We start from the raw sequence: 72,089 nt of genomic DNA, 5'->3' as shown, positions 1-72,089 counted from the left end.
CGGTTCAAGGGATAAAAATCCTCGAAAAAGAAAAGGTTATGAAAAGGATACTAACCATGAGGAAAGAATGAATGAGTGAATGACAAATCCTTCGCTTAGGAAGAAGTAAATGATATAACCTTTGCTCAAGAAAAAATCAAATGATTCCAATAAAGAGTTGTCAATCAACTATGGTCATACACATATAATGTGGGATCGAGATGAAATGGAAGATATTAACGATATATTTTCTTATTCCGTGGCAAGTGATATTATGGGAGAAAATGATGACCTTGAACCAAAATCTGTAATTAATTGTCAAAAGCGACATGTTAGAACAAATGGAAAGATGTAATGCAAGCTGAATTAAATTCAATAAACAATCGAAAGGTTTTGGACCTATTGTCATTACACCAAAGTAAATAAATCATGTAGGATATAAATGGGTTTTTTTTCTCGAAAATAACGTAATGAGAAAAATAAAGTTACAAGATATAAGGCCATACTTGTAGCTCAAGGTTTTTCTCAAAGGCCAGGAATTGACTATGAAGAAACGTATTCTCCTGTAATGGATGCTATTACATTTAGATATTTAATCAGCTTGACAGTTTCTAAAAAATTATAAATGCGTCTTATGGATGTTGTTACAGTTTACTTGTATGGATCACTTAATAGTGACATTTATATGAAAATTCCAGAATGATTCAAAATGCCTCAAGCATTTGGGTTTAAAACCTAAAGAAATATGTTCAATCAAACTACAAAGATATTTATATGGGTTGAAACAATCTAGAAGGATGTGGTACAATCGTCTGAGGGATTATATGACAATTGACAAGTAAAGGCTATACAAATAATCTTATTTGTCTATGGGCTTTCCTGAGAGAGACAGCATCAGGATTCGTGATCATAGTCGTCTATGTTGATGATCTAAACATAATTGGGACGTACAAAAAAATCCATGAAACAGTTATTCATTTAAAAAAGGAATTTGAAATGAAAGACCTTGGGAAACCAACTATTATCTTGGTTTACAGATTGAGCATATGAATAATGGAATACTTATGCATCAGTCAAATTATACTGAAAGACTCCTAAAACATTTCAATATGGATAACGCAAATCCTTTAAGTATCCCGTTAGTTGTTAGATCACTCAATGTCAACAATGATTCGTTCCGCCCTTGTGAAGAGAATGAGGAGGTTCTTAGTCCAGAAGTATCATACCTCAGTGCAATTAGAGCACTTATGTGTCTTACTAACTGTACGAGACCTGTCATTTCTTTTGCAGTTAATTTGTTGGAAAGATTAAGTTCATCCCCTACTAAAAGACATTGGAATGGCATTAAAAATATTTTTCGGTATACAAAAGGAACTATTGATTTAGGTTTATTTTATTCTAATGATTCATAAGAAGGATATATTAGTTGGTTATGAAAAAATGCAGGTTATTTATCGGATCCTCATAAGGCGAGGTCTCAAGCAGGATACGTACTTAAGAATGGGGGAACTACAATTTCATGGTGCTCTCAGAAACAAACACTTGTTGCAACGTCCTCAAATCATGCTAAAGTCATTACACTATATGAAGTTTCTAGAGAGTGTGTTTGGTTAAGAACTATGGCACAACTCATAGTAAATTCTTGTGGGTTAGAGAAAGATGGAAGTCCAACTCCAATCTACAAAGACGATGCAGGCTGTGTCACCAAAATGAAAGAAGGGTATACCAAAACTGACCGAACGAAACATATACCTCCTAAGACCTTATCAAAGATAAACAAGTTGAATTAAGATATGTCCAATCTAGCAACAATTCAGCTAATCTTTTCACAAAATCACTCCCCACATCAACTTTTAGGAAACATGTTCATGATATTGGCAAGCGACACGTACGAACAATGTAATAACCTACAACTTGAGGGGGAGCTATATACTACATTCTTTTTCTATTAGCTAAAGTTTTTTTCTACTGGATTTTATTTAGCAAGGTTTTTAATGAGGCAGTATTTCAAGAATAGACTCCAAGTTTGAAAAACGTATCATCGAGAGGGAGTGTTATAAATAATAGGGTGAAAGCACCAATAATGGATGTATACATTTTGCAAACAAATAACCTAACATTGTCTGTTGAATACTTTCCATGTTGTAGTATAAATTCTACGTAAATGTAAGAGTAAAAGTCATCCAAATAATTAACTCTCACATGTGTTTATTACTATCTCTTTCAAGTATCTACAATTTTCTCTTATCACGCATTCAATCTTGTTATAATTGTGGTAAAATTATAACAAGTTCATTATACGCTTCACAGGTTGTTTAACTACTTATCTATGCTAACTAATTTATACACATGTAGAATCGTCTTGCTACAACAAAGAACCTTCAATTTTATTTTTATTTCATACCTTTTTTTTGGACGGTTGCCACACACCTTTTATTAATAAGTTATCCTGATATTGTATCGTTTTTTATTTTATTATTACATTCTTTTTATTTTCATTATCATGTCTTTTTTTTTTTTTTTGACATTATGTCTTTTTCGGTGATTTTTTTTAAAACTCGAAAGATGGAGGAAACCATTTTAGTTTTTTAAATTTTTTTCGCTTTCTATTTATATTTTGAGTTATAATTTTTTTATTATATATTTTGAATTATTTTTTGAGAGCTTTTTTATGTGGCCATAAATTCTTCTCACAGTTCTCGTTTTTGTCTCCCTTTACATTTTAACTTTTCCCTGCCTATATATAAAAATCAAACTCGCGTCTTAGAATGTCTTTTTTTATTTTTCTTTCTTTTTTTTGCATTTTTGAATATTATAAGGTTTTCTTTCTTTTTCTTTTTGCTAAAAATATGTTTTTTTGTTAACTCGACGTCGTAACGCCTGGGTTTTACCAACCAAATAAGCGTCATTTTGATTATCTTATTTTTGTAATACAAGTTATACAAGTTTTTCTTGTTTTAGTTCCAGTACTCTAACGAACGTAATTGAAAACGACCAAATTCGAGCTCAACTCGTTGCCGCAGTACCCGGGTATACGACCGAATAAATGTTGCTTTAAGTATGTTATTTTTTATTATTTTTTAATATGTTAAATATTTTAGCATAAGCTATATGAGTTCCGTTACTGTTTTCATCCTTTACGAATGTTGATACTTTTTTGAACGTTTACTAATTTATTGTTTGTGTTTTATGTCGGTACCTTATATATTTTTTAATATAATGACTTAAAAAATTGTTTCCAGTATCATTTTTGACTTTTTTTTATTTTTAATATGTTAATTTTTGTTATTATAAGTTATACGATTGGCTATTAATTTCTGTGTAGACAAACTGTTTTTTTTATTTAGTGTCGATATCGCAATCAACTTAACCCATAACAATCGAACGCATGTTAATGCATCGTCGCAACTCGACGGATACAAAGCTATTTAAATATTAAGATTGAGAGTTAATTGCAGTTATGGTCCTTATGGGGAAACCAAGAACGCATATTTCAACCCTATTGTGACATTTTGCATATGTGGGCCTGTGGTGGTCATCTTTTTGCAATCGGGGCCCGCCGTGAAACCAAAGTTTGTTTTTCACCAAAAAGACCGTTCTACCCATGTGATTTGCAACCCTATGGTTTTAAATACATACAATTTGGACCCTCGATCAGTGAACATATATTCCCTCCAACGGTTTTAACCAACCAAATGTTGACTTTTTATGGTTGACTATCTTTGACCTGTTAACTTTTATTGTAAGCTGCTTATTACAATCTACTAAACACAAATAATCATAATTTTGACTATCTAAACTGATTATTTGTATAAAACTAACCAAATTGATATGTAATCAAAAAATTACATAGTTTGACTTTCCTAATTTAATCTGTGAGTTTACACAACATTAACCAATTGAAACACAAGATGCTCACATACATGTATATACATTCAAATCCATACAATACACACTACCTAGAGTTTGATTTTCCCAAATCAACTGTGACTTTACATGCATTCAAATCCATACAATACATACATACATACATACATATACACATAAACACTCGTACACGTATATACACATATTCATACATCAATATACACATAGATACACACATACATGTATATACACATACATACATATATATACACACAGATACATACATATATACATACATGCATACATACATACATGCATACATATATAACATACATATACACACATACATATATGCATGCATAGATATATACATACATGCATACACAGATGCATACATTTTATACATACATACACAACCATGCATACATATATCCATAGATACATACATAAATAACAAGATTGTAATATCCCTGTATAAAATACACACATTGCAAACACTTGATTCCTTAACTAAATAGTTTGTTATTGTTGTTCTACAAAGTTAAACAAAGTTAACAGATGCATCTAATTATACATACTAGTTATACATAGATACACCTAATAAATCAAACAAAGTATTTGACTCCTTAATACACTCACACATACATCTAGTTATACATCCAACATATAAGCATACACATGCACACAATTTTACAAATTCATATACATAAAAACAAGCATACATAGATACAGTCATAATCACACCCACATTAATCATACATAAGTTAGTACAACATTGCCTCTGCATAAATAGACTGCTACTTAAGTTAATACAAAATGCCCTAATTAGTTGATGATATAATACAAAATACGTGATTACCACTACTAGTTAAGTTAATAATATACAAAACACCTAAACAACCAACTACTTAAACCTACTCAATTTGATCCTGGCCACATGCTTGAAACTGGAAATTGTAGATCCTATATAGTCGGGTTTTCACCAAAACCACCAACTCAAGTTCCAGGTGGTCAAAGCTAACATCTAGATAAATCGCGACTATAAAATCAATAACATAATCATCTCAATTACAGACCATCGACCTAAAACTAAATTTAATCAAGCAAGTGAATAAACGGGGGGAAATGTGAATTTCGATACCTTTGAAAAACATGGTATTAAGGATTGCATAAAAAATCCAAGCCATTTTTTATCGGCAGGAGACGACGGCGACGGGAACGCTAATTTAGGGTTGCAAGTTGCGAAGGTGGGGGGGTATATGGAACCGGGTTTGGTTAGGGGTGAAAATTCATTAATACCCCTGAAACTAACGGAAGTAACAATTGTTAACTAACAATTGGGCGATTGTAAAAAAAGGACCACCACATGGCCCATATATGTGAAAATGATACCACAAGGTTGAACCTGCGTTTTGAATTTCACCATAAGGACCATAATTTCAATTAACTCTATGATTGATGATAATTTTCTTGTGCTAGTGTATTAAAAGAATTATAAATGTTTATTTCTTTATCAATTTATTTCTAATCATTACTATACTTTTTAGCTTATTTAGGTATCTTTATAAAAAGTCTTGTAAGTTGCAATCAATCTCACTACGAAACATTCAACTTCATCTACTTAATTGGTCAACGTCAACTTTCCTTACCATCGCCTTTGAAACTTTCCTTCGTGACCACAACGACTTAAGACTTGGTCCTTATCATTCCCCTAAAAAATACCAAACAAAATACATTTATTTTAAATGTTTGCTTTGGCATGGTGATTTTTCAATAGAAAAACGAGATTGTATAAACTAAACGAGATTGTATAAACTGTTATCGATTTACAAATATGGCCTTACAAGATAATATCCTAAAACTGATTCTTCATCTACAATTAGACTGTTTATTATAAGTTAATAGAAGAGATGATGAATGTAACGTTTAAGAAAATGAAATGGTTCATTGTCATTCAGTTGTTCTTTTAGGTTAACCTATTAAAATAGAATTCATCTAAGCATGCAAGGATGACGTCTGAACAACGTGGATAAAAGTCAAATTTTATGCCACGCATATCAATAGTTCTCAATCGTATTGTATAAAGATGGAAAAATTAATTTCTTTTAAAAATATGTATTAGGTAGCGTTTGGTATTCAGTAATGATAGGAGAAATGGAATGATTCATTGCGTGAGAATGAGAAAAGTGATGTTCGGTTGCTCAATAGAATGGAATAATCCATTACACATGAAATCTCATTCCATCAAAACCATTCCTTAATTCCCACATCCCTTCTTTTTTTCATTTCATTCCCCCTTCACTCTACTTTCTCAATAACACCACAACTTAACAATAACCACCACCACCACTACCATCTCCACCGCCACCACCGCCACCGCCACCGTCGTTGCTGCATCTACCACCACCAGCGCTACCACCGCCGCCACCACCACCACCACCTTACAATCAGCACTACCACCGCCATACCTCCACCGTCGCCGCCACCATCTTTGTTGTAACCACCGCAACCATTGTCACTTCCTTTGTCTGGCCATTGCCATCACCACCATTGTCGCTGTCTGACCACCACCACCGTTGCAGCCACCCCAACATCGCCATCACTACCAGTGCTACCGCCGCTTGACCACCGCCACCCCATCACCGCCACCACCACCACAATCATCGCCCCTGTCGCCTATGTTTTTATTATTTCTATTTAATTCCTACAATTCTTTTGGATACCTAACAACATAAAGAAATAAATAATTTCATTTCTATAGGTTAACCAAACAAGACAAAGGAATGGTAATGGTTCATTTCATTCCCTTACCCATTCCATTCCATTCCATTCCATTCCTTCTCCCATTTCATTCGCCCTTCATTCCATTACCTCCAACTAAACATACTCTTAGTATTTAGGGATTACTTTATAGAATAATAACCAAGTTTTGAAATTGTTCCAATCAGGTCACTCGAAAAATATTTTGTTCCAAACAGGTTAGTAAAGTTTTCTTTTTATTCCAGTCCTATCTATTTTACCTGGATAGCAGGTTATCTAGGGTTTTTTTTTCAATTTTTAAATAGTTTGACATTGCAAAATATTTTTTTTTTAAATTGAAAAATTAGTAAAAACTGAGAAAAATAATTTTTAAATTGCCAACAATTGCAAAAAAAAAATAAGTAGAAAATTTAAGTTACGGATTTTTTATAAGAAACCACCATTTTTTAAGAAAATTTTCAAAAATATAGTTAAGCGATATTAAAATATTTAATAGTAGAATTATTAATTGCTTCGATACAAAAAAAATACGAAGCACATTTATTATATTGTAATTTTTGCGAAATTTTTCAGAATTTATTTATTATTTATTATTTTATTTATTTATTTATTTGCAATTTTTTAGTTTTTTTTTGTTTTTTGCAATTTTATAAATTAATTTTCTCAGTTTTTACTAATTTTTTCAATTTTTAAAAAAATATTATGCAACGTCAAATATAAAAAGAAAAAGAAAAAAAAAACCTAGACTATCTACTATACAGGTAATATATTTATGATTGAAACAAAAATGAAATTTTAGTGATCTAATTTGAACAATTTCAAAACTTGGTTACTAATATATATAGGTAAGCACTAGTATTTATATGCATAGTTGTTTAATTATATTAACTATTTTAATTTGTTATTACGGGTAAAAAAAAGTTAAAAAACAAAAATAAAAACAGAAGAATGTTATGTTAAAAAAATGTATAAAAAAAACCAAAATCATATTTTCACTTACTCTAAATAATGATTGGGAAATTGAAAGGCATGCCAACTAGTTAACCTCAAACAAGGGTGGGGCGTCATTCTTTTTCATGTCTTTTGGATGTTGGACTTTACCTTCTGGGCCGCCTTTGGGGCCCAGTAATCATGACAGAACAAGTCCAGTATACCAATACATTCTTTAACCATGTATTTTCTTACTTTCTTGTCCAACATGAAACATTTTCAACTCAAATTCTTTTTTTTTTCTGAACGACAAGCAACAAAATAGTGACTATACTGTTCTAGCAAGAATTTAAACCAGAAGAACAACATCAAAATCAGAAACTCAATTGAACAGGCAAGAAGATAGGTTTTCAACTCAATTAGTTCCAGTTAATCATAAAAAATTCCTAAATTTTTAGCGCCTCAAGAGGTTTAGAATTCAACGTTTTTATTATATTTAACAAACAAAACTTAAAAATAATTAATGATAGTAAATGTGACTTTTTTATTAGAACGCCTAACTCACACACAAGAGCATCTTACTCAACATGGTTAGGGGGCCACAACAAAACTTACTTTGGAGGCCCACTACGTAAATATACTCCAAAACCGTGAAATACTACCAAGGTTTGTGAGCACATATGTATAGATGTAGCGCGTATGTGTGAGCGCATACGTTGTGTTCATCAACATATGCGCCTCATAAGTTATGCGGCGCATATGTTATGGGCATAACATATGCGCCGCATATGTTGGTGTGTATATACCTTGTTTGCTTTCATTTGTATGTAATTTTCTATTCTGGAACAATAAAATTTCTCTATCTTCTTCATTTCATTTTTTACTTTCGTGTTATCGTTTTATACGATTACATGGTATCAGAGCATGGTTATTAAGGCCTGCTCTTTGTTTTAAACCAGTTTGTTTTCAATCTTTTCTCCGGTTTTTCTTTCTTCATCAGCTTTTTCTCTTAATTCTATCTCTTGATCATTATCTTTGTATTGTTACTCTTTTCAGCTGGTTTGCATCTCGTTTCTTCCATTAGTATCTTCTTTTCATCTCCTTTTTCAAATTTTTTTTGGAGGTTTTCACCATACAAATTCCTTCTAAATCTCTCAAATCCTTCTTTTCTTGTTCCTAAACCTTTCCTCAAGGTTATAGAACTTTCCTCTTTCGTTTTCATCTTGCTTTCCTTACCGAAATTCTTAACAATAAAACCCCATATGAGGTTTTAACAGGAAAACTTCCTTCTTATGCTTAAATGAAGTCTTTTGATTGCCTTGTTTACGCTTCCACTTTGTGTAAGGTCCTCGTGCTGGGTGCCCTACTTTCACGCTGGTTGGATTTACTCATTCACATAATTCGGAAAATCAGAGTTAATTAAAACATTACGCAAAAAAAAGTCAACCATTCATACATCACATAAATACTTTGTCAACATAAGTTTTAAACATAAAACATAAATGACATGTGAATCTTCTTCAAAGCAATGCCAGTCTTATCTTATTGCCGCGTGTCCTCATCAAACAACTTGTCTCATTCTACTTGCATGCGTGCATACTAAAAGTCTGCTACACTAAGTGAGTTCTAGTTAATTAATATACATTACATTCACTTACTTACTAATATGCGTTCGAAGATACGTATTAATACTTACTTGTTCATCTATTACTTAACATACATACATACATTCATACTTCTTACTGACTACATACCTCGGATATTAAAAGGGTCTGGTCCCTACATACCTTGGTTATTATAAGGGTCCAGTCCCTACATACCTCTGAATTAATAAGGATCTGGCGTCCTACATACCTTGGATATTATAAGGGTCCAGTCCCTACGTACCTTGGGAATTATAAGGGTTCAGTCCCTACATACCTCGGTTATTATTAGGGCCCGGTGTCCTCTAATATACCATAAAATTCTAGTTCGTTACACCTTCTTTCTACTTCCTTCAATCATAACTAATATTACAACTACATGCATACTAGTTAATCAATCCATAGCATTCACATCCATACGCAAACATATATCTAATATACACTTACCATTTAAGGTAAGTGTATTAGACTAACACATCGTAGTATGCACACAGCCCCGAAAACATAACACATAAAAAGGGGCTAGAACTCACCTAGATCCTGTTACGTTCACCGTTAATAGTAATTCCCTTCCTGAGTTGTGCGCGGCTAACTGTTTAACAATGCACACATATTAATTCTCTATATTTGTTTATTATTTATTTTCTTGAGTTAATGGGGTTAACCTTTAAGTTAGCCGAACCGACATGTAACCTTCTTGAACTATTCAAATTAATTTAATATACTTGACCTTAATTTATTAGTGAAACGGCTTCATTAGTTTGCATTCTTAACGATATTTATTATTATCGTCATCATTATCATCATCATCATCGTACTCAGTATATCCCACCAATAGCAAAGCTATGGTAGGGTCTGAGGAGGGTAAGATGTAGGCAGCCTTACCTCTACCCCATAGGGATAGAGAGGCTGCTTCCGGTGAGACCCCCGGCTCGATAGTAGTTTTGCATCAAGCCTTAGACATAAGGCACATAGCACTCAATCATCGGGACACCGGCTGATCGGTGCATGTACCCTTATCTTTCAGCTATCAACGCCACTACATGATGCCTGATTAACCGTCCGTCACTTTTAACGTTATTTTCACGAGATTAGTAAAATAACGTCAAAATTAGTGCAATTTCACTTTTGCCCACCCGAGGGTTCACACATATATACATCATATGTGCGCACCGCAAGCAGGGCTATTATTATTATCGTATGCATATCTATTATTATATTATTTCATTACCATTCATACTTATTATTATTATTATTATTATTATTATTATTATTTATTATTATTATTATTATTATTATTATTATTATAAGCTGTCCTTTGTTAATAAATTCCTTTATTAACGGGTTGGCTCTCGTTTTCGGTTCACGTTCCACTCCCACTCTTTTACTTGAGAGTGGTCACGGGTCGTTAGACGAGTCGGGTCTCGGGTTCGGGTTTTTGATTTAAGTCTCACATCACTACCATCCTATTATTAATAACTTATTATAATTAAAGATTTATTATATTATTATTATATATCCACCCATCCAACTACCCCACCCCACCCCCTAAACCCTTTTCTCTCACTTTCTTCTTTTTTCTTGCTTACCGAACCACCACCGCCGCCATTCCTTTTCCGCCCACCCACCACCATGACGATCTTCATCCCCAACCCACACCCAGTCCATTCGGATGCTATGATTCGCACGGAGAATTTCACACAGGGTTTTCGCATCGGGATTCTCATACTCCCATTCGCATACCAAGCTGTTCGCATGTCGCGCGAACCAAGTTCATTCTCATGGTGATCAATTCGCGCGAATGGGGTGTCGGAAATGATTCGCACGCGGGGTTTCTTCATATCTGGTTCTCAAGAATCCGATGGAACCTGCAACTCAAGTTGTTTTACGAACATTTGCTGTGTAGGGGACAAGGAAATTCGTTTGGGGTTCATTTCGGGCTTGATTCGAGTCTCTATATCGAAATCTTGGTTCGGGTTCTAGCTATGGCCGTCGGGGTTCGGTTAGACAATCGGCTTTCATTCCGTTGATCAAGTTTGCTTTTAACTTTCTCATTGTAGACTTTGTAGACTGATTTTCTTTAAGCTGAGACTGGCTTCTGTATTTTCATATTTGATTCTTTTATAGTTTGTTTTAAGTTGTCCTAGCTCGGTTTGTTTTCTCGTTTTGCTATCCGACTCATTTGTACATTTATTATTGGATCTAGAAAAGAAACAGATGAGAATGAACATAGATGATTATAATATGCTCGTATCGTACGGGTTTGCTTAGATCTGGCTTGCTTGAAACTTTAAACAAATCCTTAAAATCTTGAATGGAATGTTGTGTACAGGGGTTTGTGTGTGTGTATGGGAGTGTGTGCCAATGATTGAAAGATGATGATGAAATGATGAGGATAAGGATAAAATTAGGGTTTAGGTGTTTAAATAGGCAAAGCCCAAAGGCTTTTTGGCCCATAATTGTGTTCAAGTCCATTAACCATAATAATCTTATACTTCCTTATTATCTAATTTGTTAAATCACGCAACACGACACGAAACTAAATTAAACTCTTAATACTTTATTTAATGAAACGAGGACGTTACACTTTGAGTCATGGACGAGATAAATTCAAACCAAGGGTTGTTCCTTGTGTTTTCTGGGATATCCTCTTGGTAAAAAGGCTTACAGATTTTATGTTCTTGACACAAATAAGATCATCATATCAAGAGATGTCGTTTTCTTTGAAGCTTTATTCCCTTCAATCACAAACTCTAAAGAAAGTTTTGATTTTTTCATCCATTGGCATCATCAATCAATTCTTTGATGATCCTTCCCCTGCTTCCGCTTCTAATTCTATTCCCGATTCCATTTATTCTATTCCTAATCCTTCTTCTGTTTTTGATACTTTTGTTCCTCCTTCTAATGATCCACCTGTTAGAAGGTCATCCAGAACTTCTGTTCCTCCTTCTTATTTGCATGGCTATGTCTGTAATCACTCTGATTCTTCTCACCATTTCTTTCACACTGTCACTAATTCGTGCTCCTCTTCTATGTCTTGTTCTTCTTCTCATCTCCTTCCTTCTAGTCAAACTCTCACCACAGCTATTTCTGAATTACATGAGCCCACTTCGTATAAAGAAGCTACTACTATTCCTGAGTGGCAAAATGCCATGAAAGCAGAGTTTCATGCTCTTAAAAATACTAACTTGGGTTGTTGTTGATCTTCCTCCTGAAAAGAAGGCTATTAAGAGCAAATGGGTGTTTAAAGTTAAACACCGAGTAGATGGAACTGTTGAACATTGTAAAGCATGATTGGTGGTAAGAGGAGATACTCAAAAGGAAAGGATTGATTATAATTAGACTTTTTCTCATGTTGTCAAAATGATTACCATTCGCAATCTTGTTGCTGCTACTACCAAACGAAGTTGGCCCCTTTTTCAACTTGATGTTAATATTGCTTTTCTTCATGGAGATTAAATGAAGAAATTTATATGCTATCACCGCCTAGTATGGAGCTCCCTAATCATCAAGTGCTTAAACTTCAGAAATATTTATACGGTTTAAAGCAGGCTTCTCGACAATGGTATGGAAAATTGTCATCTGCTTTAAAAACAAGAGGATATATGAGTTCTCAGAATGATCACTCTTTGTTTTCCAAATCTATGGGATCTTTGGTGGTTTATGTCGCTGTATATGTTGATGACATATTGATTACTGGAAACAATTTGGAGGAGATCAATAATCTCAAAGCTTTTCTGGATTCCTCTTTCAAGATTAAAGATTTGGAGCGTCTTAATTATTGGAGGTTCTTTATACTACAAATGGTGTTATCATGTCCCAACACAAATTTTCTAGGGACATGCTTTCATAATTTGATACTTCCAATCTTTCTGTTAGCATTTCTTCATTACCTCATCATCTACAGCTCAAGGTTCATGAGGGTCTTGCTATTGATGAACCTTAACAATACAGGAAACTTGTTGGAAAACGCAATTATCTTACTCACACAAGGCCTGATATTGCTTTTGCTGTTCAGTTCTTAAGTTAATTCATGCAAGATCCGAGGCTTCCTCATTGGAATGCAGCTCTTCACACTCTTTCTTATGTCAAGGGAACATTATCTTAAGGATTATTTTTCAACAACAATTCTTCTTTTGCTTGACAAGCTTTCTATGATTCAGATTGGGCGGCATGTCCTAATACACGACGATTGGTTAGTGGGTTTTATGTTTCTCTTGGTGGTTCTCCAATATCTTGGAAGTCTAAGAGACAACCCACTGTTTCTTTAAGTTCTGTTGAAGCTGCGTATCGATCACTTGTCGTGTTATTGTTGAGCTTGCATGGTTAACAAGACTTCTTACTGAATTTAATGTTCCTAATATTACTCCGATTAACCTCAAGTGTGACAGCCAAGCTGCAATTTACATTGCCAAGAATCCTGTCTTTCATGAGCGAACAAAGCACATAGAGATTGATTGTCATTTTGTTCGCGAGAAATTACAAAAGGGTCCCATCAATCTACTACATACAAAGATAGCTGAACAGCTTGCTGATTTATTTACCAAGAGCTTACCAGGGCCTCATTTTCATGAACTTCTACGCAAGTTGGGGTTTTCTCAACCTCCAACTTGAGGGGGGTGTGAGCGCATATGTTGGTGTATATATAGTTTGCTTTCTTTCATTTGTATGTAATTTTTTATTCTAGAGCAATAAAATTTCTCTCTCTTCTTTGTTTCATTTTTTCTTTTATGTTATCGTTTTATATGATTACAAGGTTAATAAACCAAAATTTGTTAAGTGGTACAACGGATTTCAATTAGGCCTCACATTCTCACATAATCCAAATTCTGCATCTCTTTCTGTATATTTGCATTCAGGTTATTGGACCATTTTTCCTCTACTTTCTATGTGCATATATCTATCTATATATATATATATATGTGTGTTTGGAAACTCAAAACAGTAAAAAAGTAATTAAAAAACAGAAAAACATGAGGCCCTAAAAATTAGGTATTTTTGGCTCTATGCAAGGGCCTTGTTTTTGCCCAAGCTTAGAGTCGATGCAACTTGAATACTCAGACTGCTTTCTATGGGCACCGAATGAGGGGAGATTGGGCGCAGTGGAGGAAGGAACACCGCGCGGGGGGGGGGAGTAGAGGAGGGCGCGGAGGGGGAGGGCGCCTTCTGGACGGCCGGCGCGGTGGATGGTTTGGTGCCCCCCCCCCAATGGATTTATTACCATTTAATAAAAAAAATTCAAATTTAAATTATATATAATACCATACATACATACATACACACACACAAACACACACACACACACACATATATATCATTCATCCAATCTCTACAAACATCTCATTCTGTTCTTTAAACTTTTTAAAACTTTCTCCACAAATATGTCTTCCGAATCATCTTCGACACCCGACTACTACCCCGATATCGACGTTATTTCTGATTCGGATTCAGAGGATGAAGCGACATTTAGTGCTATGCGAGAGGCTGCACAAATTTTAGTCCAGCATTGCGAAAGCTCACAACCATGAACAAGATGGCTTCATCTTCAACGGGATCGCGTATGTGTTCATGACCGGTAGATGAAAGATTATTTTTGGCCAAACGCGACTTTTGATTCGGAACGATTTTGTCGCTGTTTTCGGATGAGTCACCAACTATTTTACAAATACTTGGTGATTTAGAACGTGGTTATGCATTCTTCCAACAACGGGCGGACGCGAAAGGTAAACCGGGATTTTCTACTATGCAAAAATGCATGGCGACAAGTCGTCAACTAGCGTACGGGATTGCGAGCGACATCATGGAAGAGTATTTACAAATGTCAGAGACAGTGGCTCGCGAGGCGCTTCACACATTCTGCAAATGTGAGTATTATTATTCTAATTATTTATTTCAAAACCTTAACACTTTTGAGTATAAATTTTATAAAATTTGTTAAATTTAGGTATTCCTCAACTATATCATAAAAAATATTTGAGGAAGCCGACTCAAAGTGACGTACAAAAAATATACGAGGTGCATCAACAAAGACACGGTTTTCCCAGGATGCTTGGTAGCCTCGATTGCACGCACTTGCCATGGGAAGCATGTCCAGTTGCTTGAAGGTCAATATCATCGGGGTGATCATGATGGCCTAACAATTATGCTTGAGGCGTCTGAATCCTTTGATCTTTGGATATGGCATGAGTTTTTTGGGATGCCCAGTGCAAACAATGATGTAGCTGTGATTAATGTGTCCCCTATTTTTGACCGCCTCATAGACGGAGTCTCACCCGACATCTCATTTTTCACGAACGATGTCAACTACGAATACGGATATTATCTAGTCGACGGTATTATCCGGAGCGGGCCACGTTGGTTCTTAGCTTTACGTGCTCGACAGACGAAAAAGGTCAGTATTTCAAGAAAAAACACAAGTTGGCCAGAAAGTACATCGAAAGGTCATTCGGGGTATTAAAGAAACGTTGGTCTATCATTAGATAACCGGCTCGTTTTCAACAAATGTATAAGTTAAGAAACATAATGTACACTTGCATTATCTTGCATAATATGATATTGGAGGACTCGGGTAGAGCAATTTGCCAAGGCGAGTACAACGATGAGCCAGAACCGATCCGTACACTAAACGAAGATGAGAAACTTGCTAATTTATTAAAAACACGAAAAAGGGAAATGAATTTCAGCCTTCAATCGGATTTGGTTGAACATCTTTGGAGAATAAGCAACATGACGGCGAGGACGATGACTAAAAATAGCTGCAATTTTTTTAATTTTTAATTTATATGTTTTCATATTTAATTTAGTTTGTATTTTATTATTATTGTATTTTTTTATATTGTATTATATATTATTATGTTGGTTTTTTGGTTTTATGGAAAAAAAAGAAAAAAGGTTGGGCTTCGAAGCCCCACTCACCATAGAGGGGTATTATACCTTGAGGCTTTAATGCCCCTAGTGCCCACATGACGCTGACGTAGCACTGTGGAGGGGCTTCGAAGCCCCCCACCATAGCAGATAGCCTCACTAATCCTACCTTTTAATTTTCAAAAAATTTGGTCACAGCGGAACCCATATCATTAGAGGATGGACACATCTTTACACCATTTAATACCGAGACGTTAAAAGCCCCTATCTTTGAATCAGGTGTAATGTGTTTGCATGATTAGGCTAAATATGATATATTTATAACTAGGATAGTGACCCGTGTTACACACGGGAGGAAAAAATTTCAAACGTTGTGTGTGTGTGTGTGTGTGTATAGCTATCATAAGAATTCTTTACATTGTTTTCTTCAAAACCACAAGATGTAGGAAAAATATGTATAAATGGTGTGAATGAGAAACTATATAAATATACAAATCATTGAATTGCTAAAGTAATAGTCATACGAAAAAGGTAGCAAAAATTAGTTATAAATAATTAACTGTTGTCAAAATCGGGTTTTAAATAATTTAAAAGGAAATAGTTGGTTAAGATTAGTGAGGTTATGATTCTAGAAAATATTAATTAGTAAATTATGTGGCAATTTTAGAGATTATCCTTGTAAGCTTATGTGGACATCCTATTTGAAGGCTATGTGAATATCTTATTTTGCTTTAATAGTATAGTAAGAAGATTAGCATTAGGATTAAAATTAATTGATTAATTATGTGGAAATTATAAGTATGGAAAGTGGATGACATGGAACATTAGGTAGACACCCTAGGAGAAGGACAAGTAGACAAATTGGTTTTGCTTTAATATATTAGTTAGATTCTTTACATTGTTTTCTGCAAAATCACAAGATGTAGGAAAAATATGTATAAATGGTGTGAATGAGAAACTATATAAATATACAAATCATTGAATTACTAAAGTAATAGTCATACTAAAAAGGTAGAAAAATTAGTTATAAATAATTAATTGTAGTCAAAATCTGGTTTTGAATAAATTGAAGGAAATAGTTGGTTAAGATTCTAGAAAACATTAATTAGTGAGGTTATGATTCTAGAAAATATTAATTAGTGAATTATGTGGCAATTTTAGAGATAGAATCCTTGTAAGTTTATGTGGACATCCTATTTGAAGGCTATGTGAATATCTTATTTTGCTTTAATAGTATAGTAAGAATATTAGTATTATGATTAAAATTAACTGATAAATGATGTGGAAATTATAAGCATAGAAAGTGGATGACATGGAACATTAGGTGGACACCCTAGAAGAAGGACAAGTGGACAAATTGGTTTTGCTTTAATATATTAGTTAGATTAGATTGTCATTTTGTAATTCTGGAAATTTAAGAGATATTCACCTATAAGTATCTTTATAGTCTTTATTGAAGAGGTAATTGTTAGATAACTGTTACGGAATGATAAAATCTTACTATACTATTAAAGCAATATAAGGTTTTCACATGACATTCAATTAGCATGTCCATCTAGGCTTCCAACTCATCAATTTTCCATTTATATAATTTATACATGCTAATTTGAACATTAATTTTAAACATTAACTCATAACTTGAAGAAAATTTCAAAATAAATTGTTATAATTATCATTTATTGAGTATTAAAGACAATTAATTGTTTTCATTATTTTTTTAAACTATGAGACTTTGTTATTTTAATTTTTTTTAAGATTTTGAAAAATTATTTATGAACATTTAGACTGGATGTTTGGATTGAAATAGTGGTTTAATCACGAGGTTTGGATTATATTGTTGTTTTATTAAACGTACGGTTTAAAAAAGTTATAATTATATCTTATTGTTATATTCATGTATTTAGCATTTTTTATGTTGTGTACCTAAATCTTTAGTAATTTCAATAAAAATTGTTTTTATAACACATAACTTATGTTACAATATCTACATGTTTACGCTTCATAGTTTACAACATATGACTTTAGTAGATGATGAAGTTTAACTAATATGTTTTTTTTGTTTGATGGTATAAGTTAGAAATATGTGGCGTAACTTAGAATTATGTTTTAGATTGTTATTTTTCTCTAGTTGTCTATGTATGTTGGGTTCTTTTAATTAAAATAACAATGTGATACCTTATAATAATAATAATAATGCTAGATTATCTGGCGTTTACTATTCGTTAAAATGTACATAACACACGCACACACACACGTATATATATATGAAGTTTTATATATTTTCTATCCGTGGATAACTCGGGATCTAACCTAAGTACATTATCCTAGTATATATAATGTACTTGCATGTTGAAACTCACAAATAGCATATGTTAAGATTCGTAAGAATATTGATTAAATGAATCTGTTATAAGCTTTCACCATGGATAAAGTTGCTTTGAATTTTCCTTATATCCAAAACATTCTCACACCAGTGAAGTGACATCTTGACAATGTAACAAAACCACTGTCTCCATCATCTGTGGACTGTGCTCGGTCTCGGAAGTATCACCGAACCTTTATGATTTATGTTAGGAAGACATGGATCCATTCTATAGTGTTTTGAAATTGTTAACAAAGGTATGGTGACCATTTTATAGGGGTGGTGGAAAAATCATTTATCATTTTGGTGTTTATTAAAAGCATTTACCAAACTAGTGTCGTCTACCTATTTTTCAATTTTTACTTTTAAATCAACATATTAATGTATTTTTATTTCTTCTGTTAGTTAATCCATCATCTATTTCTATTTCATACTTATATATTTTTCATTTGACCAATACCCTTTTTTTATATATATTTTATTTCTCATTCAACCTTTTCTTGTTTTTTTTACTTACTCGTTCTAAATCTTTCTTTTTAATTACTTCTCCTATTTGATTTTTTTAAATATATCTTTTTTTTCCTTTTGTTTTAGAATATATTGATCATTTTATAAACTTTATTTTCCTGTTTTAATTTCGGTATTGTAACGAATATAGCCAATTCTGGTCGAATTTGTGTAGAATAGTAGCCATGATGTATGGGTTTTTACCAACACCCGAGTTTTACCAATTTATGTTGCTATTTTTTGTATTAAATATGTTCATTTTACGAATTTAGTGTTGGAAAATTTGATAATGTGAATGGAATTTATTAAATTATTAATATCAGATTCTTCATGTCACTTGTTTGATTTATGAGAATTTATATTAAATTAATATCTTCATATGGTGAAAAACTCTTGAGTAGATCTCTTTATGAACTTGATTAGTTTTATTAGACTTTATATCTCTAATTAATAGTAGGCTATGTGCCTCATTTTTGATAATGCTAGAAAAAATATACGGTTGAAAATACAAGAAAAATGTATGCATACATGAAGAGTTCTTGGTGATGAAGAAAGTCTTGAAGACCCATATATCGAGAACCTATAGAGGTGAGTTTCTCTATTCGATTAATCTACCTTTTCATTCTTTTATTTTTCCACAAGTCCTAACATTATAATTTACCTGACGTAACCTCGGACGCGTGGACATCTCTGGCAGTACAAACTGCTTCGGCTGTTGTACCCTAGGAGACAGACGCGTTGTCTTATGTAGAGGCGCGAAATCTGTTTTAAGGGAAGCGCGTTGAACACGTGCCTCAGCCTCAACCGTCAACTTTTGTTTTGTTTATTCTTGCAGCCAAAGAGACTACTAGAAGCCGCCGTTGTGGTAAAAATTGGAATAATTATTTTTAAGCTCTTGTCAGTAAGATTATAAGAAGATGTTGCTGAATAACAAGTTGAAGACTTTATCATTTGAAGTTCTTAAGTTGAATCATTTAACATATTTGTTATGTTTTTCATTGTTTTTTTTTATTTTGTATTACGATATTTGTACTACTTATCTTCTCATGTTTAAAACGAGAGTATCATTATTATTTATATTCATTTTAATATAAAAAGTGACTCATATTCTTACAATCTTATAACAGATTATCATGAGATTATTAAGGCAATCTTAAACCTTTTTACTAAGGATATTGGGTTCACGGAATATATTAAAATTATTTTGTGATTGTTGCGACAATCTTGTATATTTAGTTTTGAAAATATGTATGTAGTACAAATTGTTGTGTATGAATTTATAGAGATGTGGTATAATATTAAATCCTATACCATGATACAAGACGAATGATTTATGATTCAATCGTTCGATTTAAGACGATTTTTCAATCGCTACTTTTCTAACTTGTGTGTTAGACCGGGTTTATTGGTGTAAACCTATGTTCTTTGTGAACATTAATAATGTTCTCGAACGTGCATGTTAGACCGGATTTATTTTATAAGAAATACGTTTTGTAAATGCCTAACATGTGTGTTAGAAATTCTTAAAAGTTATAAATATTATGGTTTAAAATGTTTGTTAAAATGTTTCGTTTATTAAACCGAGTGTGAGAAGTAGTTTATTTTATATAAACTAATAAGCCTTATAATGATTTTTGTAATCATTTAATTCTTAATAAGCGTGCTAGTAAACGTGCTAGATTTGGTTTACTTTATATGAACCAATAAGTTTTATAACGGTTTATGTAATTGTTTATATCTAACGAGTGTGTTAGAAAATAATGCACGAGACATCCATTGGGTGCATTTTTGTGAAATACAAACATAGACTTTCATATTTGGATTATAGTGAAATAGTACATATGATACTTCCATGTGTGTCTATGAAAATTCCTCTCATTAAGTCACCAATAATCATAGCTTTAATTAAGTATTAATGGAAGACTTATATAAGTGTTAATGAAAACTTTAACTATGTGTTAATGAGATGACTCTTGGGCTAACAATGTTTTATAAACTAAAGGTTTCATGCTATACTAGAGACAAACAAATAGTTTAAAAAAGATTTTGTCTCAATGTTTAATTTTTCCAATAATAAGTGTGTTAGAAAGACTTATTTTATAACTTTAAACAACGCTTTTCTAAACATTTTAATAGTCTAACGTGCGTGTTAGAGTCGATTTATTTTGTGAAACCAACGGTTTTAAACCTTTTCGAAAGAAACAAATTATTTTATAGAATAAACGATAAAATAAAAACTTGGTGTTGTTATTATGAACATAAGTTTTGTAAATTTTACAACGTGCACCTCCTTATTGTTTTGGACAAATTATTTTTTTTTTGGACAAATTTTGATTATTTAAGCATATAGTTTTAAGATGAAAATGTGGATCTTATCCTTATGAGTTCATAGAGAACTATTGAGGGAGTACCTCAAGTCATGGCATAAAATGATATCATTATGACGATTTCGATCGGACAATGAAGGTGTTGAATATAACAACACTTTGAGATTTGTTATCTAGATGTCGTCTTTTTATCCGTTTGAATTACTTTTAAAAAGTGTTTTACACTTTATTTTGTATGTTCGGTTGTATTGTTATTTTGTGTTCAATATATTCGGATAACACATGCAACTATACAACGAAATAAATCAGCATTTTAATATAAAATGGATAATTTTAAACAAATAGTGGAAGAAGAATTTGCACAAGAAACAACTTGAGAGTTATGGTATTGAGTAAAGTTTAAGATGAGACATAAAATGTATAACTAAATTATGAGAGGTTCATGGAAGAACGTGGTGAGTGTATTAAAATGAAATACACAAGAATATTATATTTGAATCCTTGAAATTCACTAAGTGTGAATTATAACATATATATAAATTAATATATGTTAATGAGAAATTAAACTTCTTGGAAATTCACTAAGCGTGAATTATAACATATAAACTGATGTATGTTAAGAAGAAATTAAACTTCTTGGAAGTTCTGTAAGTATGAATTATAATATATGAATTAATATATGTCGTTGAGATATTTGAATCCTTGAAAATTATTGAAGGATTATATCTTTGGAAATTCACCGAGTGTGAATCATAAATACGTTGATCATATATAAAGATATATATGTTACTATTGTAAATGAATTTAAATAAATATTAAGAGATTTATTATGATAAGCTTACAATATCAATGAACATATAAATGTCTCTACTCCTATCCATTTTTGTTTGAACTATGTGAAAGTTTGGCTTTCATGTAGGGAGAGTATCTTAAAAATACTTTCAAGAGACAACAACGAAATGTATAAATCACTTTATGCAAATGTAAATTCCAAGAGTTTGATTGTCAATCAAGTTGACTTTATCTCGACATAATAATTACTGTAGATGGGTAAAGTTCATCTTGTTGGTGATGAATGTATTCATTAAAATGATTTGGATTAAGACTTACGCTTAAATTCCATATAAGTTAATGGTGAAGCCTTGAAGATTAAAGGCAAAAGAGTTATGTTCCTTAATTGAATAAAAAATTATGTACGATCTATTTACAATAACTTGTGAGACTTTCCTGAATATTAATGTTTGGGGATTGTGAACAAGTCTCATAAGTTTGTCTAAGCTAAGGGGTGAATGTTTGAAAGTGATATTGTAATAATATTATGGCTGTGAAGAATCAGAATGATGCATCTTCTGTTCACATGCTAAAGTATTGTAGTCTAAAGCATGCTAGACTAGTACTTGTTAACTATGGTGCTTTGCGAAGACTAGTTAACGTGAAACATTCAAAAGATACACAAGCACATGAATGAATTTCTACATAGACAAATTTGAAGTGGGTTTCCATTCAATATAAGGAAATAATATAACTTATGAGGATCTTAAATTTCTAGGTTTGCCTTAGAGGGTGATTTAGAATCCTTCTAATTTTGTGATGTTTAATAACAAACTTATGAAAAGTGTTATCTTATTAGTAAGCATTGATGAACTCATTGATACAAAGACGTAGTCGTCTTGTTCAAATCATGAGTTTCGAGTTGTCTTCATAAGTAAAGTTAAACAAACTATATCAAAATGCAAGAAATGTGGGGGGAAGCCATTTAAAAAACTACTCTTTAGAAGTATATAGAAATGGTAATTGATATGATTTATCAAACTTGTGTTAAAAGGAAGAACCTTTCTTTACCCCTTTCAAAAGTTGGATGATGTTATCCATTAGCACTTAATGTGGAGGTGTCTTGCATTTAAACTTGGAAGGTTTAGCAATGAGGATTATTGTAATCCAATCTAACATTGCAAACACACGACTAAGTGAAGGATAAAAAGGTCGTAGTGCATAACGGAGATGTGTTTGCCTTAATGATAAGTGTATCTTACAAAGACAAACATTATAACCAGATTCAAGTGGCCACTGAGGTTATAGTCTTAGAAAGTTGGCATTAGGAATAATTAACTTATAAGTTAAGAACACATCATGACAACTGATCTCAACTACACAAGTTATCTGTAGTGACTAGACAAAGTCAATGATAATGTTATAGATCCAACAACCTAAAGGGTTTAGTAGAGATCATGTTGTGGAATGAGACTAAAGCCCATGAAAAAGGGTATATAAAGGAAAACCTAACTTAGTTGACTGGAGATCCCATATCTAAGTTCAATAAGACAACCTAATTATATATCCAAGGGTGGTCACTGTGGGGATATAAAGTATGTATACTTTGACACATAAGTAAATATATATATATATAAAAGGGTTCAAATAAGAATAAAAAGTTTCCTAGGAATGGTAAGAACCAATATATTTTTGACATTTGGCATTAAAACCTGTGGTAAAAGAATAATTCTAGGAAACTATGTCGGTTTTTGGTAATTTTAAATCTCAACCCTTAAATCCCCTAATCTAATGGCCCATAATTATTCTTACCATTCCTAGAAAACATGGTCTTTTTACAATAACCTATCCATATATATATATATATATATGTATATATATATCCTCCTAAATTAAAAAGGGGAGTCTAATTACTTCCTAGTCCATTCCTATAACAACAGTGACATGTTGTTAGGCTAAGCATAATGTATGGTTAATGATATATAACCTTAATGCTTTTAATGATTTAAGGATAATCACCTATGTGAAAGAGAAGTGGGTCGCTTCAAATGAAATTGTGGGGTTCGCAACTCCTAGAGCTTTTACAGAACCAGGCTAGTGTTCCAGAACCATAATGGACACGAGTCGTGAAGTGTATTATTGTCTACACCAATGGGGGTTTGTTCAAGTATATCGCGTCTACTAACCGCTAGGAGACTAAGTAGGAACAAGCAAAAATCGGTATGGTACCAATTGGTTGTAACATCCTTTTTTATGGGTAAAAAAAATATTTGAATAAGTATATTTCAAATATTAGTAAACGAGTATCGGGTGAGACGACTCATTGACATATGAGGTGTTTAAACGAGTGTTTAGTGTTACTGAATATCGTTTAAGACATATAAAATGAATATGAATTATTATTTTTATTATTATTAATATTATGGTAACATATAAAAGAAAAAAAAAGGTAGTCGTATAATATATTTAAATAATAATAATAATAAAAATAATAATAATAATAAAACAAAGAAGATAAGATAGAGTTGGAGCTAGTAATCTTAACAAGAAAGTAAGAGAGCGTTGGATGTCAGCAATGTTAATATAATTTTAATATATAATATTCAAGAATCTTAGTCATGAAGAATGGGTAACAAGTAAGAAATATTCTAGTTTATATACACACATATCTCTACTTTGAACTACAAACAAAATAATAATAACTATAAATAAAAAGAATTCCTCTATCAATTAGTAATTAGTAGAGTAGCACAATCAAGGAAGCAAGAGAGTTAATTGAGCAGGAGTTATCAACTGATGTTTTTTTCTTTGGTGGCCATATAAGTTAGTCGTTGACCGAAGTGTTCACTAGAATCGAGTTCGTATAACTATTTCTTCTAAGTAGACAGTAAGTACACGGAACCATAATCATGTTATTTTATAGCGTGCTATACGTGCTTATTTAGTACTCAAATATATGATTATTTGGAAAATGATTTATGAGATTATGGTTCCAAATATATGAATTGGTGGCTTAAAAAGGGGCTATAGTTTGGAAATAAATATGGTGGTAAGCCCTTAATAAAAATATATGGGTTATGAGTCCCGAGAGTTTTATTAATTAAAACTCCAAAATTTTGATATTATATATAAAAAGATTTCGGGAGTTGAAATCTCAAGAAGTTCGGGTGTTGAACTCCAAATAAAATGGGGAGTTAATAACCCTCATGGGTTAAAAATGAGCTCATAAGGAATTCGGGTGTTGAATTCCCAAAGAATAATGAGGAGTAAATATAAGGATTTCGGGTGTTGAAATGTAAGGCCCGTTAATTTTCGGTTCAAGGATTCTAAGCTTGTAAAGTATGTACATTTCTCGGGATTTAACCGACCTTTCTCGGAAACCTTCTCGTCATCCCGGTATGTTAAAACATTTAACTTTTCAACCAAGATGTTAATTCTCTAAAACTTGAAGGGCTAGATGTGAAAAATTTTTATATCATAAACCTAACCCTACACCCCTTTCCTCTTGTTCCGATCGGCAGCCTTCAGCGCCCCCCCCCCCCCCCCCGCGATTTTCTTCTTTCCAGCCAAGGTGTGAGCGTAAAACATCAATAGAAGGTCAGTTCTATGATTCCCCAAGTCTTTTACACCTTAATTGATCGTTATATCACGCGTATCGATCGTTAAATTACGCGTTGTAGGCTTACCGGGTGGCTGTCAATTCTAACCTTTTCGAGAGTGTTTTGGTTGAGGATTTGGCACCAAAATACTCCTAGGTATGTCTAGTATATCATACTTAAAAATCATGTTCATTGGTGTTCGTTAGATTGGTCAACTAGTTGTAGTTTGATTGTTAGTGTTCGGTTGACTAGAATTGTAGTTTGATGCGTTTAACGCGAGGGTTGAAGTGATTAACGACCAATTTAGCTCGGGGGAACTTGGTTTGATGTACGGGCTGTTGAAAAATCATTTTTATAAGTTATGGGGCTGAATTGGTTGTCGGTTACTCAAACGGGTCGGTACAACGCGCAATTGCGTTTATTGAATAGTTGGTGCGTTGTACTTGCGAGTTACCAACCCATTTGACTCGTGTAGCCTCGTGTGGACTTGTTGGCTGGGATTTTATCATATTGGGTCCACACGGGGCTGAGTTGGATGTTAACAACCTAAACGACTCTTAAACGCGCGTGTTAGTGTCACCTAGTGCTTCCGGGGGTAAATTGGGAATTCTTTATTCTCGGGAGTATCTAAGGGTCGTGTTGGTGAATGTAAGGCCCCGGGGGCTGTTATGATTGAGTTTGATGAGATCTAGGCTTTAGGTAACTCGAACCCTGTTAGAACGTCTCATAGGATAAACGAGTCCTTTCGATGTCGATTGTAATGTTTGTATGTAAACCTACAGGGGTTTGAGTTTTGGGATTACTTAGGGATTACCTAGCTCGTGGTGAATACGTGTCTTGTGTCAGGTGAGTTCATGATGCCCCTTTTTTACTTTTTAAGATTTTGGGCTAGCATGCACACCTAAGCGATTTTGGGCTAGCATGCACACTTAAGCGATATTTTGGATGGGCTTACTTGTAGAGGGTAGGCCTTGAGATGATATTATCGTATGTATGTATTATTGTATGGCCAATATTTGGCGATGTTAGTAGTCGTTATCGACTACGGATGTTACGTATGCCTACTTTGTGTTTGCATACGTTGGATCAGATGTTACGTGTTTGGGTTATATGTTTGCTTGACCATGATGTTATTACTTGGATGTTATATATATATATATATATATATATATATATATATAGGGATGTACTTATAAAGATGTTTATATATATGTATGTATATATAAGGATGATTATCTATTGATGATGATGGCTTAACTGATGTATCCCTTTTATATTTTAAAATACTTGGAATGACTATTATGATTATTATTATTATTGATGTTATTTATTAAAACTTGAACTCACTCAGCTCAAGCTGACTTTGTGTGCATGTTAGTGTGAGTTTCAGCTTAGGAGGAGGATGCCTTTCCGCTTGGACGTGCACGAAGCTACTTGGACGGTGAAGGGCATACATGGATGGAAGATTTCAATATTAAAGAAGTGTGACCCCCTTTCTTTTGATGGTACCAAGGATGCGTTGGCAGCACATCAATGGGTAAGGGAGATGGAGGCCGTTCTGAGGGTTAGTAAATCTAAGGGGGGTGATATGGTGACTTATGCTACTGCCTCTTTTCGTTCCGAGGCACTGTGTTGGTGGGACAACTTAGCGCAGGCTATGGGTGATCATTTGATTAGGAGGATCACATGGGATGAGTTGAAGAAATTGGTTCTTGATCAGTTTTGTCCTCCGCATGAATCGGATAAGATGGAACAGGAATTTTTGACCTTAGAGGCGGGTAGTTTAACGCATCGGGAGTATACCACAAAGTTTAACCAGATGGCCCATTTATGTCCCGATTTGGTTACTCCCGAAGCCAAGAGGATTAAAAATTATATGAAGGGGCTTCCGGCAGATATTCGTAGGGGTGTGGTGACCACCGACATGAAATCTTTTCACTCGGTGGTTACCCTAGCAGGTACATTGTACGATCAAATGGAGAAGTTACCGCCGACCGAGACTAGGAAGACGTGGAACACAAATTCGTACGGTAAGTGGCCCGGGGGAAGCAATTTTAATTCGTCTGAGAAGAGGGTAAAGACTGAGACTTCGGATGTTAAGAGGGATGCGGCGTTTGGAAATTGCAAGAAGTGCAGGAGAACGCACAAGGGGGAATGTAAGAGTGGGTCTGGTCCTTGTTTCCGATGTGATAAGGTTGGACACCCCCATTTCGAGTGTCCGACGTTGACTTGTTTCCGCTGTAAGCGTGCCGACCACTTGGCATCGAACTGTCCTACTACCAAGGCGGGGGGGGGGGGGGTCCGATCAAGGGACTTCCTCGAGGGGGAAAGTGGAAGAGAAGCCGAAGGCCAAGGCGAGGGCCATCAACATCTCCAAGAGAGACGCGAAAGATGATGCGGATGTTGTTTCAGGTACTTACTCCTTATCTATTCTTATATTCTGACGTTACAATTTCTCATTCTTTCGGGATCGTATGTTTGATCGTGTAGCTAAGTAGTAGTGTAATGTTATCCCAGGTACCTTTTTACTTGATGAATTACAGGCATCGGTCTTATTTGATTCGGGTGCCAGTAGAAGTTTTGTGTCTACCGCTTTCTGTTCCTCGCTGAATAAATCACCTGAGCGCGTAGTCGATGTGTTTGAGGTTGAGGTTACCGTAGGAAAGTCTGTTTCCGTGTCTAGGGCTACTCAGGGTTGTTCCATCGAGTTGTCTGGGTATAGATTTCCAGTGCGGTTGTACTTGATGTCGCTTAGCTGTTTCGATGTGGTGCTTGGGATGGATTGGCTCGCAAGTGTTGATGCTCAGATCGTTTGTGGTCAGAAACTTGTACGTCTAAGGGCCACAGATGGGACCCAAATTACGGTCTTCAGTGATCGGAATGGTGCGACGCCACATATCATATCCATGCTTAAGGCGGGAAAGTTGATGCATCGGGGGTGCAGGGAGTATCTGGCGTATGCTATAAACGTGAATACCGAGGTGGCTACCGTCGGTGATGTTCCTATTGTTTGGGATTTCCCGGAAGTATTTCCAGATGATTTGTCAAATGTGCCGCCGGATCGCGAGGTAGAGTTCCAGATAGACCTTGTACCGGGTACCAAACCCGTTGCTCGAGCCCCTTACCGTCTAGCACCGAATGAAATGAAAGAACTTATGGCTCAATTGGAAGACTTGCTCGACAAGGGCTTCATTCGACCGAGTATCTCACCTTGGGGTGCCCCGGTCCTGTTCGTTAAGAAGAAGGACGGTAGCATACGGATGTGCATTGACTACCATGAATTGAATAAACTCACTGTTAAAAATCGGTACCCTCTCCTAAGGATCGACGACTTATTTGATCAGCTCCAAGGAGCTAGTTGGTTCTCGAAGATTGACCTTAGGTCCAGGTATCATCAGTTGAAAATTCGGGAGGAATATTTCCTAAGACTGCCTTCCGCACTCGTTATGGGCTTTATGAATTCCTCGTGATGTCTTTCGGTTTGACCAACGCACTGGCTACGTTCATGGATCTTATGAACCGGGAGTGTAGGCCGATGCTCGATCGTTCGGTTATTGTGTTCATCGACGACATTCTTGTGTATTCCAAAAGCGAATCCGATCACGCCGTCCATCTCACAGAAGTTTTGGAAGCTCTGCGAAAGAACAAATTGTATGCGAAATTTTCTAAGTGTTCCTTTTGGTTACGCGAGGTTAAGTTCTTGGGTCATGTTATTAACCCGAGTGGTATTTTGGTTGACCCTGCAAAGGTGGAAGCCGTAAACGAATGGGAATCTCCTAAGTCTCCATCCGAAATTCGTAGTTTTCTAGGCTTGGCGGGGTATTACCGCCGCTTCCCGACTTTTCAAAAATTGCTTTATCATTGACCAAGTTGACTAAGAAGAGCATTAAGTTTGTGTGGGGTACTAAGTAGGAGGAGGCTTTTCTCGAGTTGAAGAACAGGTTGACGCATGCCCCGATTCTAGCTTTAACCGATGGCATTGATGATCTGGTGGTTTGTTCTGATGCCTCTTACCAGGGGCTTGGGTGTGTTCTGATGTGGAGGCATTATTTATACAGTGTTCCTTGCATTATCTATACCGATCATAAGAGCCTAAAGTATTTCTTCGAACAAAATGAACTAAATATGCGACAGCGTCGATGGTTGGAGTTGATTAAGGATTATGATCTAGAGATTATGTACCATCCCAGTAAGGCTAACGTGGTAGCCGACGCATTGAGCCGGAAGGATAGACCAAAACCTATTCATGTGAATCTTATCAGCTTATTCTTAAACCCGATATTTTAAGGCAGATAGCCAACGTCCAGAACGAAGCTTTACAGGTGGAATGGATTATGTTAGAGCGTATTTGGGGTCAAGAAAAACTGTTGGAGGACGTCGGTGATGGGGTGAAGTATAAGGATGGGCGTTTATGGGAACCGAGGTACGGGGGATTCAGAGGTAAAATTTTGGATGAAGCACACAAGTCGCACTATTCCCTTCATCCGGGGGCGACCAAGATGTACCAAGACCTGAAGAAGAATTATTGGTGGCCTGCGATGAAGTTTAAGGTGGCTCAGTACGTTAGTAAGTGTTTGACGTGTCTGCAAGTTAAGGCCGAGCACCAAAAGCCGTTCGGGAAGCTTCAACCATTGGAAATACCTGAGTGGAAATGGGAACATCTTACGATGGATTTTGTGACTAAATTGCCTCGTACTCCTTGGGGCAGTTATAACACCATTTGGGTAATCGTTGATAGACTGACCAAGAGCGCTCATTTCTTGCCGATCCGAGAAACTTTTAATTCCGAGCAGTTGGCCGATGTATTTATTCGTGAGATCGTTTCCAGGCACGGGGTGCCGGTATCTATTGTTTCGGATAAGGATACGCGTTTTACCTCCAGGTTTTGGAAGAACGCCCGTTAATTTTCGGTTCAAGGATTCAAAGCTTGTCAAGTATGTACATTTCTCGGGATTTAACCGACCTTTCTCAGAAACCTTCTCATCATCCCGGTACGTTAAAACATTTAACTTTTCAACCAAGATGTTAATTCTCTAAAACATGAAGGGCTAGATGTGAAAAATTTTTATATCATAAACCTAACCCTACACCCCTTTCCTCTTGTTCCGATCGGCAGCCTCCAGCCCCCCCCCCCACCCGCGATTTTTTTCTTTCCAGCCAAGGTGTGAGCGTAAAACATCAATTGAAGGTTCGTTCTACGATTCCCCAAGTCTTTTACACCTTAATTGATCGTTATATCACGCGTATTGATCGTTAAATTGCGCGGTGTAGGCTTACCGGGTGGCTGTCAATTCTAACCTTTTCGGGACTGTTTTGGTTGAGGCTTTGGCACCAAAATACTCCTAGGTATGTCTAGTATGTCATACTTAAAAATCATGTTCATTGGTGTTCGTTAGATTGGTCAACTAGTTGTAGTTTGATTGTTAGTGTTCGATTGACTAGAATTGTAGTTTGATGCGTTTAACGCGAGGGTTGAAGTGATTAATGACCAATTCAGCTCGGGGGAACTTGGTTTGATGTACGGGCTGTTGAAAAATCATTTTTATAAGTTATGGGGCTGAATTGGTTGTCGGTTACTCAAACGGTTCGGTACAACGCGCAATGCGTTTATTGAATACTTGGTGCGTTGTACTTGCGAGATACCGACCCATTTGACTCGTGTAGCGTCATGTGGACTTGTTGGCTGTGATTTTATCATATTGGGTCAACACGAGGCTGAGTTGGATGTTAACGGCCTAAACGACTCTTAAACGCGCGTGTTAGTGCTTCCGAGGGTAAATTGGGAATTCTTTATTCTCGGGGGTATCTAAGGGTCGTGTTGGTGAATGTAAGGCCCCGAGGGCTGTTATGATTGAGTTTGATGAGATCGAGGCTTTAGGTAACTCGAACCTTGTTAGAACGTCTCGCAAGATAAGCTAGTCCTTTCGATGTTGATTGTAATGTTTGTATGTAAACCGACAGTTGTTTAAGTTTTGGGATTACTTAGGGATTACCTAGCTTATGGTGAATACGTGTCTTGTGTCAGGTGAGTTCATGATGCCCCCTTTTTACTTTTTAAGATTTTGGGCTAGCATGCACACCTAAGCGATTTTGCTTGATAAATAGTTTAAAATTATTTTGGATGGGCTTACTTGTACAGGGTAGGCCTTGAGATGATATTATCGTATGTATGTATGTATTATTGTATGGCCAATATTTGGCGATGTTAGTAGTCGTTATCGACTACGGATGTTACGTATGTCCACTTTGTGTTTGCATACGTTGGATGAGATGTTACATGTTTGGGTTGTACGTTTGCTCGACTCCGATGTTATTACTTGGATGTTATATATATATATATATATAGGGATGTACTTATAAAGATATTTATATATATGTATGTATATATATATATAAGGATGATTATCTATTGATGAGGATGGCTTAACTAATGTATCCCTTTTATATTTTAAAATCCTTGGAATGACTATTATGATTATTATTATTATTGATGTTATTTATTAAAACTTGAACTCACTCGGCTCAAGCTGACTTTGTGTGCATGTTAATGTGAGTTTCAGGTTAGGAGGAGGATGCCTTACCGCTTGGACGTGCACGAAGCTACTTGGACGGTTAAGGGCATACGTGGATGGAAGATTTCAATATTAAACATTTCTTTTTAAAAGTTTTATCAAATATATTTAATGTTTTGGGTATAATTCCCGAGTTTTGGGAACTTATTTTATTATTTATGGTTTTTCGCTGAATTATACTCTAAATTGGTTGTTTTAATGAAATGAACTGTTTTTAAGTTTAAGTATTTTTATAAGTATTATGGATTAGTACCAACTGTAGGACTCCTGAGATTCGGGGTCTTACATGAAATCCCAAGGATTTCTGGTGTTGAAATCCCAAGGAATTTGGGTGTTAAATTCCAAATAAGAATAATATATTTTTGAAATAAAAAGGTGTACTTAGCGAAAGCTAACAAAAATATATTTTTAAAATGTTTTCAGGAAAAGCACCCCTAGATAATTGAAGCTTCATGGATGTGAATGGACTGACAAGAGAACCACACTCTCGTGTTTAATAGTTTGTATAATAAAGTTCGTTGTTAAACATATATGTTTTCTTGTATAATATATATTTTCATAAAATAATACGTCACCACGAGTGACATATTTTGGATGTAATCTGGGACCTACTCTGATAAGTATTTTGTAAAAGTATTATAAAAAAAATTGAGTGTTTCAAGTTGGTATCAGAGAGCGGTTCGAGAGATTTAAGTATTCAAGATAAATACTTAGACTCGAACCATAAGTGCTCTTGATTAGTAAACGAGAGGGTTCAGTCTAGAAGCAGTCCACGGAAGCTACAAAGGGGAGTTTTGTATTGGTGTATAAATGAAAATAAAGGGGAAATATGTGAATACTGAAATTTGTATGTTTAAAAGACAATATAGTATTTGGGGGATCTGGATGAGTATAATATATTTCTTTCATACTTGGCCAGTATAAGAGCAAATGTATCATACCACTATGAAGCCTCAATAATTATATTGTGTTAGAAACAACAAAGAGTAATTGGGGGTAACGTAAATATGCATATAATGATGTGTTTGTATTTATTGCATCATACGTGCATATAGGGTGCTTTATGGCCTTAGATAAATTTTTATAATTAACAATAGATAAGGAGTACAATGGCCTTAGATAAGTACCTTAGAAAGGATAAGTTTATGGAATAAAAAAATAATAATAAATAAATTATTCGTCACAGTAAAGAGACATGGCGGAAGAAAATATTATACACGGTGATGGAAGCGGTAATTTAGAAAAGCATGTAGATAATGCTTCAGAAAAATCCGCGTCTTCACCTCATCAAGACGATACTACAAATTATGTCCTTGACGAAATTCGCAAGCAGATAGCAATTGAGGTGGGGAAGGCGTTTGAAGCCAATATCCCATATCTTCTTGCTGAAATGCAAAATTCTATAGGAATTATGCTAGAAGAAAATCTGAAAAAGAATGAAACGAATGTGGAAAAGCCTCTCGAGAACGTGGGGGGCGGCACCACGAGTGGAGGTAGAAACACATCGATGTGCGTATAGGAATTTCATGGCTTGTAAACCGTTACAATTTAAGGGAGAAATAGATCCCTTGGTCAGCCAAAGGTAGATTACAGCCATGGAAACTATTTTTGATACATGTCACTGCGACACGATTGATGAAGTGATGTTCGCAATGAACCGGCTTTCTGAAAGAGCTAAAGACTGGTGAGATATAGTCAAAAAGGAAAAAGGCATAGAAACATTAAGAAATATGTCTTGGGAAGAGTTCAAACCAATCTTCCTAAAACATTTCAGTCCCCGTGTTGCAATTGATTGAATCACTGACGAACTTCTTCATATGCGTCAAGGCAATGAAACGGTGGACGAAATATTTGGAATTTTCTATGATAAAGCAAAGTTTTGCCCTACTCTCTTCACTAGTGAAGAAGCATGGATGACTCGTTTTCACCTAATGCTTAAAACAGAAATAAGAGAATTCATTTCTCCATCAAAGTGTGGAATTCTATAGGAGCTTCTTAATTGGACACGTGAACGAGAGGTGGAGCTAAAAAGACAAGTTCAAAGAGATGGGAAGCGGAAGCTAGATGTTGTAATACCTGCAACACCTACAAAGAAAGCGAAAAATTTTAAGCCTGCTAAAATACCTAGCTTTAAGAAGGAGTTTAGTAATTGTCAGTTTTGCGGAAAGAGACATTTAGGAGAATGTCGTTATAAGAACCCTACGTGTTATAAGTGTGGAAGACTCGGGCATACGGCACCAGAGTGTACTAGTCCCGTGAACTTATGTTATAATTTCTATAAACCAGGTCACATGAAAAATGAATGCCTAGAGTTGAGGGCAAGGAATGAAAAGGCGTGAGAAGGATCAAGAACTTCAGAGAACGTAAAGAAGTTAGAAGCTCCAAAACCCCAAGGCAGAGCTTTTCAAATCACTGCGGAGGTGGCGAAGGTTATACCTGATGTCGTAACAGGTACCTTTCTCGTAAATTCACTCTCTGCCTATGTTTTATTTTATTCCGGAGTTAGTAGATCCTTGGTATCCAAAAATTTTGCTTGCCATAATTCCTTTAGTAGAAGTAAATTAGTAAATTCCTTAGAAGTCGAAATCGATAGTGATAGGAGCTTTGTCGTCTCCGAAGTATGTCGAAATTGTAAAATAATTATTCAAGGAGAAGAATATTCTATCGACTTAATTCCCATTACTCTAAGGGAATTTGATATCATTATTGGGATGGACTGGTTATCCCAACATCAAGCATCGATAGTTTGCAATCAAAAGATCGTCCAATTTCGGTCACCGGCTGGAAAACAAGTTTGTGTTTATGGAGAAAGGAAGAATGATATCATAATATGCTTGATGACGAAGGCGAGGAATTATTTGAAGCATGGTAATCAAGCGTTTCTCGCCTAGATACAAAAGAAAAGGGAAAGGAATTTGATCAAGTCCCTGTTGTTAATGAATTCCCTAACATTTTTCCTGACGAGCTACCAGGAGTTCCACAGGAAAGGGAAGTCAAGTTTAAAGTTGATCTAGTTCCAGAAGCTAAACCAGTGGCTAAATCGCCATATCGGCTGGCACCAAACGAGATGAAGGAATTGATTTCTCAACTCCAAGATCTATTGGATAAAGGCTTTATCCGACCAAGTGTTTCACCTTGGGGCGCGCCTATTTTGTTCGTTAAAAAGAAAGATGGTAGCATGTGGATGTGCGTTGATTACCGTGAATTAAATAAATTGGCCATTAAGAATAGGTATCCTTTACCTAGAATTGATGATCTTTTTGATCAACTACAAGGTGCTGGTTGGTTCTCAAAGATCGATCTAAGGTCGGGATATCATCAAGTAAAGGTACGAGAAGAAGATGTACCTAAGACGGCTTTTCGTACTCGTTACGGGCATTATGAATTTGTCGTGATGCCATTCGGCTTAACGAATGCTCTAGCTGTCTTTATGGATCTTATGAATCGAGTATGTAAGCCTATGCTTGACCGTTTTGTAATCGTGTTCATCGATGACATTCTCATATATTCCCGAACAGAACAAGATCATGCTCAACATCTTCATGAGGTTCTTGAAACCTTAAGAAAAGAGAAACTATACGCAAAATTTTCTAAATGCGCATTCTGGCTTCGAGAAGTTCAATTCTTGGGTCACATGGTGAACGAGGAGGGTATCTTAGTTGATCCCGCTAAAATAGAGTCTATTATTCAATGGTCTCCTCCAAAGACCCCAACTGAAGTCAGAAGTTTCCTGGGTTTAGCCGGTTATTATCGGCGTTTCATTCAGGATTTTTCAAAAATAGCCTCCCCATTGACTACGCTAACTCGAAAGAATTCCAAGTTTGAATGGAACCCAGAACATGAAAAGGCATTTCAAATCTTAAAAGAAAAGCTTACTAGAGCTCCGATACTTGCTTTACCTGAACGGACAGAAGATTTTGTGGTTTATTCTGATGCCTCACGTATTGGATTGGGTTGTGTCCTTATGCAAAGAGGGAAGGTGATGGCATATGCCTCGCGGAAATTGAAATCACATGAAGCAAACTACCCTACTCATGATCTTGAATTAGCGGCAATAGTATTTGCGCTAAAGATCTGGAGGCATTATTTATATGGAACAAGATGCACAATTTATACTGATCATAAAAGTCTGAAATATTTCTTTGATCAGAAAGAATTAAACATGAGACAACAGCGGTGGTTGTAATTAGTTAAAGATTATGACTGTGAAATACTCTATCACCCGGGTAGAGCCAACGTAGTGGCTGATGCCCTAAGCCGAAAAGAGAGTTATTCTCTAATTAAGGTGCATTCATATAAACTAATTGTAAATTCGGATTTATTTGATCAAATTAAAAATGTGCAAAAAGAGGCGCTAAAAAAAGAAAATTTAAAGCGCGAACGAATTTTCGGTCAAGTCCAACATTTGGAAGAAAACGACAAAGGAATTAAGGTTCGTTTTGGACGAATTTGGATTCCTAAGTCTTGTTCAATTAAAACGATCATTCTTGATGAGGCATATAAATCAAAGTACTCAATTCATCCAGGTGGAACCAAAATATATAATGATTTGAAGAGAAATTATTGGTGGCCTGGTATGTAAAGAGATATTGTTAAATATGTGGAAAGGTGTTTAACTTGTTTACAAGTAAAGACTGAACACCAGAAGCCATATGGGAAGATGCAACCACTAGAGATTCCATTATGGAAGTGGGAACACATTACGATGGATCTAATAACGAAACTTTCAAAAACAACCAAAGGACATGACACGATATGGGTGGTTGTCGACCGTTTGACAAAAAGTGCACACTTTATACCCATACATGAAAAATATTCTTTAGAACGAATGGCAGAAGTATATATTAATGAGGTGGTGTCAAGACATGGAGCGCCAGTATCTATCATATCCGATAGAGACACCCGCTTTACCTCAAGATTTTGGAGAAAATTTCAGGAGGAAATGGGCACCAAATTATTGATCAGCACGACATCTCATCCTCAGACCGACGGGCAAAGTGAAAGAACAATTCAAACTCTCAAGGATATGCTTCGTGCTTGTATTATTGATTTCGGTGGCAGTTGGACAAATATTTGCCCCTGGTAGAGTTCTCTTATAATAATAGTTACCATTCAAGCATTGGGATGCCCCCATTTGAAATGCTATATGGTAGGAAATGTCACACTCCAGTGTGTTGGGGAGAAGTCGGCCAAAGAGAACTTGCAAACAAAGAAGTCATAATGCAACGAATGAAAAGATTGATCAAATTAGAGCACATTTAAAAGCGGCTCAGGATCGACAAAAGTCGTATGCTGATAAACGGAGATGCCCAATTGAATTTCAGGTAGGCGATTATGTTACGTTAAAAGTCTCTCCATGGAAAGGAGTGATTCGTTTCCATAAACGTGGCAAGCTAAGTCCACGATTTATTGGCCCGTTTAAAGTAATTGCTCGTGTGGGGAAAGTGGCATATCGATTGGAGCTACCCGAAGAATTAAACAATATCCATAACACATTTCACGTGTCATATTTTCGAAAATGCTTGGCCGATGAAACGGCATGTGTGCCGTTAAATGACATCGAAGTGGATGATAAGCTTAACTATGTAGAAAAACCTGTAGCAGTTCTGGATCGTAAAGTTAAGCAACTTTGAACTAAAGATATAAGTCAAGTGAAAGTACAATGGAAACATCGGCGAGGTTCAGATACCACGTGGGAAGCCGAAGATGAAATGAGAAAGTACTACCCTAAGTTATTCAAGGTATGAACAGTTTTCGGGGACGAAACCTAATTAAGAGGGGTAGATTTGTAACATCCTTTTTTGTGGGTAACAAAAATAAAATATTTGAAATAGTATATTTCAAATATTAGTAAACGAGTATCGGGTGAGACGACTCATTGACATATGAGGTGTTTAAACGAGTGTTTAGTGTTATCGAATATCGTTTAAGACATATAAAATGAATATGAATTATTATTGTTATTATTATTAATATTATGGTTACATATAAAAGAAAAAAAAGGGTGGCCGTATAATATATTTAAATAATAATAATAAAACAAAGAAGATAAGATAGAGTTGGAGCTAGTAATCTTAACAAGAAAGTTAGAGAGCGTTGGATGTCAGCAATGTTAATATAATTTTAATATATAATATTCAAGAATCTTAGTCATGAAGAATGGGTAACAAGTAAGAAATATTCTAGTATATATACACACATATCTCTACTTTGAACTACAAACAAAATAATAATAACTATAAATAAAAAGAATTCCTCTATCAAATAGTAATTAGTAGAGTAGCACAATCAAGGAATCAAGAGAGTTAATTGAGCAGGAGTTATCTACGGATGTTTTTTTTTTTGTGGCCATATAAGTTAGTCGTTGACCGAAGTGTTCACTAGGAATCGAGTTCGTATAACTATTTCTCCTAAGTAGACGGTAAGTACACAGAACCATAATCATGTTATTTTATAGCGTGCTATACGTGCTTATTTAGTACTCAAATATATGATTATTTGGAAAATGATTTATGAGATTATGGTTCCAAATATATGAATTAGTGGCTTAAAAAGGGGCTATAGTTTGGAAATAAATATGGTGGTAAGCCCTTAATAAAAATATATAGGTTGCGAGTCCCGAGAGTTTTAGTAATTAAAACTCTAAAATCTTGATATTATATATAAAAAGATTTCGGGAGTTGAAATCTCAAGAAATTCGGGTGTTGAACTCCAAATAAAAGGGGGAGTTAATAACCCTCATGAGTTAAAAATGAGCTGATAAGGAATTCGGATGTTGAATTCCCAAAGAATAATGAGGAGTAAATATAAGGATTTCGGGTGTTGAAATCCCAAGAAATTTGGGTGTTAAATTCCAAATAAGAATAATATATTTTTGAAATAAAAAGGTGCACTTACTTAGCGAAAGCTAACAAAAATATATTTTTAAAATGTTTTCAGGAAAAGCACCCCTATATGATTGAAGCTTCATGGATGTGAATGGACTAACAAGAGAACCACACTCTCGTGTTTAATAGTTTGTATAATAAAGTTCGTAGTTAAAAATATATGCTTTCTTGTATAATATATATTTTCATAAAATAATACGTCACCACGAGTGACATATTTTGGATGTAATCTGGGACCTACTCTGATAAGTATTTTGTAAAAGTATTATAAAAAAAATTGAGTGTTTCATTGGTACTGGTACCGATTTGGTACCGTTGGTACCAAGGTTTTGATTTTTCGGGACCGGTACGGTACCAGTATTTCCTGAATTTTACCTTAAATACCGGTACCGTACGGATACTGAACCGAACATTTTGGTACCGGTACAAAAAATTTGCGATTTTCGGGATCGGGATTTTCGGTACCGGTACGGTACCGAGCTCATCCCTAAGTAGATCGTTACGAGCGTAGAAAGCAAATCAAACAAACACACACGAACAAACCGAAACACGTTATATATTAATAACCGAACTCACGTGATATGAATCACTGATACAGACTCTCGATTAACTCAAACGACTAACTTCACGATTAACCCAAAACAATCCGTAACCTATATATAAATACACGACAACTTCGCCTGATATGTTCAGGCGAAGTTGTCCATAACTTCGCTTGTTCAACAAGTTCGCCTAGGCGAACTTGTTAACAACTTCGCTTAAACAAAAACATAAATAACATTACAGACTCGATTACAGACACTAGACTATGAACTACTGACATTTATGCACCAACAGACTCCCCCTTGGCAGTAGCTTCATATCTTGATCTTTAAGCACTTGTCTTGTAATCTTCACGCATGAACTCCTTCTCTAACACATACCGTGACTACTCGCTGATACTTCCTCGCTTCTTCTTTCCAAGCAGGAATATAGAATATCTTCTTTTCATTCAACACTTGCAGATCAGCTTTCGATAAATTAACAAGATGCATCGGATCATACACCCTCAGCACTTCTTGTTCGTCTTCGTCTTCCATCACGGCTTCAGCAGTCTGGCAATCAACATACCACCATTTAAGATTCTTCAACACATCTTGAGGCATAATCTTCATTGGAACCTCCTTAATGCATCGAATCGGTTTATACTTCATTACCATCCATGGCTTGCCATCTGCTCTCATCCCCCTTTCTTTATCTTCCACTAGCTTTCCCTTCTGTGGCTTTAATAACTCAAACTTCTTCTCTTTTATGCTTTCTTTCCACACGATCTTCCCAATAACCCTTGCCATGTTATCGTCGCTTCTATTGATCAGCCTCAATCTAGCCAAATCCTTCATCTCACATTCCGGCAATGTATTGAGAGATCTCAACGTTCTTTTAAAATACTGAATCCCATCAAAACGTTTCACCACAAACAACTTTATCTGTTCATCATATAGCCAACAAATAATTCCTTTCTTCGACTCAGCATAGCCTTTGATATTATAACTCTTCTTGAACATGGTTGGAACAGCAGGCTTCTTAGTTTTAATAAACAAATGAGCACAGCCTTCCTTCCACCTAGGCTGCTCCTCCCACTCAGTCTCATCATTTTCCATCTCAGTACCCATATCAGCTTTCTCAACATCTGGGATCTCATGTTCAACATTTTCTTTAATTATTTCACCTTCTTCAATCTCATCTTCAATCACAATCTATGCTCCAATCTTCTCAATCTCCTCAATAGGCAGCACATCATCATCAAACATCACATCATCCTCTAGCACATCATCATCCAATTCTTTCACGCATCGATCACATCATCATCATCATCAACCATCACCACCTCATCACCACCAACTGCACCCGCAGACTCCCCCTGAGCTGTGGAAGTCCCAAGAGCTTGAGTAGTTCTTGGCAACTCACCACCTGCACCTTTCGGTGCATTGGGATCATCGTCTCTATCAAAACGCTTCTTCGTCCTTAACTCGTCGCCTCTACAGCCTGTCTCCCCCTGAGATGCCAAGAACTCCTTCATAGCATTTATAATTCTCCCATGTTCAACCAGGAGGGACGACTGTAATTGATTCTCTGCCACAAGGCGCTGAATAGCCTGGGTCTGGATAAAGTTTATCCTTGATTGCTCTGCCACGACCCGTTCAAGTGCAGCTATTCTCTCCGAGTCTGAGAGGGTTGCATCGAAATCAAACCTCATGTTAGATGTATCTTGAGTATACTGAGGAGGGATCTCGAATGTAACCGGGACATCAGAAGCAGTTGTGGACGTAACCGCAGGTGGTATCGTGACCGACAACCCTGCAGTTGCAACAACGGTAGACTCTACAAATTGTGCCACCACCTCTGAAGGAGTAAGCGTTGGAGGTGGTAACGACACAATCTCCGGAGTCATCGTCTGTAGTGTGATGGATGGGATGCCGACAGCTGATGTAGCCACCACGGGAACATCCGCGGCGCTTGTAACCTGTACAGACGTAGGAATAATCGACATACCTGACAGTGCGGATGGAGCGAAACGTACAACCCTTGAAGTCTCTCCAGCTCCCATACCTGCACCTGTCCTCTCCCGTCTTGAACGTCTAATTAACTTGTGGATATCTTCTTCCTCTTCTTCTGATTCACTATCATCCACCGTTCTCTTTCTCTTCCCTAACGTCCTCTCTCTAGTCACCAACATCCTCCTCGCCTCATCCATAACGTCATCAAGATCTGAGTCAGCCACCGTTGTAGCTGCTCTAGTAACACGCACTTCCCGAACCTGTGCAGCAGAGACCTGCACCTCTTCTTGTGGATCAAAACGGTCCATGTCGAAGAATCCTTGGCCGCCAAATGCAGCATCAAGGTCTACATCCTCCTCAGCCGCCGCCACAGGCACAGTAGGTACATCTCGAGTTGCTTTTGCCTGTTGTGGTTGAGGGTCTCTGAACTCATCCCCCCGAGCTGGCACATACCCCGGGTTTATTAAGAACCCAAAGAGTGGAGTATGCCTTGGACGAAGTTCAGGCTTGCTCCTCGCACTCGAAGTACGGCATTGAGCAAAGATACGTTTGCTCACACTCTCCACGTATCTTATTGGGCGTCGTTGAGGCAAATTTGGAGCCACATGGTTCAAGATCATCTGGATGAATCTCGGATACATTATGAACCGCTCACGAGCTATCGCCCTCCTCTGTCTGTTGATCTCATAAAAGACCATCTGACTAAAGCTATAACGTTTGTTATAAGTCAGAGCAGTCATTGCTGACTGCATGGTCGCACCCATTCCGTCAGTACCCGCCTTCCTCCCAGACATACACACAATCATGACGTGCATGAGGAAGCGCCACTGATCTAGAAGGAAACCCTTCCTCCTCTGGGTATCACCTAATGGACCAGAGTAGCCCATTCGTAGGAATGCTCCATCACGAAACGGAGCCACAAAGTCAGTTGGGTCGTCCCGAGTCTCCTCTCCAAAACGTAACGCCACCCGTATTTGTTCAGACGAGAACTGAACTTCGTGGTTGTTGACGGTTGCTCGCATAACCGGGGGCTCAACGCGGCAATCGTACTCCACAGTCTGCCAGAAGTCCTTGATATTGGGTAAGGATATCGGCAGTGTCGTCGTGATAGCGTGGAATATACTCGAGCGAAGGAGGAATGTGATTATCTCCCGGTAGTTCATAGTCAGTAGTTCATAGTCTAGTGTCTGTAATCGAGTCTGTAATGTTATTTATGTTTTTGTTTAAGCGAAGTTGTTAACAAGTTCGCCTAGGCGAACTTGTTGAACAAGCGAAGTTATGGACAACTTCGCCTGAACATATCAGGCGAAGTTGTCGTGTATTTATATATAGGTTACGGATTGTTTTGGGTTAATCGTGAAGTTAGTCGTTTGAGTTAATCGAGAGTCTGTATCAGTGATTCATATCACGTGAGTTCGGTTATTAATATATAACGTGTTTCGGTTTGTTCGTGTGTGTTTGTTTGATTTGCTTTCTACGCAGGGATTCCGCACCTGAGTAGACCGGGATATCTCGTGTGATCCGTCAAGGGAACCTACAATTGGTATCAAAGCATTTGCTCGATTGTGTGGTTCGGGATATTCACGCGGGTGTAGAAATCGTCCCATTTCGACTATTCGCGGGACGTGTTTTCTGTGTTTTTGATCATTCTTACCTCCTATCATCGTGTTCAAGCCTTTACACTGTCAAAAACCTCGTTAAAATCCGATTTACAGATCTGCAGAAACTTCGTGTTCATCAGGCGAAGTTGCCGTCACTATTCGTAGGGTTTCAGCGAAGATATAAGGTTAAGCGAAGTTATCCACAACTTCGCCTACCTTCTCATAATTCAAGCGAAGTTCTCTACAACTTCGCCTACCTCTTAAGTTCGCTTACCTCAAGCGAAGTTAAGAATCAGCGAAGTTAATCAGCAGTGTTATCAGCGAAGTTCTCTACAACTTCGCCTACTTCAAGTGAAGTTATCCGTAACTTCGCCTACAGTACTTTAATAAAAAAAAAGAAATTTTCTTAATTTTTCAGGTTTCTTACTTTTCGGGAAAGATGTCGTCAATCAACATCTCTGAGTTAGTGAAGATGGAAGTTGAAGCAGGGTCAGCTACCAAGGCCCCAAGATTGCTGAAGGGAACCGATTTCGTTGCATGGTAGGATCGGTTCATACAATATGTCAAATACCAGGATGCGAAGATGTGGGTATGCATCCAGGATGGTTATATTCCACCAGTTATGGAGTATGAAGGTCGTGATCAAATTAAAAAGTATAGTAAAATGGAAGAAGAAGAGAAAAAGATGTATGAGGCCGAGAGCAAGGCTCATGTTGCTATTACTATGGCTCTTCCACAAGAAATCCTTCATACGTTCAGAAAGTATACGTCAGCAAGAGAGCTTTGGGAAGCTCTTGAGAACAGATTTGAAGGGAATGCAGGAATCCGGGCTTCAAAGATAAAATTGCTCAAAACCCAGTTCTCAGTCTTCAAGTATTTGAAGAATGAATCCTTAGATGATATTATCACTCGATATTACCATCTGATGACTGAATTGAGCAACTATTCAATTTCCTACCGAGAAAAAGAAATAGTTGAGAAGCTTCTAGATGCTCTCCCACCAAAATGGGAGATGTACACTGTGCTGATGAGGGAAGACAAAGACTTTCCCACATATGATCTAGAAACGACAGTCAACAAGCTCAGAACCTTTGAGCTTAACATGGTCAGGAAAGAGACACCTATGGATCAGGTTCAAGATCCAGGTATGTATGGAGCTAAAGTCAACACTAGCTCAGGATCGAAGACTGAATCTGCTGCCTACTACACAAAGGGAGAGTCGGGCCCCAACTCATCACATGAGGGGCATGTGTCAGTTAACACAAATGGGAATGTTTGCTATGTAGCAGCTGGATCGAGTGGTTCTCAACCCCAGGTAAGCAAGAGTAGTTGCTCTCCAAGTTCTCCCAGCAACAACTACTCCAAAATGCCTATGAGTGTCAAGTCTGCTGAAGAGCATTTTGGTCTCTATGCTTCTTTCATTGCTTCCTATGAGAACTACATTCAAGGGAAGATTGTTGATCCAGCTATGTTGGATGAAGATTACAATCAGATTGATGCTGACGATATGGAAGAAATGGATTTACAATGGCAAATGGCCATGATCGTGAGAAGAGTAAAGAGGTTTATGAGAAAGACGGGAAGGAAGTTTGTCGGTGGAAAGCCGGGGTTTGACAAGGCAAAGGTGAGATGCTACAACTGTCAACAAAACGGTCACTTTGCAAAAGAATGCAGGAATGAGCGTGTGGAACGAAGTCAGGGTAGGTCTCCACAGCAAAGTGAGGGTAGAAAAGATTATAGTGCCATGATATCCAGAGAAGATGGTGAATACAACTGGAACCTGCTTTCTAAAGAAACTTTTGAGCAGGCAAATTTGGCAAAGGTAGAAACTGAAGAAAGTGAGAAGGCTACCGGAGAAGAAAAAGCTCTTATGGCAGACGTTAATGACCAGCTCTCCGAGGTATGTTCTAAACCAACTTGTTCAAAATGTGAGAACTTGTCTGAGCAACTAGCAACCATAACTGATCAGTATGTTAGTTTGGATGCTGAATTTAAAACCTTAAAAGAAGATCATCACTTTATTAAATCAAGAGAAAATAATTATAAAATTAAAATAAAAGCTTGTGAAAAAGATGTTAAAAGTTTAAAAACAAAACTTGCTGAAAAAATTGAAGGGATTGATTTAAGCTATGAAGCTTTGGAAGAAAAGACCAAACTAATTGCTGAGAGAGAAAAACAGATTGCTGACCACCAGGTGAAAGTGGTGGAACTGAATCGAAAACTGGAGCAGTTCAGAAATTCTTCTGCTATTCTTGATCACCTTGTTAGTGATCAAGGTTCCTCTGCTAAGAGAGGAGGAATCGGTTATCATGAGGTTCCACCACCGTACAATCACAATTACACTTTTAACCCTAGTGTTCAGAAATCTGTTGACTTTGAGGTTGCTCAGACAGTGCCAATTAAAGTAACTGTTAAAGAACCAAATGTTAGTAGAGGCGAAACAAGTTCGCCTGTTTCTAGTGTTGAAATTTCTGATCAAAGTCCAGTCTCGTTAGTTTCGGATAAGTCATCCGAGTCTGGTAAGGCAAAAGAGGAGGTTGTGTTAGTGGAGAAAAAGATAAAACAAATAAAAGGAGTACTCCACTAAACCCGTACGTCCCACCATATGTGAGACGAACGGGCGGTAATATAGCCTCGACATCTAAAACACCGGTTGATAAAAAGGTTGAGCATAGGTGTTGTTTTAGATGTAATCAATTAGGACATCTTGTTGCAAATTGCCCTCTGAATCAGCGATTCAGAGGTGTAAGGCCTACTAAAGCTGAGAATAAACCTAATAGTAATTATCATGCTGCTAAAAATGAAAACCACTTAAAATTCAAAAATGTGACTAATTCAGGTTTTCATAGAAACAAATCTCAGTTTTACACTGCTTATAACCAAACCACAAGCTATAATTCTTTCAATTCACAAAGGTTTGGTAGGCCTCACTATCAACCTTCAATGAGATATCCTAATGGGACTTACAGGAATTACCGAGATACTAACTTTGGAAAGCCAAAGTTTGGGATGTATAGATCCAAGACCAATTGGTCTTGGGTCCCTAAATTCTAATCTTTTGCTTTATTGTGCAGGAACAGTTGAACAGGGTTGCCAACAATCTTTGGGTTGTAGATAGCGGCTGTTCCCGGCACATGACGGGTAACAAATACTTGTTACACGATTTGAAACCTGTTCAAGGAGGGAGAGTGAGCTTTGCCGGTGAAAGTGGTGGCAAGATTACTGGAATGGGAACGGTGTCAAACGGAAAGATGACTTTGGAGAAGGTTAACTTTGTAGAAGAATTGAAGCACGATCTGCTGAGTGTGTCGCAGATCTGTGATAAGGAGTACACCGTTCACTTTACAAAGAATGAGGCGATCGTGTTGAAACCTGGTTTTCAGATACCAAAGGAGTGGATTGTGATGAAGGCTCCACGTGAAAGAAATACATATATTATGGATAATGAGATCAACTAAAATGGCCACGGCAGAATCATGCCTTATGACAAAAGCAAGTGAATCAGAGTCCGAATTGTAGCATAGGAGAATGGGGCACATTCATCTTCGGAAGATGAACCACATTGTCAGGAATGGACTTGTGCTGGGCGTTCCCTTGAAGAATTTCAATTTTGAAGATAAATGTATAGCGTGCAAGAAGGGAAAGCAGCACAAGAAATCCCATCTCACCAAGAAAGTCAATTCAATTGCCAGTACTCTGGAGTTGCTTCACATGGATCTCTTCGGTCCCGTGAATGCAAAAAGTCTAGGAGGAACTTCTTATTGCTTGGTGATCACTGATGACTACTCACGATATTCGTGGGTGTATTTCCTGAAATCAAAAGACGAAACGGCTCAGATGGTGAAGAATTTGATTACCAAAGTTGAGAACGTTATGGATAAAAGGGTTAAGTTCATCAGGAGTGACAATGGAACGGAGTTCAAGAATTTTGAGATGGAGATCTTCTGCCTTCAGAGAGGGATTGAACACTAATACAGCGCTCCGTATACACCGCAACAGAATGGGGTGGCTGAAAGGAAGAATAGAACATTAATTGAAGGAGCCAGAACTATGCTGGCTGATTCGAAACTTCCTGTAGTGTTTTGGGCTGAAGCTGTTGCTACAGCCTGTTATGTTCTGAATAGAGTCTTAACTGTTAAAAGACTTGGTAAAACGTGTTATGAGCTTATGCATGGGAGAAAGCCCAACTTGAGTGGTCTTGAACCATTCGGGTCCCCTTGTTCGATTTTGAAGACAAATTCTAAATTTGGTGAAGTAGCCGATGAAGGAATCTTAGTCGGTTATGTTGTTGGGACTCCCAACAGACGTGTCTTCAATACATCGACCAGCAAGGTTGAGGTGGTGTGTAACACCGATATCACAAGTTACCAACCGCCAAAACCAAGCAACGGACCTGCTGAGTTTTTCGACTATGTTAAACTTTTTAAGTCTTTTAACATACCATATTTGGATATTGCTGAAGAAGAAGAGAGAGTTGCTACGAAGATGATCCTTGATGAGGAAGAAAATCTATTGCAAAGACAGCTGATCGATAAATGTCAACCTTCCTCATCAAATGCTGTCGATACCCCTACTGCCTCGACTGAAGAAGAATTTTTCAATCCATTTCACTCTCAGCATGAAACAACCATTGACGAGCTCTCTTCTAACTTGGAAGACAATTTGCATGTTGGTTCTGTTCCGACCACGAGAATTCATAAAGATCACCCTTTGGAGAATGTGATTGGTGATGTGTCCTCCGGTGTATAAACAAGACGTAGCTTGAATGAGCACACCTGTGTTTACACAAGCATCAAGAAGAAAGGGATAATCAACGAATGCTTATACACCTGCTTTATCAGCCAGATTGAGCCGAAGAATTATCAAATGGCTTTAAAGGACAGCTCGTGGGTCGAAGCCATGCAAGAAGAGTTGGCTCAGTTCAAGAAAATGGAAGTATGGGATTTGGTTGAAAAACCGAAGAATGTGCATGCGATAGGCACAAAATGGGTGTTTAAGTGCAAGAGAGATGAGAAAGGGATTATCATAAGAAACAAGGCGAGGCTAGTTGTGAAAGGATTTAATCAACAAGAGGGGATTGATTATAATGAAGTGTTCGCTCCTGTCGCAAGGTTGGAAGCCATTAGATTGTTTTTGGCGTTCGCTGCTTATAAGAAGATGAAGGTATTTCCGTTGGATGTGAAGAGTGCATTTCTGAATGGGAAGGTTGATGAGGTAGTGTATGTTGAGCAACCTCCGGGTTTTCCTGACCCAGACTTTCCTGATCACGTGTACAAGTTGAGCAAGGCATTGTATGGACTACATCAGGCACCTCGTGCCTGGTATTCAACTTTATCAGATTACTTGCTTGAAAATGGGTTTGAAAGAGGGAAAATTGATAGCACGTTGTTCGTTAAGAGAGAAGGAAGCGACTTCCTGCTGGTGCAAGTCTACGTGGATGACATTATCTTTGCTGCATCTAAAGTCTCCATGTGTCAGGAGTTTGAGGACGTCATGAAGAAAAGGTTTGAAATGAGTGCTATGGATGAACTAACTTTCTTTTTAGGATTGCAGGTTGATCAGAAGAAGGATGGGATGTTCATTCATCAGACCAAGTATGTCCATGATGTGCTCAAACGCTTCAAGATGGAGGACAGCACTCCATTCGACACTCTAATCTGCGTCAATCACAAATTGGGTGCTGAGTCAGACGGTGATGCAGATGTGGACCCAACACAGTATCGGGCTATTATAGGTTCTTTAATGTACTTAACTGCTTCTAGGCCTGATATAATGTTTGCTGTTTGTCTTTGTGCTCGTTTTCAGGCAAACCCAAAGGAATCTCACATGAAGGGTGTGAAGAGGATCTTGGTGGCAGATTGGTGTCGTGGCAATGCAAGAAGCAGACTTCAGTCGCAATTTCAACCTGTGAAGCAGAATACATGGCAGCATCCAACTGCTGCTCCCAGGTTCTATGGATTCAACAACAATTGCGCGACTATGGTCTGAATTTCTTACTTACACCTATTTGCATTGATAACACAGCTGCTATCTCAGTAACTAACAATCCCGTGAAGCATAGTAAAACTAAACATACTGACATACGTCATCATTTTATACGGGATTGTGCTGAGAAGAAACTGATTGTGCTTGAAAAGGTGGATACGCTTGATAATTTCGCTGATTTATATACTAAAGCGTTTGACAAAACGAGATTTCAAAACCTTATTGAGTTGAATGGGATGATCAATCCCGAGTAACCATGCTTTTCAAGTTATATTTAAAAAAAAAAAAACTATCGCTTAAAATATGTCGGTTACCTCAGTTTGAAGGACTTGTCTTCGGATAAGTTTCGGTCCTCATTTTCTACTTGTAGAATTTGAGGATAGCCATTAACCAAAGGACTGAAAGTGACCGGGGCGGTTTATGATGAGTTTTCAGTCTTTCGCTTAAAATTAGTCGATCATATTAATTAGTTAGAAGGACACATACTAGTATGTGGTCAGTCCAGCTGATCCATTGGATCTTCAGGATAGCCGTTTACCTGAAGACTTTGTTTTGGTCGGGGCGATTAATGTTAAAAAAAATTTTTAAAAAGGGAAATGAAATTATTTTTCAAGTCTACTACTTCGTAAGAAGTTCGTTAGCTATGTTTAACAGAAAATTGATCCAACCTTGGAAAATGATAGATATACTGATTCTGTGTGCTTAACTAGTGAAGTTATTAGGCTTAAAAGGCTTTAGGACAGTCATTGTATGTCATGGTAACTTTTTATGGTGCGTAAAAGTAGATGTGATACAAACTAAATCTACTTGATTTTACGTGGAAACTCCTTACGAGTTTTGCATGTCTTCATATATATCTTTCCGAATGATAGGCAGAAAAGCGATTACCCAGTCATACACGAACCCGTAAGTGTTCTGATTCCCGTGAAGATAGCGTTTCAAGAAACTGCAGTGATCCAGATTCGGGACTTGCTGTTGGTTACTACTCTGAAGTCTATGTACATGTTTATCATAAAAAAAAAAAAAAAAAAAAAAAAAAAAAAAAAAAAAACTTATGAGTTATTGAAACATTCTAGAGTTCAACATATCAAGACTTCTTAATCATGGAGTAAGGAAGAGAACGGGAAGGAGATGAAGAGTAATTACAAACTTAATCAGACACTAAGGGTCGAGGTCAATTCGGGGTGACTTGGGGAAAGCCAAATACGCCATGAGAATAGATATGAGGCATCATAATCTCTGAGTTGTTGCCCACTTAAATTTTGAGGCTTAATTGAACCTAACTCGTATCACAGAAACGATGAAAACCATCTTAAGTATATTACCTGCTTACACCCTGTCTCTATATGTCATAATACAGCTAAACACGAATCTATGTGACAGTCACGTAATTAGTATGATTCCTGTTCGGATCTTTTCTAAAACGTGGTAGTCCCTATCGAGACTGAAATTTGATCCCTTATACTTTAATTGTTAAAGTTTTCTTTTTATGTAGTTGTTTGATTTTATAACTGGTTACTTGGACTTGATCGTGTTATTTAATTCTTAAAGGGAAGTTTTAAAAGTTAATTGCAAAATGTTCAAATTATAAGGGTTGATTTTGTAAATATATGCGATGTTGTTAAACAGGCGAACTTGTGAATAACTTCGCCTAGGCGAACTTGTGAAACACCAGATTTTCGATGTTTGAATCGATCTCACTGTCGCCGATTCAGATTCAGATTTTCGATGTTTGAATCGATCTTTGCTGCACAGGTTCGGGAAGTGCGTGTTACTAGAGCAGCTACAACGGTGGCTGACTCAGATCTTGATGACGTTATGGTTGAGGCGAGGAGGATGTTGGTGACTAGAGAGAGGACGTTAGGGAAGAGAAAGAGAACGGTGGATGATAGTGAATCAGAAGAAGAGGAAGAAGATATCCACAAGTTAATTAGACGTTCAAGACGGGAGAGGACAGGTGCAGGTATGGGAGCTGGAGAGACTTCAAGGGTTGTACGTTTCGCTCCATCCGCACTGTCAGGTATGTCGATTATTCCTACGTCTGTACAGGTTACAAGCGCCGCGGATGTTCCCGTGGTGGCTACATCAGCTGTCGGCATCCCATCCATCACACTACAGACGATGACTCCGGAGATTGTGTCGTTACCACCTCCAACGCTTACTCCTTCAGAGGTGGTGGCACAATTTGTAGAGTCTACCGTTGTTGCAACTGCGGGGTTGTCGGTCACGATACCACCTGCGGTTACGTCCACAACTGCTTCTGATGTCCCGGTTACATTCGAGATCCCTCCTCAGTATACTCAAGATACATCTAACATGAGGTTTGATTTCGATGCAACCCTCTCAGACTCGGAGAGAATAGCTGCACTTGAACGGGTCGTGGCAGAGCAATCAAGGATAAACTTTATCCAGACCCAGGCTATTCAGCGCCTTGTGGCAGAGAATCAATTACAGTCGTCCCTCCTGGTTGAACATGGGAGAATTATAGATGCTATGAAGGAGTTCTTGGCATCTCAGGGGGAGACAGGTTGTAGAGGCGACGAGTTAAGGACGAAGAAGCGTTTTGATAGAGACGATGATCCCAATGCACCGAAAGGTGCAGGTGGTGAGTTGCCAAGAACTACTCAAGCTCTTGGGACTTCCACAGCTCAGGGGGAGTCTGCGGGTGCAGTTGGTGGTGATGAGGTGGTGATGGTTGATGATGATGATGATGTGATCGATGCGTTGAAAGAATTGGATGATGATGTACTAGAGGATGATGTGATGTTTGATGATGATGTGCTGCCTATTGAGGAGATTGAGAAGATTGGAGCACAGATTGTGATTGAAGATGAGATTGAAGAAGGTGAAATAATTGAAGAAAATGTTGAACATGAGATCCCAGATGTTGAGAAAGCCGATATGGGTACTGAGATGGAAAATGATGAGACTGAGTGGGAGGAGCAGCCTAGGTGGAAGGAAGGCTGTGCTCATTGGTTTATTAAAACTAAGAAGCCTGCTGTTCCAACCATGTTCAAGAAGAGTTATAATATCAAAGGCTATGCTGAGTCGAAGAAAGGAATTATTTGTTGGCTATATGATGAACAGATAAAGTTGTTTATGGTGAAACGTTTTGATGGGATTCAGTATTTTAAAAGAACGTTGAGATCTCTCAATACATTGCCGGAATGTGAGATGAAGGATTTGGCTAGATTGGGGCTGATCAATAGAAGCGACGATAACATGGCAAGGGTTATTGGGAAGATCGTGTGGAAAGAAAGCATAAAAGAGAAGAAGTTTGAGTTATTAAAGCCACAGAAGGGAAAGCTAGTGGAAGATAAAGAAAGGGGGATGAGAGCAGATGGCAAGCCATGGATGGTAATGAAGTATAAACCGATTCGATGCATTAAGGAGGTTCCAATGAAGATTATGCCTCAAGATGTGTTGAAGAATCTTAAATGGTGGTATGTTGATTGCCAGACTACTGAAGCCGTGATGGAAGACGAAGACGAACAAGAAGTGCTGAGGGTGTATGATCCGATGCATCTTGTTAACTTATCGAAAGCTGATCTGCAAGTGTTGAATGAAAATAAGATATTCTATATTCCTGCTTGGAAAGACGAAGCGAGGAAGTATCAGCGAGTAGTCACGGTATGTGTTAGAGAAGGAGTTCATGCGTGAAGATTACAAGACAAGTGCTTAAAGATCAAGATATGAAGCTACTGCCAAGGGGGAGTCTGTTGGTGCATAAATGTCAGTAGTTCATAGTCTAGTGTCTGTAATCGAGTCTGTAATGTTATTTATGTTTTTGTTTAAGCTAAGTTGTTAACAAGTTCGCCTAGGCGAACTTGTTGAACAAGCGAAGTTATGGACAACTTCGCCTGAACATATCAGGCGAAGTTGTCGTGTATTTATATATAGGTTACGGATTGTTTTGGGTTAATCGTGAAGTTAGTCGTTTGAGTTAATCGAGAGTCTGTATCAGTGATTCATATCACGTGAGTTCGGTTATTAATATATAACGTGTTTCGGTTTGTTCGTGTGTGTTTGTTTGATTTGCTTTCTACGCTCGTAACGATCTACGAAGGGATTCCGCACCTGAGTAGACCGGGATATCTCGTGTGATCCGTCAAGGGAACCTACAACTAAGTGTACTTCACAAAGGAAGGTTTAAAGCTAACACCTACCTATCCTGTAATACTCAATTGTCAAGGTTAGATTGTATACTTTGTGTGTTTTGATCAATCTTCATTCATGTTGGGGATTGTTGGAAAATTTGATAATGTGAATGGAATTTATTAAATTATTAATATCAAATTCTTCATGTCACTTGTTTGATTTATGAGAATTTATATTATTATTAAAATCTTCATACGGTGAAAAGCTCTTGAGTAGAGCTCTTTATGAACTTAATTAGTTTTTATTAGACTTGATGTCTATAATTAAGAGAGATTATTCATCATCCATAACTCTTATACATAGTAGGCTATGTGCCTCATTTTTGATAATGCTAGAAAAAATATAAGCTTGAAAATACAAGGAAAAATGTATGTATATATGAAGAGTTCTTGGTGATGAAGAAAGTCTTTAAGACCCATATGTTGAAAACTTATAGAGATGAGTTTCTCTATTCGATTAATCTACCTTTTCATTCTTATATTTTTCCACAAGTCCTAACACTATAATTTACCTGATGTAACCTTGGGCGCGTGGATATCTCCGGCAGTACAAACTGCTTCGGCTGTTGTACCCTGGGAGACAGACGCGTTGTCTTATGTAGAGGCGCGAAATCTGTTTTAAGGGAAGCGCGTTGAACACGTGCCTCAGCCTCAACCATCGACTTTTGTTTTGTTCATTCTTGCATCCAAAGATACTACTAGAAGCCGCCGTTGTGGTAAAAATTGGAATAATTATTTTTAAGTTCTTGTTAGTAAGATTATAAGAAGATGTTGCTGAATAACAACTTGAAGACTTTATCATTTGAAGTTCTTGAGTTGAATCATTTAACATATTTGTTATGTTTTTCATTGTTTATTTTTATTTTGTATTACGATATTTGTACTACTTATCTTCTCATGTTAATAACGAGAGTATCGTTATTATTTGTATTCATTTTAATATAAAAAGTGACCCATATTCCTACATTTAGTTTTCATGTTTAGTTCTGGTGCCATAGAACCTAACCGACAATGGCCGAATTTCGCGTCGAATAGTCGCCGCAATTTCTGGGTTTTACCAACGCCTTTTTCTTTTCTTTTTTTTATTTAAAGATGATATTTTACAAATTTATTTTTTGGTTTAGTTACGGTACTATAGCGAACCTAGCCATTATTGATGGAATTCGCGTTAGTATCGGTTAGGTTCAACGGTACCGGAACTAAACCCGAAAAATAAATTCATAAAATTAATATATTTAAAAAATAGCACTAGAAATTGGTAAAACCAGTTGTTGCAACAACTATTCGACGCGAATTCAAGCTTTATTAGTTAGGTTGATTACAGCACCTAAGCTAAACTCAAAAAACAAATTCCGTAAAATAAATATATATTTTTTTAGAAAAAGACAAGAAAATATATTAACTTTGAAAAATCAAATAAGAGAAGAAATAAAATAATAAAACAAGATTTAGAAAAAATAAGTAAAAGTTGAATGATAAAAAAATATTAAAAAAAAGCTATCGGATTAATCAGATGAAAATATATAAGAAGTATGAAATAGAAATAGATAATGGATTAACTAATAAAAGAAATAAAAATACATTAATATTTTGATTTAAAAGTAAAAATTGAAAAATAGGTGGGTAACACTAGTTTGGTAAATAGTTTTGAATGAACACCAAAATGATAAATAACTAGGTTAGAGCCTGTGTTCTAAACAAGTGAAAAATAAAATAAAAATAAAAATATATTGTATGTAATATGTAAATTCAATAATAATTTTTATTTATGGCCTTTTCTATTAAGTTTTTGATATATTATGCACTATAATTTTTAAGTTGAAAACCAATCTTGATGTTTGATTTATTTAAAATAAAGCATTCATACTAATATTGTTATATTAAATATTGTGTGTATGAAAATGAGTTATAAAAAAATGTTATCACGAATTTAAAAACTAAATTTACAAAAACTAAGGTTTTGTTATAAAAGAAAATAAATAAAAATTATATTATATTTTAAAATAAAGAAAGAAACGATGAACAATCTTAAATAGTTGTGCTAAATAGATATGAGAAGACATGTGATATTGTGAATTATAGAAATGCTAACAATTAAATATAATTTTGATTTTATACTTGAAGAGAAATAATATTTATATATGTTAAATCAAAAAATCAAACGCAATTACTATTTTAATGGAGTTGGTAAGCACGTTTGGTTTGAAACCCATATCACACAATAATTTATTTTCAAAATTTTACAAATCCTTATGAGTTATGGGTTATAATTAAATTTTCCCACCAACACTAATTTAGGGAAAACTCCTTAAAATCCTATATTATGATATAAGTTTGTTTTACAATTTTCAATGTAGTTTTAACGGTATTCGTTTTTCAAAAATTTTGTTACGTCCAATGTGTCACGTAACTAATGAATTGAATCATCTTTTCCTGACTAAACTTAAACCTAGATATTAATCCACCTATTTTATAAAATTTATTATTGGCCAGGCTATTGAAAAATTCTTTAAAGGAAAAAAAAAAAAAAAAAAAAACCATCAATTGTGGTTAAACAAATGTCAGATGATAGGAAACTGTGAAATAATAAGCGGCTGTTTGGTAGTTTTCTAATTATCTAATGATTCCATAATATGCTATCTCTGAATCAAACAATATTAAACGCGTTTGGTTAACCAGGATGACACCTCTCCAAATGAATCAGTCAGTAAAACTCATACTCACTAAGTTTCAAAATGACGGCCTCCTTCCATCAATCACCACCACATCGACGTACCAGCAGTTACTGTTTTAGAGTGATTCAGCAGTACCACTTATCGATGCGGAATCAGCAGAAATAACCCCTAAGTTTTTTTAAATTATTGAATTAGATAAATAGGAATTTCAAAGTGAATGATTATGGGGCAATGGTCCATCTTTTTGTTTGTTGGTTGGAGAAATTGTCAGTCAAATTTGATTGTTATGACGTCGGTCAAATTCCGGCATGGATGCTAGTGATCGGAGTTCCCAAGCAACTTAACTCAATTGCAACAAATTACAAAATTCAACACTTGATGACTTAACCAACACTGACGATCAAACAGATTACTACAGCTTCCTCCTCATATCTCAAACGACCAAAATTCAACAACAGCTTGTCAATCGCTACACCTAATAGTCTAATACCGTCCAGTGAAAGAGATGATTTGGCGTGATTGAAGGTACACCAATACCACACTCGCTTGTCATCATTACACTTCTCCAATTCATTACAATTTACAGCTCATCATTCAAAAAGTCACCCTACCAAACAAGAAGCCACAACTTTGGAATATTATTTGTGTTCGAATTGCGACAAGATAAAGGAAAATGATTGCTCTGCATTGAAGAATCCAAAGAAACCCACCCAAGTTTACTGTACACGCGGCTGCTGACGTGGAAATATCAGCAGACGGGTACAGATGGAAGAAGTATGGGCCGAAAATGGTGAAGGGAAGCCCTCACCCAAGGTGCATGCATGTTACATTATTATGAGAATTTTAGTATGAATTGTAGTCCAGTAAATAATTCAAATTGAATTTTAGTATTCATATGTGTTTTTACATTATTCCGAAAATTTATACAAGTGCACGTCTGCTGGACGTACGGTTAGGAAACATATTGAGAAAGTTGTTGATGGTTCATCGGAAGTAACCATAAGTCCTTAACATACAAAGGAGTGCATGATCACGATATGCCCGTAGGGCCCACCTGCCACTCTTAGTATTACCAGTGCTTCCAGAAACATTATACAATACAAGAGAAGGGAACACTTGTCCATCCAAGTTTCCAACAATGAAGCAGTTAGGACAAATGATTCTGCTCGTGCCCGATCCCTATTGAGTGTCGGGTTTGAATCAAACATTGTTGAGAGGTCGTGTTTAGGGAAGATGTAATCTGATGCTTGAGATGGTTGAGTTAATTCTTAGATTGACCGGATTCTGTTGCATGTGAGGTTTATGGTATATTGGATGATTGTGATATAGTGTATAGCTAGAATCTAGAACTTGAGTTGTATAACCACTACATAGTTGAATTATTGGGATGTATGTTAATCAGTTCTTGAAGCTTAAACCAAAACGGTTTATGAAAGTTTCTCATCTAGGCATCTAGCAAGCTCCACAAGTTCGCTTTTAGGCACGAAAGCGTAAATCCGTAAATCAAAACCCTCCTCTCAAGCATACAAAGCAGGTGTGTTTATATTAAATTATGAAAGAGAGAGAAAACCCATGTTTGTAACGAAACTTCACAAGGTTATTCTAAGATTCAGATCTCACGCTACGCCTTTGTAAGCATCCCCAATTCCTCTTCGTTCTCTTGTATCTTTGCTCTATAAAGTGGCATACTCTTAAAAAGTGTGTATTATAGCCTTTGGCCTTGAATAGTGTATTTTGGTCTTTAACCTCGAAACCCTTTTTAATATATTCCTTGATTTCTCTAGCATGATTGAAAATTCGCGTTCTAGCAATTTTGTGAATTTTGTGTTTCAATTATACTGTTTAGGAAATTCACTTTCCTTTTTATACTATTATGTGGTAGATTTTCAACACGATAATAAAAACACAGTTAAACATAACCACAAACACGTTTAGTATAATATTTTTTAAATGCGACTTATGGCATCCAAAAACTAGTAACTGAACAATATAATAAAGATAATAGGAAATATAATAGGTTCTACAAGTTTGATAGCACCAAAACCTGAATTAAGTATAAATTTTAAGCACTTGCCAAAAGAATGACATGTTTTGATTGTTTAACTTTTTTCAGGAATCAATCCAAGAAACTAAAATTTTAAAACCTTTTTAGGAACTGAATTCTATTCAAGAAATTGAAAATTTGAACTAGATACTGTAGTGAACAATGATATTGCAGCAAGCAATGAATGCACTAGAGGCAATAAAGTCTAGAAACACTTTTAACATTGACGGACCAACGAAAACAGTATACGCAACTATATGAAAGCATTCATTATGTCTTAACAAGATTGTAAGAACACGTCACAGGATCCGGAAGTTACATCTGCGAAAACAAGTATATGAATCAGTTAACTGGTCAAATGAGTCAAAACTAACCCAATGTTTATTAGATATTCCTATTAATAAAAATACTTTATTGTTTTAAGATATGTTGCATACCCTAGCAAGCCACGGCCTCGCCATGTTCTAGGTGTGACAGCAAGATTAATCAAAGCCCCTTGCCTCATAACTACCATAGGAACAGGAAGCCCTTGATTCATTTGTGCTTCGGATGCAAGCTTTGGTAGCAAATTATCACCATATTCAACTTTCCCAAATTTCACGATTTGATCTCCAAGTTGTAAACCATCTTCTGCTGCTGGTGATTCCTCACTTATTTCATCCACCATTGCAAATGGCCTGCTCACATTCACATCCATCACACTCATTGATGAACTTATACCCACCATACCTTGGCTATTGGAGCCTGAAACATCACCTTGTAACAATGAAACTGTAATCCAATTTAAGCACGAGCAAGTGGCTCGGCTCGGCTCATTTACACTACTATGTTTAAAGATGCTAACCTGAGTCCAAAGTGGTTGAAGATTTAGAAGGAAGCTTTTGTGAATGGAGAAGTTCAATATTTTGGCTTATTTTCTCTGTGATATCCTTGTGGTCATTCCTCAGTGCTGTATTGAAGTTCAATTGAAGTAAGAGTGCAGCAGTTAATATAAATTAGGAATCAATGATAAGTTTTTGAAAGTGGAATTAGATAAGGGAAACTCAAAAGCACGTGAAATAGGTTTGGCATAAGTGAAAGAAGAATTGTTTTGAGTTCTACATAAGTAGCATAACCGAGTCAAATAATCATAAAGCTTAAAAAAGTAAACTAAGATTAGTGTATTTCAGTGATAAGGATGCTCATCAAACCTGCAAGTCTATGTCGGTCAGCTCGAACGACAGGAATGTCAATGTCAGACCTCGGAAACCCCTGCAGAAAACAAACTTTTCAGAAATGTCGATTCAAGTCAATTTCTGAACTCCCAAATGTATTCTATAAAATATGGTTAGGATCATAAAGAGGTGTCCCGGTATGGAGGTAACATTTTAGTTTGATATTAAAAGGTTATAAGACATAAGATCTCATTTAACATGGAAAGTAGAATTAAAAATACAGAGTTTAGTTCTACTGCAATATAAAGAGGTTGGTAGGTACAAATAAGTCAATCGACCTTAAACTGATCAAGATTCTATGATTTTGAACAAACAGAAGAAACTGACTGATACCCACTGATATGATCATAAATATTATTTATGTTTAATATATTAATTAAGTTAATCTTTTATTTAGTTTCCTTATTGTATTATAATTAGGTTTCCTTATTGTTTATCTTTTCCTATTTTTATGTCTTTGTTTTCCTACATATTGTAATCTTGTTTGAGAAAAAAGAACAAGAAAAATAATCAGAAAATTGTTCCAAAAAGTTCTTGTTCTCTCTTCTTGTTCGTGGAGCCTAACCCACTCTACGGGTCTTATCAATTTGGTGATTTCATCAACCGTCCTCATGCCTCCTTCGCCACGTGAGATCTAACTGAAAGACGCAAATTACCCGGATGGAGACGCAACCACAAGATGCGAGTGGCACTAGCCGTGGCGAGCGGTCGAGACCGCCCTGCTTGAGGTAGTCAGGCTTGAATGGCGACCACCATGGAAAACGTTTTCTGTTCTTGAGGACAAGAATGTTTTGAAGGGGCGAGAAATTGATATGATCATAAATATTATTTAAGTTTATCTTTTATTTAGTTTCCTTACTGTATTATAATTAGGTTTCCTTATTGTTAATCCTTTCCTATTTTTATGTCTTTGTTTTCCTATTTATTGTAATCTCGTTTGAGAAATAAGAATAAAAAAAATAATCAGAAAATTGTCTCAAGTTCGGTTTCTCTTCTTCTCTTTTGTTCTTGGAGCCTAACCTACTCTACGGGTCTATTGGGAAATTAACCATCGGATCGGTCTCTATCACCCACAGACACAATGAATGTCCATGTCTAACTAAGTTTGTAAAGATCTATGAACCTAATCATAGTAACAAAAGCTTCGCATTCACTCCAAGACAAAGCAGTGATAATCTACCTCAACATACTAGCTATTATAATAATACCACAGTATCACCAAAAGCTTTTCTGGTAGAGCATCATGGTATTAGCACTAAAAGAGCGCGAGGTGCACTGTAATTAGCTATGCGGGGCATGTTGTAAATACAAGATCCTTAAGTAAGGAATCAAAAGCAGAAAATTGGTCAAATAAGCAAGATTCGTACAAGCAAGTCATTAACAGTGACAGTAAGAAAGAAACTAAACGTACGTCATAATATGATAGGGTATGTAACAGGCTGTTTTCTATATTTCAGAATAAAACAACCAAGAGAGTGCGAACTAATTACCAAAAGATCACGGCACCCCACTAAAACACAAATATTCATGGCAAAACACATATCAGCAAACAATTTAGGCCTGTAAACAAACCGAACGCTCAGTGAAATGTTCGTGAACCGTTTCGGTGAGAAGTTCGTTCGCTTAATAGACGAACGAACATGAACAAAAGGTTTGTGTTTATTTAACTAAATGAACGAACATAAACACATGTTTTGTTCGCTCATTTATATTCATTTATTCATGTTCATTTCTGTTCATTTTTGGATGAAACTTTGGATGAATCATCTACTTAATGCTTTATATTTGTTCGCTTGTGCTCATTAAAGTGTGTTCTTTTACGTTCGTTCATATATGTTCGTTCATCATTGTTCAATTACCTTCATTTATGCTCATTTATGTTGGTGAACTGTTCGTTTAAATTTTAAATAAACGAACACGAACATGTTAATTTTTTAAACGAAAAAGCATGAACACAAATATTTGTCCCCTTAAAGTTGAATAAACAAACACGAACATCGTGCTTGTTTATCTGCAAATCAATCAGATATATGCACAAACTTCAAACAATGAGAGAGAGTTATAATATAAGAAGAAGGAGAAGAAGAAGAAATTGCCTGGGAGTCGACGAGATTGCCGGAGTGTCCGGGGCCGCCGGGCTGAGAAAGACGGTCGATGATGGCGTTCATCTCCACCTCTAGAGCCGTCCTTTTCTCCATCAATTTCTTTACCTCCGACTTCAAATCTGCAGCCACCATTTGCAATTTTCCTTTCCTTTGTTAGGGTTAGGGATTTTAAACAAAAATGTCTGACAGATAGATAACTTGATCAGCACACAACAATATCAAATCAATACAAGCTCGTTTTGACAGCGGTTCGGAAGTTATAAATAAACCCCTTGTACTATTGCCATTACCCACTTTTCACCTCGTAGTTTTGTTATACCAAACCTATAATTGTAACCAAAATAAAAGTATTGGGGTATCACTAGAATATAAATATATTCGATGATTAACGAATAACGATGTGTTTCTACGTTTCACTAAACTATGGAGGGGCTTTTAAAGCCCCTCTACGGTGCCACATTATCGTCACGAGAGGCTTTAAAGCTTCTGCACTATGTTGTCTCGCTATGGCTCGAAGCCTCTTTACCTCGACATTATACACACACACACAAAAGGTTAGAACCCGTATGATACACGGGCTAGTAAAAAATAATATTAAACAAACATTTCAAGTCACAAGTTATTTTATCATTTGAAAATTATGATACATAATGAGATAATAAGACCATCCATAGTGGTGGCCTTATTGTGGCGTTTTGGGCTAAAACACTAGGAGCAACCCCCCCCCCCCCCCCAGGCAGCATTTTGGGTGCAAAGTTATGTACATAACTCTCTAATAATGTTGGCCTTTTGTGAGAGGGAGGGGAGAGAGAGAAAGAGCGGTAATGATTGCATGAGAGTTATAGTTTTTTTTTACCACTACACTACATTTTACAAAACTCTTAAATACTGGCTGGATCATCATGTGTCGTAAAACACCTAAGTGTGGAAGTTACGTCTACGCATAATCATATAGTTTTTGATCGTTTTGGTTTCGTAGAGATGTAATTACTAACCATGTGCTCTTACATAAACCACCTTTGTCATCAATATCTCTTGATAACATAACAGGGACATCAACTTTTAAGACCAACTAGTATATTTTAAGTTTTTTCCCGGTAAATTTTGTTGGTAAACAAAAGTTTTGAAGTTAAAATACAAAAGATTTAATGAAATATATAATCATTGATCATTGGCATCCAATTTACGCAGTAATACATTTTAATAATATTATTACAATTACAATATAGTAATAATAAAGAATGAAATAATAAAATTCTACAAAAATATTTAATAATCTTGAGCTTTGAAAGGTGACGTAAAGTTTTAACTTTTAAGAACTTATTTTGAAGTTCAAAATAAACATAAAATTTAAAAGTAAAAGTAGTATAACAGTATAATCTGTAATATAATTAAATCATTTAATTAACAATATTTACCAAAAATAATGGTAATTTAGAATTTAAATTATTTTGCTTAAATACTTTAATATTTTTTTTTTTAATCAAATCGGAGTTTTAATATTAGATTATCATTTACTTGTTTTCTGCAAATCGGGTAAATTGCCTATAAATAGGTTATATTTTTTAGCAAGTGTTAACAAAAATAATTTTAAAAATGAATGACATTAGTGTTTTATAGTTTTAGTTAAGATACTATAAAAACAACACTGAAATACTAAATATAAGGGGTTTTTTTATAAATCAAATTTTGAAAAATTTGATATGAATGACGGGTAATACTAAATACTATTTATAGGAATGCAGGTTAATATAAAAAAACAAAATAATAATAAAAAAAACAGTTATCGCAAATAATTAAATATTTAACATTATCATTTTTATGCCACAAAATATTAAACAAAATACGGTTTTGAAACAAACATTCACATCACAACTTTGAAAAGATTAATGTTTTTATCTAAAGAAGTAGATTAGGGGTTCTTGGTAACATCAATAAGTTGCAAAATACCCTTGTCTATGTTGTAGAAAAAAACACAATGGTCACTCTTTTGAACAGGGGCGAAGGTTAGAAGGGACTCGGGTGGCTCCAGTCACTGCCGTTTTCTCCGTTAATAGGGTAAATTTTGTGATTTTTTTCGAAAATTTTTATAGGTATTAAGCGCGATCATTGCCAATTTAGTTTTCCAAAAAGCTACCGGTCACCACCAATTTTTTTAAATATAATACCCTATCATTTGATTTTTTTTATAAAACCTCACGGTTTTTATAAACAAAAGTTATAAAAATTGTAAAAAACTTAGTTTTTAATAACACTCAAATTTGGAGGAGTTTGTTGTAAATTTTTAAATAACATAACTTAAAAAAAACAAACGGGAATTCTTTCAAAACAATCGCCCTACCTGCTGCTTCCCTTCTACCTTGCATTCTGCCTTCTGAGTTCGCCACCGCACACCGCCCCACCGCCGTCCGCTGGTCATCCACCGCTGCCACTCATCCACCACCGTAAGGTAATAGTCTATTTCCTCTACCTTTGTGTTGTTAAATCAAGGATAATAAAATTAGGGTTTGTAATTGTGAATTGGGGATTTGGGAAAATTAGTCAATTAAGCTTGTAATTAGTATTGTATGGTGAAATTTTACTCTAACTTACCATATTGATTATTCTTATTTAGGTAAATATGAAAAAGCAAGATCCAATTTTTTTCTTTTTTTTTAAAAAAAAGGATGATTAACAAACGAGTAAATCTTCTTCTAAGGTACTCACCCTCCTCTCGGCTCTCGTATTATCATATTATGGATATTTTAGGTTTTGTTTTTTTTTAATTGTAAGAACAATCGTTTTGAATGAATGAAAAAAAATAGATATATAGATGTCATATTGTTTGATCCGGCCCGACCCGAACCACCGACACGGCCCGAACCACCGACACGAACCGAACCACCGACACGGCCCGAACCACCGACACGAACCGAACCACCGACACGACCCGAACCCCTGACACGAACCGAATCGCCGACCCGAAAATTTTTGGGTCCGTGACTTCGGTCACCGCCATGGCGAAGCCCAAGCTTCGCCACTGCTTTTGAAGATCATTTGCTTGAGCAAACTTTACCCAATCATAAACCCTGAACTTCTTAAATGCAAATATTGCGTTCAACACGAACCTGAGTATTAAAGTCAACGACTTCAAGATTTATCATGACCAATCTATGTTCATGCCTAATATGTTCATCCTTTGCAAAATCAACTGACATAAAAAAATAAGATAAATAACATGAAAGAATAAAGGTTGTAAATAAATGATCTTACCTTCATGAACAACCATATCAACAACAGCAGGAGTAACTTCCTCACAATCATCATTAAAGCTCAGTTCCACCTCCTCAACTGCCCTTGAGTTAAGTTCTTCACTTTGTACAAAAATTAAATAATGAACCTTCGAAAAATTTAAAATAGCGTTTTGAATAAAAAAAAGTACTTTAATAAGAATATCTGTAGTACTTTCAGTTAAAGCAACATTACCAACTGAACAACGAAGCTAATTAGGAGTTTGGTGTTGAAGTAACAATATACGCTTTGAAGAAGACATACTATGCTTGGTCACTGCATTTAGTTTGTTAATGATTAAAACAACCCTTTAATAGTAAATGCAAAGGTAATTTGAAATTCAAATCGGGTAAAATTTCGCCACAATAATTCGTCAAAAAATGAAAGGAAAAATTACGAAATGCCACATGGACAAATGCAATGTTGAGAATTTCATGTGATAGTTTGAAAAGATTTGGTGAAAATCCTATTAATTTATTAGATAGAAGATAGGTATGGATAATGCTATTTTGGGTAGGGTAATGATCCACACGGGATCCAAATAAGAGGAGGGCTAAGAGAGTGACAAGTGGCATAAAATGGTATTCTTTTATTAGAGTAGTAGATATATATAGGGTTTGGATCAAATACAAATAAAATTAACGTGCTAAACGTGAGAATCAAGTAGAGTAATTATAAATACAAGTCATAGAGTAATTACGTAATTACTCTATGATGTAATTACATAATTACTCTACTTGATTCTCATGTTTAGCACGTTAATTTCATTTGTACGTTAACTTTCCCCTATACACACACACACACATACATATATATGTATGTATGTGTGTATGAGAGAGAGAGAGAGAGAAAAATAGGATGGCCCACCAAAACACCTCCCTTGCCGCCTCATTAAATTTTTTTAATATTAATATTATTAGTTAGTATTAAATATTTGAAAGACTTAACTGTAGTTATGGTCCCTTTTGTGAAACCCAAAACATACCTTTCAACCATGTGGTGACCATTTCACAGATAAGGCGCCTGTGGTGGTCATTTTTATTTTTTATTTATTATAATTTTTTTTTGCAATTTGGATGCATCGTCAAGTGAAGGCGTTGCAATTAAGTTCAATTATGATAGTGTGGTCAACTAGGTTAATTTGACCAATTTGGTTAGTATGTTCTGTAAACTGATTTTGTTCTTGATTCTCCATATTTGAGTACAGAAGGGGTTGTGGTTGGATTAGATTGGCTGATATCTTGAATTGCCCAAATGTGAAAAGGTAATTCCTGCTTTGAGTAGGATAACCAAGATGCAAGAAAAATTTGCCTAAGAAAAGCTAACGAAGCCACTAAATGGAAGATGTATGTAGCAGTTGGTTGTTGGTTGTTGGTTGTTGTTTATGTAGTGAAGTTCTAAGCAATAGTGTTGTTTGTATTATGCTTGTTGTATGATCCTATTGTTAAGACTATGGTCTTAATTTAATATTTAAGTTGTTTACGCAAAATGTTGATTCAACTATTCATATAAATTTTCATTTTGATAGCCACTTGTAAGCACACTGAATTTGATGAGGTTGATAAAGAGGAAGAAAAAGAAGATTTTGAAATAACACAAGAAATCGTTGAAGAAACTCAAGTCATTGTGGAAGATACACAAGAAAGACTAGAACCAAAAGAGGCTGTAAGTAGAGGTGGGCAAATAAACCGATTAACTAAACCGACCCGAAAACTGAACCGAAACCGAATCGGTTTGAAACCGATTATGTAGAAACCGGTTTGGAACCGATTGAAACTGTAGGTTCAGAACCAGTTTGTAGTTTTCTCCACCAAAACTGGTTCCAAACCGGTTAACCGAACCGAAACCGGTCAAAACCCACCCGAATCGAAACCAATCTTAGCATTGTAAGAAACCGGTTTTAACCCGAATCGAAACCGATCATAAATTGGTTTTGACTTTTGTTAACCAAACCTAACCGGTTTTAACCCAAACTGATTTTGAGTTTTAAACCGGTTTGTGCACCTCTAGCTGTGAGTATGGATCTAGAAGAATTGTATGGTGAACCATGCAAAGATTACAACCATAAGGTGTTGAAATGGCCTAGGATTATGATTCTCCTAAATTAGACCCCCTTAACTGGTACCATGATTCATATACTAGAGAGCATCCATTTGACTCTAAATGATCAAATGATGATTGCCATTGGAAATAAGATTGTAATGGATGTGTTTGCTATTTGTATGTCTTGTTTAATTTTTGACCTTAAGAAGTATGTACTTCCAGCTTCCCATGTATTCAAGAATGATTTGATATGCATAATACGTTATGTAGCATTTTGACACAAACATAAGAAGTTTTGACATAAACATAAGTAGTCAAACATTATCTTCAACATAAAGGATTTAGAGACAAACTATTGTCTCCAGCATAAGAAAGCATTCAAAAAACAAAGACTTAAACAATCATTACCTACACTCTCACATTCAACAAACACTATCGTCAATCACGCATCTTGACTTGGTATTGGTGTCACACCCCAACCTAAAGTGGAAAGGTCGGGCGTGAACAGTTAGTTCACGGCTCACAAGACATTATCATTCAAATTAATATGACAATATCTAAACTACTTTATTAAAAATTCAATCAAGTACACATCATCTCAACTTGCTACAAATAAATCCAAAAAAAACAAAAAATAATAAAAACAATCAAACTAGCTGTCTTTTTATTTATAACCTAAAGCCCATTCTATGTGATCTTCAACCTTCACTTCAAACCATACGATAACCTGCAAGATATGTACAAAATAGAATATATTTGTCAACACAAGATTGAGTAAGTAATTACCATGTTTTGACACTAAATATAATATAAGATAAATATTGCAAACCTATACTATGAGTATCAGCAATTAAACAAATGCAAATAATTGGTGTCAATTGACCATTGCCTAACGAATCATGCTTTGGCTACTATGACGATATCAACGAGTATGCTAGAATCAATGATAGACCTCTCCGAATGCTAGAATTAAACAAATAAGCAAGTAAGCAAATATCAAGTAATCATTTAATCGATTAACATAATATTCACAGTTTGCTTGTTGTGTATAGTATGTATATGTAAAGTATGAATAGGCACACATAAGTCCCATAAGGTTTTAAAAGTTGTAAAATAAGGAAACGATTACTCACCTTAATGATTGGCGAGCAAAGAAATAAATTAAGAATAATAAATCGAAGCTTAAACTTTAACGCGCTGAGTGATCCGAAACGAAATGACCTTTAACTTTGAGACAGTAAACTATAATTAAAAATGAGAATATTGCAATTAGAATCAGACGAAACGGACATGTAAAACTCTAGTTATAAAACTTTTAATATTTAAGCGAGCTGGTACTGTTCATAATCCGAACTTTGATTCGGGGAGTCGGGTTCTGACCAGTACACTAAAATTCAATGATGAACAAAAACGTCTTCTTGCCTGGACGTTAGTTTTGAACAGAAGATAGAGAAATCGATAAGTCAAATATGTTTGACTATTATGCCTTTAACGGGTTGGGATTAAATTGACCACTGAAACTCCCTCGGTCTGAGAAATTGATTGGGGGCTTTTGTTAATGAGATAAAAACCTATGAAAACTCAGAAGACAACTTACCCAAACAAAGATTAGAACTAGGAGAAAATTCAAATTTTATGATCTTGGAACTTGAAAGTCAAACCGGAAGGCAAAAGCTTGAAGTAAAACATGAAACACTAAAGGAGGAGGCTAGGGAAATGATGGAGGCTGATGTTGCAGTGATGCTTTAGGGTTTTAGAATATGTTTTGACTTAATGTGAGAGTTATATTTCATTTATGAAGTAACTCACTCGTTTAAGGTAACTGAATAACACAATTATGACGAAATCGGCTCAAATAAACCTAAAGATTCCAAATTGTTCAACAAGAAATGAATGTGGACTTGATATAACATCATATTATATTGCTTGGACCTTAATTCTAGTAATTTAGGGTCGTTTAGGAAAGATTGTGCATAAAAAAAAACAAATAAACTAGTAGAAATAAACATGCAAATGAGATTTTGACGAATTCTCGTGAGATTTCGCGAGAAATTCCCTGGATTTCAGAAAATGTTATTTTTAGTCCGTAAACTTCTGTAAATGCGTTTTTAAGTGATTTTAAAGGTGAAAATAGGTCCAAAATAGCTATTTAACATTTTTAAACATTTTAACCAAATTTATAACCCAAAAGTTTAAATAGGTCGGGTTTTCGGATTTTTAAATTCGCGAATGTTACAATTGGTGCACCTTGTGTTGATGATTGTGTTTCCGGTTGCATTGGTGCACCTTGACTCTTGCATGTCATAAAGTTGTGCCTTGTATTCCCACATTTCTTACAAGTGATTGAACGCCCCCCCCCCCACCCCTCTCCTTGTCATTTTACCTCCTTTGTGAATTCAGATTCTAACTCATTTAATGACATCGGCCTCTTCTTTTTCGGCCTTCCAATCTATTCAATTGACAAACAATTAACATTACAGATCAAAATTGTATAAAAAAGAAAATCTGGATTTGTTACCTATGTATGATGCTTTGTAGGAGTTAGTTTAAATGGAGCATTATAGCGAGCCCAATAACCTGGTCCATTGATTGGTTCTATCACATTCTTGTACACCTCTTTCCATTTGCTTAGATAGTAACACGGATCTACCCATTTTTCAAGTTCACCTGCTGTAATTTCATTGTCTATCATGTTTAAGATTGTTGCCACAATATGTTTACAAGGCATGCGTGTAAATCCCATCTCCTGCAAGCACAAGTTTTCTGTTGGACATTGGCCACGCACTTGTCCAAGCACAAGTTTTCTGTTGGACATTGGCCAAAATATCATCTCTCTCTTCTCTTCTCTCTCATCTCTCTTCAATCTTCTTTCACAAACACAATTTTAGAGATTGTTTCACAAGAATCTTACCTCACCTTCTCTCCTCCACTTTATTATCTCTCTCTTTCACATCCTCTTTTCTCTCTTCTAAAATCACATAATAATCTCCTATTAGAGATGGTCTTACATTTTCAAATATAGGAAAAATAAAATAAAATAAAATACGGTTAAATGACCTATTCGGTTTACATTGCCGATTTCAAGTTTCAAACTGTTGGTTTGACTGTTTAACTAGCAAACCCTCAAAATTGAACATAATCTTAGACTGATCGACTTGCTTCGGCTTAAATGGTTCGATCAACTATCTTGTTTATAAAAATAGTAGGAGCAGCCATAACCGTTTTATAAGAAGAGGATGAACAACCTTGGTAATCTTTATAAAGCAGTTGGAGTTTTAACATGTACACGAACTCGTTTTACAAGCTGTTCATTATATCATACTTAATATTGAGGAGTGCAATAAATTATTTTAATTAGGATAACGAGGTACTATATAATTGACCACCTAAAGGTCGGGAAATGTAGCGTTTAATTTGTTTGTTTGTTAACATTTGATCCTAAATTTATGAGACCACATGTAGTGGGGCGCCATCTTCAACCATGACGTCCCATAAAGGCTCCATCCATTATACACGATCTGAACAACAAAATTGAACTACTTACGAGAAGACAAACTTAAGTTGTACTAATAGATTCAATAACATTATTACTAGTTTTAAATCCCTTGAAACCACTTACCCCGAAGAACCCATATGCAATAAAACTTATTTGGGCATTGCAACAAGATGTAGTGTCCAGCTGGCCGAGACCTAAACTTTCTTCAAATAGATTTTAAGACATCAAAAAAGTAAAAACTTATAAAAATAGCATCCATCACAAACACAGACTATTTTCTCCGATAAGAAAACATTCAACAAACAAAGACTTAAACAATCATTGTCTACACTCTCACATTCAACAAACAAGAGTTAAACAAGCATTGTCTTTAATCACACATCTTGACTTAGCATTGGTGCACCTTATGTTGATGATTGTGTCCCCCCCCCCCCCCCCGGTCATTTTACCTCCTTTATCAAATTAAGATTCTAACTCATCTAATGACCTCTGCCTCTTATTTTCCGACCTTCCAATCTATTCAATTGACAAACAATTAACATTATAAATCTAAATTGTATAAAAAAGAAAATCCCGATTTATTACCTGTTTATGATGTTTTGGAGAAGTTTAAATGGAGTATTACGGCGAGCCCAATAACCTGGTCCATTGACTGGTTCTGTCACATTCTTGTACACCTCTTTCCATCTGCTTAGATAGTAACATGGATCTACCCATTTTTCAGGTTCACTAGCTGCAATATCATTGTCTATCACTTTAAGATTGCTGCCACAACATGCCATACCTTTAAATCCCATCTCATGCAAGCATAAGTTTTCTGTTGGACATTGACCACACACTGGGGATCTTGGGGCACTAACATGATATTTTGTAGAATCCACAACTAAAACATTCATCTGGGTGGCTTCTGTTTTTATTTGGTTAAAGTGTGACTGGGCTACTAGTGTTACTGGACCATAAAGCCTTTGCTTGAACTTTCCTCAAATTAACCATCCTCTTGGTTATGTATTATCTTATGTACTATAAACAGGTGATTATAGGCTTGTCTCTAGATCCCATTAACTGCTTGTTAAACAATTTACATCCGTTGTTCAATAGTATGTCACACTTGGCCCTACCAATAAAATGGGCTTTTGACAAGCTAGTTGGGGAATATCTAGAAGCCATTGTGCTAAAGTTGGATCATCTTTCTTTATTCTTCCATAGCACTGTTGTAATTGTCTTTTATTCATGGTCTTCACACACCATTTGTCTAAGATCTTATTTCAAAAGGGTAAGTGGGTTTAATGGACTTTTTAGGTTTTTCAGTTGGGCCCTTGGACTTTCCTTTCCCTGTATTAGTTGGCCCCTTGCCATTTTCTCCATTACAATTCCCCCTTGGGGTTTTCTTTATTTTTTATTATATTTTATTTTATTTTGCCATGGGAACCCCCTTCTAATACTGATGTTGGGCTTTTACCCAAACACACAACTCTATACATACAAGTTTCATTTTTTTATATATAAAGTTGCCTTCTTGACTTAATTGCAAAAGACTTAACCATTTTATTAACGGTATCTTTATCTGGTAAAGTTGCCCAACATAGAAAGAAAATTCAGCAAGGGTAGAAATCACAATTTCATTACCTACTTATTTTCTTCTTCTTACCCTAGCTGCCACCTTCTGCAAGTTTGGGTCAGTTCGACGGTTCGGGTTATTTAGTTCGGATAGGTTAAGGTTAATGGTTTATCACGTAATAAAAATATGATCAATCACAAAAAACGAACATTGTCGTTAGAAATTTAAAAACGCATAATACAAATGCCATGGTCAAATCTATTTGTTTGCAAATTTATTCCAATCTTTTTCTTTGACTTTCTCTTATTAAATCTATTCGTTTGCAAGATGCACCAA

The 72,089-nt window shown here is 35.9% G+C and overlaps 1 protein-coding gene across 1 annotated transcript; it reads right to left on the bottom strand.

The window, feature by feature from the left end:
• Positions 1–58,192: 58,192 nt before the first annotated feature.
• On the bottom strand, positions 58,193–61,518 carry LOC143542147 (uncharacterized). Its single transcript, XM_077034809.1, has 6 exons — positions 61,378–61,518; positions 61,272–61,292; positions 59,258–59,318; positions 58,912–59,016; positions 58,505–58,811; positions 58,193–58,388 (listed from the first exon to the last, which is right to left on the bottom strand). The coding sequence occupies exons 1-6, from the start codon at positions 61,516–61,518 to the stop codon at positions 58,367–58,369; spliced, it is 657 nt and encodes a 218-aa protein (XP_076890924.1). The 3' UTR covers positions 58,193–58,366.
• Between the last annotated feature and the right edge of the window lie 10,571 nt (positions 61,519–72,089).

The sequence above is a fragment of the Bidens hawaiensis genome, unplaced genomic scaffold, assembly GCF_021521415.1.
Source record: "Bidens hawaiensis isolate Kalapana, Puna unplaced genomic scaffold, B.hawaiensis_p1.1 tig00012785_1, whole genome shotgun sequence".
Taxonomy (NCBI): Eukaryota; Viridiplantae; Streptophyta; class Magnoliopsida; order Asterales; family Asteraceae; genus Bidens; species Bidens hawaiensis.
Note: the sequence above shows the minus strand (reverse complement) of the source record. Positions and strands in the feature narration are given on the sequence as shown.

Coding starts and splice junctions, on each gene's coding strand:
- LOC143542147 (XM_077034809.1), bottom strand. CDS start 61,518: ATGGTGGCTGCAGATTTGAAGTCGGAGGTAAAGAAATTGATGGAGAAA. Junction 61,293..61,377: donor GCAATCTCGTCGACTCCCAG/GCAATTTCTTCT, acceptor ATTGATTTGCAG/ATAAACAAGCACGATGTTCG. Junction 58,812..58,911: donor TTCAACCACTTTGGACTCAG/GTTAGCATCTTT, acceptor GTGATGTTTCAG/GCTCCAATAGCCAAGGTATG.